Source organism: Salmo trutta, chromosome 12 (assembly GCF_901001165.1).
Source record: "Salmo trutta chromosome 12, fSalTru1.1, whole genome shotgun sequence".
NCBI classification, from domain to species: Eukaryota; Metazoa; Chordata; class Actinopteri; order Salmoniformes; family Salmonidae; genus Salmo; species Salmo trutta.
The window spans coordinates 89325638-89385158 of NC_042968.1; the positions used below are offsets into that span (position 1 = coordinate 89325638).

Genomic DNA, 59521 nt, shown 5'->3' on the forward strand with positions numbered 1-59521 from the left:
GCAGAGGGAGCATCCCCCCATCCACATCGAAGGGACAGTAGTGGAGAGGGTGGAAAGTTTTAAGTTCCCCGGCGTACACATCACAGACAAACTGAAATGGTCGACCCACACAGACAGCGTGGTGAAGAAGGCCCAACAGTGCCTCTGCAACCTCAGGAGGCTGAAGAGATTTGGCTTGTCACCAAAAACACTCACAAACTTTTACAGATGCACAATCGAGAGCATCCTGTCTGGCTGTATCACCACCTGGTACGGCAACTGCTCCGCCCATAACCGTAAGGCTCTCCAGAGGGTAGTGAGGTCTGCACAACGCATCACCGGGGGCAAACTACCTGCCCTCCATGACACCTACACCACCCGATGTCACAGGAAGACCAAAAAGATCATCAAGGACATCTACCACCCGAGCCACTGCCTGTTCACCCCGCTATCATCCAGAAGGCGAGGTCAGTACAGGTGCATCAAAGCTGGGACCAAGAGACTGAAAAACAGCTTCTATCTCAAGGCCATCAGACTGTTAAACAGCCATCACTAACATTGAGTGGCTGCTGCCAAAATACTGACTCAACTCCAGCCACTTTTAATAATGGAAAAATTGATGTAATAAATGTATCACTAGCCACTTTAAACAATGTCATTTTATATAATTGTTTACATGCCTTACATTACTCATCTCATATGTATATACTGTACTCTATACCATCTACTGCATCTTGCCTATGCCACACGGCCATCCATATACTTATATGTACATATTCTCATTCATTCCTTTACACTTGTGTGTATATTAGGTAGTGGTTGTGAAATTGTTAGATTGCTCGTTGGATATTACTGCACTGTCAGAACTAGAAGCACAAGCATTTCGCTACACTCGCATTAACATCTGCTAACCATGTGTTTGTGACAAATAACATTTGATAACAGCCAGTGGTTGATTATTTTTGCCTACTCGGAAATGACGATATGAAACGTTGATTTGAACCATCTGAGCAACTAGTGGGTCAGGCGGCGCCCCTCTGTCTGATTCATATCGCGTGATTTCTGATGATAGTTCTCTATTATATCGACTGATTTGTTCTGTATGGGGTGAATAAGGTTTGTCTAGTGAACTTTGTGGAGTGGTTATAGTGTCAGATAAAATAAGATCACTGGAGGCTGAAAGTGAAACTGTTGAAGCTGAACAATTTCAACTCCGTAGCATTTAAGAACGTTCAAGATATCTAATACGAAAGTAGGTAAGTTATTTATTCTAATGATTTATGATTATCTATTAGATGACTACATTATTAATAGCCTAGTACTGTCTTCAGTAGAATACTACTACTGTTTCTTTTTTGCTACTGTTTTCCGGAGAATAATGGCCAAAATGGAAAAACAATGTGTTAGCCTCCTAAGTGGTCTGACGTTATGAAATGAGAGCTACTTTTCCATCTACATTGGCCACTAGTGGTTGGAGGACTAAATCACCTCGAGTTCAACGTTTAAATTGACTGGAAAATAATGATACATTTTGCGACTGAATACACCCTAGCTGACCACCGATGTTCATTACAATTTAACTTATGTAAGTTAGGTTATGAGAGTTTTCCAAAAAAAAGTAATATATATATATATATATATATATATATATATATATATATATATATATATATATATATATATATATATATATATATATACACATTTTGTGGGACATGCTGTATATTTTAAAATTGGACTGCACAACAGACCACACATCATTTAATATCCATCTTTTAACCTTTTAAATATAGCTAACGGATTTGCTACTGTTGTTAATGTTGGTTACTATGCAGTTCTATCAACAAAGAAATACATTGTAAGTGTTAGCTAATACATATCACGAAAACAGGTGAATGTTGTCAAGCTTTAACGTGTCAATTGGAGTCGTTTTATGGGGGCGTTCAACGCAATCAGCAAAAACATCTTTTGAATTTTGAACCATGAACTTTTTGACACCTATAACTGTTGGCTCTGTTTCATCATACAACAGCTACATAGAGGCTGTATTTAGTCAACTGTTACAACGTCTGCATCAATATTAAACTAATTGGGACACAGATTTTCATTACAGATAACATCAAACAAAAAACGTGTGTACACTTTCAGTTATTGCGAAACGTTTCATCATCAACTTTCAATGCCTTAGCTTTGAATTGTGGAGTTATCTTTCTAAAATGTGTATAGTGTGCCAAGTTATTTAGCCACGTATTTCCCACCACAGCATGGGGAAAGTCAAGAGGAAGCAGTGGAGTGAGGTGGACATGTTCTATGCCATGGAGGACTGTGGGGCAGGGATGGCTATCCACCAGGTTGCCAAGGTTAGTCATCATTTGTTTTTAGGAGATTACCACGTATATGTGAATTTTATCTGCTAATAACAGTATTATTTTCTCATCTACCAAGGTGCATGGTGTACCTCTGCAGACCCTGGTGGACAGGCTGAGCAGCCGGGTGACCCATGGTTGTAGCAGTGGACCACCCACATTGCTTGCACCAGAAGATGAAAATGATCTGGTGCAGTACTGTATCTACTGCGCCAGCCATGGGTTCCCCTTCACCAGACAGAGGCTGATGAAGTACGCAGGTATTTGGTGTTCAATGTGTTTATGTAGAATGCTGGACTGACTGTTCTCAATGTGTGTGATGTGGATGTGTATGGTGATGCCAAAAGAAACATCCTCCAAGCCGTGGTTGGCGGTTTCGTCTGTCACCACCGAAGCGACCTTCTCTGGACCAACTGCACACCACCCCACAGCTATCGCTACACCCGCAATAACATCTGTTAAATATGTGTATGTGACCAATAACATCTGTTAAATATGTATATGGACCAATAACATCTGTTAAATATGTATATGGACCAATAACATCTGCTAAATATGTGTATGGACCAATAACACATAATTTTATTTGGTTTCCCTGCCCCCTGCAATTGAATATAGCCACCTCCACAGGTGTGGAGTATGAAATAAAGTACTGTTTCATACTTTAACGTGTTAAAGTATGAAATAAAGTACTGTTTGTTATGCATTTTATAAAACTGCAATGTAAAAAAAGGAGCCCAGTCCACAGCACCAGCCCTCGAGGCATGTCCACCTCCTCCAAAACGCCTGCAGCTTCCTCCAGTTGAAAAGGGTTCTCATGAAACATGCTCTAACATTACGTTTCCCAAACTGCAGTACAGAAAAGGAAGAGAAAAGCTCCACCTGCCACCTCTGTCAGGCCACCCATGGCAGCACTCTCAGGTACTTCATCTGTTTGTTTCTCTCTCTCAGTTGTATCAATTACTATTGTTGCTTTGGTTCTTCTACATTTGCAAATATGTTAATCAATTTTATGTTTTAATGTTATTTTTTTATAAAAGAAGACACCACCTGCTGTGCACTCTGTGGGGAACGTGATCCGCCTGAAAACTACCCGCAAGAGTGTGAGTCTGAGGTGCCAGGTGTGTGCTGTGACTTCTGCCAGTACTGGCTCCACTGCAGGTGTGTGCTGTGACTTCTGCCAGCAATGGTTCCACTGCAGGTGTGTGCTGTGACTTCTGCCAGCACTGGTTCCACTGCAGGTGTGTGCTGTGACTTCTTCCAGTACTGGTTCCACTGCAGGTCTGTGCTGTGACTTCTTCCAGTACTGGTTCCACTGCAGGTGTGTGCTGTGACTTCTGCCAGTACTGGTTCCACTGCAGGTGTGTGCTGTGACTTCTGCCAGTACTGGTTCTACTGCAGGTGTGTGCTGTGACTTCTGCCAGTACTGGTTCCACTGCAGGTGTGTGCTGTGACTTCTGCCAACACTGGTTCCACTGCAGGTGTGTGCTGTGACTTCTGCCAGCACTGGTTCCACTGCAGGTGTGTGCTGTGACTTCTGCCAGCACTGGTTCCACTGCAGGTGTGTGCTGTGACTTCTTCCAGTACTGGTTCCACTGCAGGTGTGTGCTGTGACTTCTGCCAGTACTGGTTCCACTGCAGGTGTGTGCTGTGACTTCTGCCAGTACTGGTTCTACTGCAGGTGTGTGCTGTGACTTCTGCCAGTACTGGTTCCACTGCAGGTGTGTGCTGTGACTTCTGCCAACACTGGTTCCACTGCAGGTGTGTGCTGTGACTTCTGCCAGCACTGGTTCCACTGCAGGTGTGTGCTGTGACTTCTGCCAGCACTGGTTCCACTGCAGGTGTGTGCTGTGACTTCTGCCAGAACTGGTTCCACTGCAGGTGTGTGCTGTGACTTCTGCCAACACTGGTTCCACTGCAGGTGTGTGCTGTGACTTCTGCCAGCACTGGTTCCACTGCAGGTGTGTGCTGTGACTTCTGCCAGTACTGGTTCCACTGCAGGTGTGTGCTGTGACTTCTTCCAGTACTGGTTCCACTGCAGGTGTGTGCTGTGACTTCTTCCAGTACTTGTTCCACTGCAGGTGTGTGCTGTGACTTCTGCCAGTACTGGTTCCACTGCAGGTGTGTGCTGTGACTTCTGCCGGTACTGGTTCCACTGCAGGTGTGTGCTGTGACTTCTGCCAGTACTGGTTCCACTGCAGGTGTGTGCTGTGACTTCTGCCGGTACTGGTTCCACTGCAGGTGTGTGCTGTGACTTCTGCCAGTACTGGTTCTACTGCAGGTGTGTGCTGTGACTTCTTCCAGTACTGGTTCTACTGCAGGTGTGTTCTGTGACTTCTGCCAGCACTGGTTCCACTGCAGGTGTGTGCTGTGACTTCTGCCAGCACTGGTTCCACTGCAGGTGTGTGCTGTGACTTCTGCCAGTACTGGTTCCACTGCAGGTGTGTGCTGTGACTTCTGCCAACACTGGTTCCACTGCAGGTGTGTGCTGTGACTTCTGCCAACACTGGTTCCACTGCAGGTGTGTGCTGTGACTTCTGCCAGTACTGGTTCCACTGCAGGTGTGTGCTGTGACTTCTTCCAGTACTGGTTCCACTGCAGGTGTGTGCTGTGACTTCTTCCAGTACTGGTTCCACTGCAGGTGTGTGCTGTGACTTCTGCCAGTACTGGTTCCACTGCAGGTGTGTGCTGTGACTTCTGCCAGTACTGGTTCTACTGCAGGTGTGTGCTGTGACTTCTGCCAGTACTGGTTCCACTGCAGGTGTGTGCTGTGACTTCTGCCAACACTGGTTCCACTGCAGGTGTGTGCTATGACTTCTGCCAGCACTGGTTCCACTGCAGGTGTGTGCTGTGACTTCTGCCAGCACTGGTTCCACTGCAGGTGTGTGCTGTGACTTCTGCCAGAACTGGTTCCACTGCAGGTGTGTGCTGTGACTTCTGCCAACACTGGTTCCACTGCAGGTGTGTGCTGTGACTTCTGCCAGCACTGGTTCCACTGCAGGTGTGTGCTGTGACTTCTGCCAGTACTGGTTCCACTGCAGGTGTGTGCTGTGACTTCTTCCAGTACTGGTTCCACTGCAGGTGTGTGCTGTGACTTCTTCCAGTACTGGTTCCACTGCAGGTGTGTGCTGTGACTTCTGCCAGTACTGGTTCCACTGCAGGTGTGTGCTGTGACTTCTGCCAGTACTGGTTCCACTGCAGGTGTGTGCTGTGACTTCTGCCAGTACTGGTTCCACTGCAGGTGTGTGCTGTGACTTCTGCCAGTACTGGTTCCACTGCAGGTGTGTGCTGTGACTTCTGCCAGTACTGGTTCTACTGCAGGTGTGTGCTGTGACTTCTTCCAGTACTGGTTCTACTGCAGGTGTGTGCTGTGACTTCTGCCAGTACTGGTTCTACTGCAGGTGTGTGCTGTGGCTTCTTCCAGTACTGGTTCTACTGCAGGTATGTGCTGTGACTTCTGCCAGTACTGGTTCCACTGCAGGTGTGTGCTGTGACTTCTGCCAGCACTGGTTCTACTGCAGGTGTGTGCTGTGACTTCTGCCAGCACTGGTTCTACTGCAGGTGCGTGCTGTGACTTCTGCCAGTACTGGTTCCACTGCAGGTGTGTGCTGTGACTTCTTCCAGTACTGATTCAACTGCAGGTGTGTGCTGTGACTTCTGCCAGTACTGGTTCCACTGCAGGTGTGTGCTGTGACTTCTGCCAGTACTGGTTCTACTGCAGGTGTGTGCTGTGACTTCTGCCAGTACTGGTTCAACTGCAGGTGTGTGCTGTGACTTCTGCCAGCACTGGTTCCACTGCAGGTGTGTGCTGTGACTTCTGCCAACACTGGTTCCACTGCAGGTGTGTGCTGTGACTTCTGCCAGTACTGGTTCTACTGCAGGTGTGTGCTGTGACTTCTTCCAGTACTGGTTCTACTGCAGGTGTGTGCTGTGACTTCTGCCAGCACTGGTTCCACTGCAGGTGTGTGCTGTGACTTCTGCCAACACTGGTTCCACTGCAGGTGTGTGCTGTGACTTCTGCCAGTACTGGTTCTACTGCAGGTGTGTGCTGTGACTTCTGCCAACACTGGTTCCACTGCAGGTGTGTGCTGTGACTTCTTCCAGTACTGGTTCTACTGCAGGTGTGTGCTGTGACTTCTGCCAGTACTGGTTCCACTGCAGGTGTGTGCTGTGACTTCTTCCAGTACTGGTTCCACTGCAGGTGTGTGCTGTGACTTCTTCCAGTACTGGTTCCACTGCAGGTGTGTGCTGTGACTTCTGCCAGTACTGGTTCCACTGCAGGTGTGTGCTGTGACTTCTGCCAGTACTGGTTCCACTGCAGGTGTGTGCTGTGACTTCTGCCAGTACTGGTTCCACTGCAGGTGTGTGCTGTGACTTCTGCCAGTACTGGTTCCACTGCAGGTGTGTGCTGTGACTTCTGCCAGTACTGGTTCCACTGCAGGTGTGTGCTGTGACTTCTGCCAGTACTGGTTCTACTGCAGGTGTGTGCTGTGACTTCTTCCAGTACTGGTTCTACTGCAGGTGTGTGCTGTGACTTCTGCCAGTACTGGTTCTACTGCAGGTGTGTGCTGTGGCTTCTTCCAGTACTGGTTCTACTGCAGGTATGTGCTGTGACTTCTGCCAGTACTGGTTCCACTGCAGGTGTGTGCTGTGACTTCTGCCAGCACTGGTTCTACTGCAGGTGTGTGCTGTGACTTCTGCCAGCACTGGTTCTACTGCAGGTGCGTGCTGTGACTTCTGCCAGTACTGGTTCCACTGCAGGTGTGTGCTGTGACTTCTGCCAGTACTGGTTCCACTGCAGGTGTGTGCTGTGACTTCTGCCAGTACTGGTTCTACTGCAGGTGTGTGCTGTGACTTCTTCCAGTACTGATTCAACTGCAGGTGTGTGCTGTGACTTCTGCCAGTACTGGTTCCACTGCAGGTGTGTGCTGTGACTTCTGCCAGTACTGGTTCTACTGCAGGTGTGTGCTGTGACTTCTGCCAGTACTGGTTCAACTGCAGGTGTGTGCTGTGACTTCTGCCAGCACTGGTTCCACTGCAGGTGTGTGCTGTGACTTCTGCCAACACTGGTTCCACTGAAGGTGTGTGCTGTGACTTCTGCCAGTACTGGTTCTACTGCAGGTGTGTGCTGTGACTTCTTCCAGTACTGGTTCTACTGCAGGTGTGTGCTGTGACTTCTGCCAGCACTGGTTCCACTGCAGGTGTGTGCTGTGACTTCTGCCAACACTGGTTCCACTGCAGGTGTGTGCTGTGACTTCTGCCAGTACTGGTTCCACTGCAGGTGTGTGCTGTGACTTCTTCCAGTACTGGTTCTACTGCAGGTGTGTGCTGTGACTTCTTCCAGTACTGGTTCTACTGCAGGTGTGTGCTGTGACTTCTGCCAGTACTGGTTCTACTGCAGGTGTGTGCTGTGACTTCTGCCAACACTGGTTCCACTGCAGGTGTGTGCTGTGACTTCTGCCAGTACTGGTTCTACTGCAGGTGTGTGCTGTCACTTGTTCCAGTACTGGTTCCACTGCAGGTGTGTGCTGTGACTTCTTCCAGTACTGGTTCCACTGCAGGTGTGTGCTGTGACTTCTGCCAGTACTGGTTCCACTGCAGGTGTGTGCTGTGACTTCTGCCAGTACTAGTTCTACTGCAGGTGTGTGCTGTGACTTTTGCCAACACTGGTTCCACTGCAGGTGTGTGCTGTGACTTCTGCCAGTACTGGTTCCACTGCAGGTGTGTGCTGTGACTTCTGCCAGTACTGGTTCTACTGCAGGTGTGTGCTGTGACTTCTGCCAGTACTGGTTCCACTGCAGGTGTGTGCTGTGACTTTTGCCAACACTGGTTCCACTGCAGGTGTGTGCTGTGACTTCTGCCAGCACTGGTTCCACTGCAGGTGTGTGCTTTGACTTCTGCCAGCACTGGTTCCACTGCAGGTGTGTGCTGTGACTTCTGCCAGCACTGGTTCCACTGCAGGTGTGTGCTGTGACTTCTGCCAGTACTGGTTCCACTGCAGGTGTGTGCTGTGACTTCTGCCAGTACTGGTTCTACTGCAGGTGTGTGCTGTGACTTCTGCCAGCACTGGTTCTACTGCAGGTGCGTGCTGTGACTTCTGCCAGTACTGATTCTACTGCAGGTGTGTGCTGTGACTTCTTCCAGTACTGGTTCTACTGCAGGTATGTGCTGTGACTTCTGCCAGTACTGGTTCCACTGCAGGTGTGTGCTGTGACTTCTGCCAGTACTGGTTCTACTGCAGGTGTGTGCTGTGACTTCTGCCAGTACTGGTTCCACTGCAGGTGTGTGCTGTGACTTCTGCCAGTACTGGTTCCACTGCAGGTGTGTGCTGTGACTTCTGCCAGTACTGGTTCTACTGCAGGTGTGTGCTGTGACTTTTGCCAACACTGGTTCCACTGCAGGTGTGTGCTGTGACTTCTGCCAGTACTGGTTCGACTGCAGGTGTGTGCTGTGACTTCTGCCAGTACTGGTTCTACTGCAGGTGTGTGCTGTGACTTCTGCCAGTACTGGTTCCACTGCAGGTGTGTGCTGTGACTTTTGCCACCACTGGTTCCACTGCAGGTGTGTGCTGTGACTTCTGCCAGCACTGGTTCCACTGCAGGTGTGTGCTGTGACTTCTGCCAGCACTGGTTCCACTGCAGGTGTGTGCTGTGACTTCTGCCAGTACTGGTTCCACTGCAGGTGTGTGCTGTGACTTCTGCCAGTACTGGTTCCACTGCAGGTGTGTGCTGTGACTTCTGCCAGCACTGGTTCCACTGCAGGTGTGTGCTGTGACTTCTGCCAGCACTGGTTCCACTGCAGGTGTGTGCTGTGACTTCTTCCAGTACTGGTTCCACTGCAGGTGTGTGCTGTGACTTCTTCCATTACTGGTTCCACTGCAGGTGTGTGCTGTGACTTCTTCCAGTACTGGTTCCACTGCAGGTGTGTGCTGTGACTTCTGCCAGTACTGGTTCCACTGCAGGTGTGTGCTGTGACTTCTGCCAGTACTGGTTCTACTGCAGGTGTGTGCTGTGACTTCTGCCAGTACTGGTTCCACTGCAGGTGTGTGCTGTGACTTCTGCCAGTACTGGTTACACTGCAGGTGTGTGCTGTGACTTCTGCCAGTACTGGTTCTACTGCAGGTGTGTGCTGTGACTTCTGCCAGCACTGGTTCCACTGCAGGTGTGTGCTGTGACTTCTGCCAACACTGGTTCCACTGCAGGTGTGTGCTGTGACTTCTGCCAGTACTGGTTCCACTGCAGGTGTGTGCTGTGACTTCTTCCAGTACTGGTTCTACTGCAGGTGTGTGCTGTGACTTCTTCCAGTACTGGTTCTACTGCAGGTGTGTGCTGTGACTTCTGCCAGTACTGGTTCTACTGCAGGTGTGTGCTGTGACTTCTGCCAACACTGGTTCCACTGCAGGTGTGTGCTGTGACTTCTGCCAGTACTGGTTCTACTGCAGGTGTGTGCTGTCACTTGTTCCAGTACTGGTTCCACTGCAGGTGTGTGCTGTGACTTCTTCCAGTACTGGTTCCACTGCAGGTGTGTGCTGTGACTTCTGCCAGTACTGGTTCCACTGCAGGTGTGTGCTGTGACTTCTGCCAGTACTGGTTCTACTGCAGGTGTGTGCTGTGACTTTTGCCAACACTGGTTCCACTGCAGGTGTGTGCTGTGACTTCTGCCAGTACTGGTTCCACTGCAGGTGTGTGCTGTGACTTCTGCCAGTACTGGTTCTACTGCAGGTGTGTGCTGTGACTTCTGCCAGTACTGGTTCCACTGCAGGTGTGTGCTGTGACTTTTGCCAACACTGGTTCCACTGCAGGTGTGTGCTGTGACTTCTGCCAGCACTGGTTCCACTGCAGGTGTGTGCTTTGACTTCTGCCAGCACTGGTTCCACTGCAGGTGTGTGCTGTGACTTCTGACAGCACTGGTTCCACTGCAGGTGTGTGCTGTGACTTCTTCCAGTACTGGTTCCACTGCAGGTGTGTGCTGTGACTTCTGCCAGCACTGGTTCCACTGCAGGTGTGTGCTGTGACTTCTTCCAGTACTGGTTCCACTGCAGGTGTGTGCTGTGACTTCTGCCAGCACTGGTTCCACTGCAGGTGTGTGCTGTGACTTCTGCCAGCACTGGTTCCACTGCAGGTGTGTGCTGTGACTTCTTCCAGTACTGGTTCCACTGCAGGTGTGTGCTGTGACTTCTTCCATTACTGGTTCCACTGCAGGTGTGTGCTGTGACTTCTTCCAGTACTGGTTCCACTGCAGGTGTGTGCTGTGACTTCTGCCAGTACTGGTTCCACTGCAGGTGTGTGCTGTGACTTCTGCCAGTACTGGTTCTACTGCAGGTGTGTGCTGTGACTTCTGCCAGTACTGGTTCCACTGCAGGTGTGTGCTGTGACTTCTGCCAGTACTGGTTACACTGCAGGTGTGTGCTGTGACTTCTGCCAGTACTGGTTCTACTGCAGGTGTGTGCTGTGACTTCTGCCAGCACTGGTTCCACTGCAGGTGTGTGCTGTGACTTCTGCCAACACTGGTTCCACTGCAGGTGTGTGCTGTGACTTCTGCCAGTACTGGTTCCACTGCAGGTGTGTGCTGTGACTTCTTCCAGTACTGGTTCTACTGCAGGTGTGTGCTGTGACTTCTTCCAGTACTGGTTCTACTGCAGGTGTGTGCTGTGACTTCTGCCAGTACTGGTTCTACTGCAGGTGTGTGCTGTGACTTCTGCCAACACTGGTTCCACTGCAGGTGTGTGCTGTGACTTCTGCCAGTACTGGTTCTACTGCAGGTGTGTGCTGTCACTTGTTCCAGTACTGGTTCCACTGCAGGTGTGTGCTGTGACTTCTTCCAGTACTGGTTCCACTGCAGGTGTGTGCTGTGACTTCTGCCAGTACTGGTTCCACTGCAGGTGTGTGCTGTGACTTCTGCCAGTACTGGTTCTACTGCAGGTGTGTGCTGTGACTTTTGCCAACACTGGTTCCACTGCAGGTGTGTGCTGTGACTTCTGCCAGTACTGGTTCCACTGCAGGTGTGTGCTGTGACTTCTGCCAGTACTGGTTCTACTGCAGGTGTGTGCTGTGACTTCTGCCAACACTGGTTCCACTGCAGGTGTGTGCTGTGACTTTTGCCAACACTGGTTCCACTGCAGGTGTGTGCTGTGACTTCTGCCAGCACTGGTTCCACTGCAGGTGTGTGCTTTGACTTCTGCCAGCACTGGTTCCACTGCAGGTGTGTGCTGTGACTTCTGACAGCACTGGTTCCACTGCAGGTGTGTGCTGTGACTTCTTCCAGTACTGGTTCCACTGCAGGTGTGTGCTGTGACTTCTGCCAGCACTGGTTCCACTGCAGGTGTGTGCTGTGAGTTCTTCCAGTACTGGTTCCACTGCAGGTGTGTGCTGTGACTTCTTCCAGTACTGGTTCCACTGCAGGTGTGTGCTGTGACTTCTTCCAGTACTGGTTCCACTGCAGGTGTGTGCTGTGACTTCTGCCAGTACTGGTTCTACTGCAGGTGTGTGCTGTGACTTCTTCCAGTACTGGTTCTACTGCAGGTATGTGCTGTGACTTCTGCCAGTACTGGTTCCACTGCAGGTGTGTGCTGTGACTTCTGCCAGTACTGGTTCTACTGCAGGTGTGTGCTGTGACTTCTGCCAGTACTGGTTCCACTGCAGGTGTGTGCTGTGACTTCTGCCAGTACTGGTTCCACTGCAGGTGTGTGCTGTGACTTCTGCCAGTACTGGTTCTACTGCAGGTGTGTGCTGTGACTTTTGCCAGCACTGGTTCCACTGCAGGTGTGTGCTGTGACTTCTGCCAGTACTGGTTCCACTGCAGGTGTGTGCTGTGACTTCTGCCAGTACTGGTTCTACTGCAGGTGTGTGCTGTGACTTCTGCCAGTACTGGTTCCACTGCAGGTGTGTGCTGTGACTTTTGCCAACACTGGTTCCACTGCAGGTGTGTGCTGTGACTTCTGCCAGCACTGGTTCCACTGCAGGTGTGTGCTGTGACTTCTGCCAGCACTGGTTCCACTGCAGGTGTGTGCTGTGACTTCTGCCAGTACTGGTTCCACTGCAGGTGTGTGCTGTGACTTCTGCCAGAACTGGTTCCACTGCAGGTGTGTGCTGTGACTTCTGCCAGCACTGGTTCCACTGCAGGTGTGTGCTGTGACTTCTGCCAGCACTGGTTCCACTGCAGGTGTGTGCTGTGACTTCTTCCAGTACTGGTTCCACTGCAGGTGTGTGCTGTGACTTCTTCCATTACTGGTTCCACTGCAGGTGTGTGCTGTGACTTCTTCCAGTACTGGTTCCACTGCAGGTGTGTGCTGTGACTTCTGCCAGTACTGGTTCCACTGCAGGTGTGTGCTGTGACTTCTGCCAGTACTGGTTCCACTGCAGGTGTGTGCTGTGACTTCTGCCAGTACTGGTTCCACTGCAGGTGTGTGCTGTGACTTCTGCCAGTACTGGTTCCACTGCAGGTGTGTGCTGTGACTTCTGCCAGTACTGGTTCTACTGCAGGTGTGTGCTGTGACTTCTGCCAGTACTGGTTCTACTGCAGGTGTGTGCTGTGACTTCTTCCAGTACTGGTTCTACTGCAGGTATGTGCTGTGACTTCTGCCAGTACTGGTTCCACTGCAGGTGTGTGCTGTGACTTCTGCCAGTACTGGTTCTACTGCAGGTGTGTGCTGTGACTTCTGCCAGCACTGGTTCTACTGCAGGTGCGTGCTGTGACTTCTGCCAGTACTGGTTCCACTGCAGGTGTGTGCTGTGACTTCTGCCAGTACTAGTTCCACTGCAGGTGTGTGCTGTGACTTCTGCCAGTACTGGTTCTACTGCAGGTGTGTGCTGTGACTTCTTCCAGTACTGGTTCTACTGCAGGTGTGTGCTGTGACTTCTGCCAGTACTGGTCCCACTGCAGGTGTGTGCTGTGACTTCTGCCAGTACTGGTTCCACTGCAGGTGTGTGCTGTGACTTCTGCCAGTACTGGTTCTACTGCAGGTGTGTGCTGTCACTTGTTCCAGTACTGGTTCCACTGCAGGTGTGTGCTGTGACTTCTTCCAGTACTGGTTCCACTGCAGGTGTGTGCTGTGACTTCTGCCAGTACTGGTTCCACTGCAGGTGTGTGCTGTGACTTCTGCCAGTACTAGTTCTACTGCAGGTGTGTGCTGTGACTTTTGCCAACACTGGTTCCACTGCAGGTGTGTGCTGTGACTTCTGCCAGTACTGGTTCCACTGCAGGTGTGTGCTGTGACTTCTGCCAGTACTGGTTCTACTGCAGGTGTGTGCTGTGACTTCTGCCAGTACTGGTTCCACTGCAGGTGTGTGCTGTGACTTTTGCCAACACTGGTTCCACTGCAGGTGTGTGCTGTGACTTCTGCCAGCACTGGTTCCACTGCAGGTGTGTGCTTTGACTTCTGCCAGCACTGGTTCCACTGCAGGTGTGTGCTGTGACTTCTGCCAGCACTGGTTCCACTGCAGGTGTGTGCTGTGACTTCTTCCAGTACTGGTTCCACTGCAGGTGTGTGCTGTGACTTCTGCCAGCACTGGTTCCACTGCAGGTGTGTGCTGTGAGTTCTTCCAGTACTGGTTCCACTGCAGGTGTGTGCTGTGACTTCTTCCAGTACTGGTTCCACTGCAGGTGTGTGCTGTGACTTCTTCCAGTACTGGTTCCACTGCAGGTGTGTGCTGTGACTTCTGCCAGTACTGGTTCCACTGCAGGTGTGTGCTGTGACTTCTGCCAGTACTGGTTCCACTGCAGGTGTGTGCTGTGACTTCTGCCAGTACTGGTTCCACTGCAGGTGTGTGCTGTGACTTCTGCCAGTACTGGTTCTACTGCAGGTGTGTGCTGTGACTTCTGCCAGCACTGGTTCTACTGCAGGTGCGTGCTGTGACTTCTGCCAGTACTGGTTCTACTGCAGGTGTGTGCTGTGACTTCTTCCAGTACTGGTTCTACTGCAGGTATGTGCTGTGACTTCTGCCAGTACTGGTTCCACTGCAGGTGTGTGCTGTGACTTCTGCCAGTACTGGTTCTACTGCAGGTGTGTGCTGTGACTTCTGCCAGTACTGGTTCCACTGCAGGTGTGTGCTGTGACTTCTGCCAGTACTGGTTCCACTGCAGGTGTGTGCTGTGACTTCTGCCAGTACTGGTTCTACTGCAGGTGTGTGCTGTGACTTTTGCCAACACTGGTTCCACTGCAGGTGTGTGCTGTGACTTCTGCCAGTACTGGTTCGACTGCAGGTGTGTGCTGTGACTTCTGCCAGTACTGGTTCTACTGCAGGTGTGTGCTGTGACTTCTGCCAGTACTGGTTCCACTGCAGGTGTGTGCTGTGACTTTTGCCACCACTGGTTCCACTGCAGGTGTGTGCTGTGACTTCTGCCAGCACTGGTTCCACTGCAGGTGTGTGCTGTGACTTCTGCCAGCACTGGTTCCACTGCAGGTGTGTGCTGTGACTTCTGCCAGTACTGGTTCCACTGCAGGTGTGTGCTGTGACTTCTGCCAGAACTGGTTCCACTGCAGGTGTGTGCTGTGACTTCTGCCAGCACTGGTTCCACTGCAGGTGTGTGCTGTGACTTCTGCCAGTACTGGTTCCACTGCAGGTGTGTGCTGTGACTTCTGCCAGTACTAGTTCTACTGCAGGTGTGTGCTGTGACTTTTGCCAACACTGGTTCCACTGCAGGTGTGTGCTGTGACTTCTGCCAGTACTGGTTCCACTGCAGGTGTGTGCTGTGACTTCTGCCAGTACTGGTTCTACTGCAGGTGTGTGCTGTGACTTCTGCCAGTACTGGTTCCACTGCAGGTGTGTGCTGTGACTTTTGCCAACACTGGTTCCACTGCAGGTGTGTGCTGTGACTTCTGCCAGCACTGGTTCCACTGCAGGTGTGTGCTTTGACTTCTGCCAGCACTGGTTCCACTGCAGGTGTGTGCTGTGACTTCTGCCAGCACTGGTTCCACTGCAGGTGTGTGCTGTGACTTCTTCCAGTACTGGTTCCACTGCAGGTGTGTGCTGTGACTTCTGCCAGCACTGGTTCCACTGCAGGTGTGTGCTGTGACTTCTTCCAGTACTGGTTCCACTGCAGGTGTGTGCTGTGACTTCTTCCAGTACTGGTTCCACTGCAGGTGTGTGCTGTGACTTCTTCCAGTACTGGTTCCACTGCAGGTGTGTGCTGTGACTTCTGCCAGTACTGGTTCCACTGCAGGTGTGTGCTGTGACTTCTGCCAGTACTGGTTCCACTGCAGGTGTGTGCTGTGACTTCTGCCAGTACTGGTTCCACTGCAGCTGTGTGCTGTGACTTCTGCCAGTACTGGTTCTACTGCAGGTGTGTGCTGTGACTTCTGCCAGCACTGGTTCTACTGCAGGTGCGTGCTGTGACTTCTGCCAGTACTGATTCTACTGCAGGTGTGTGCTGTGACTTCTTCCAGTACTGGTTCTACTGCAGGTATGTGCTGTGACTTCTGCCAGTACTGGTTCCACTGCAGGTGTGTGCTGTGACTTCTGCCAGTACTGGTTCTACTGCAGGTGTGTGCTGTGACTTCTGCCAGTACTGGTTCCACTGCAGGTGTGTGCTGTGACTTCTGCCAGTACTGGTTCCACTGCAGGTGTGTGCTGTGACTTCTGCCAGTACTGGTTCTACTGCAGGTGTGTGCTGTGACTTTTGCCAACACTGGTTCCACTGCAGGTGTGTGCTGTGACTTCTGCCAGTACTGGTTCGACTGCAGGTGTGTGCTGTGACTTCTGCCAGTACTGGTTCTACTGCAGGTGTGTGCTGTGACTTCTGCCAGTACTGGTTCCACTGCAGGTGTGTGCTGTGACTTTTGCCACCACTGGTTCCACTGCAGGTGTGTGCTGTGACTTCTGCCAGCACTGGTTCCACTGCAGGTGTGTGCTGTGACTTCTGCCAGCACTGGTTCCACTGCAGGTGTGTGCTGTGACTTCTGCCAGTACTGGTTCCACTGCAGGTGTGTGCTGTGACTTCTGCCAGAACTGGTTCCACTGCAGGTGTGTGCTGTGACTTCTGCCAGCACTGGTTCCACTGCAGGTGTGTGCTGTGACTTCTGCCAGCACTGGTTCCACTGCAGGTGTGTGCTGTGACTTCTTCCAGTACTGGTTCCACTGCAGGTGTGTGCTGTGACTTCTTCCATTACTGGTTCCACTGCAGGTGTGTGCTGTGACTTCTTCCAGTACTGGTTCCACTGCAGGTGTGTGCTGTGACTTCTGCCAGTACTGGTTCCACTGCAGGTGTGTGCTGTGACTTCTGCCAGTACTGGTTCTACTGCAGGTGTGTGCTGTGACTTCTGCCAGTACTGGTTCCACTGCAGGTGTGTGCTGTGACTTCTGCCAGTACTGGTTACACTGCAGGTGTGTGCTGTGACTTCTGCCAGTACTGGTTCTACTGCAGGTGTGTGCTGTGACTTCTGCCAGCACTGGTTCCACTGCAGGTGTGTGCTGTGACTTCTGCCAACACTGGTTCCACTGCAGGTGTGTGCTGTGACTTCTGCCAGTACTGGTTCCACTGCAGGTGTGTGCTGTGACTTCTTCCAGTACTGGTTCTACTGCAGGTGTGTGCTGTGACTTCTTCCAGTACTGGTTCTACTGCAGGTGTGTGCTGTGACTTCTGCCAGTACTGGTTCTACTGCAGGTGTGTGCTGTGACTTCTGCCAACACTGGTTCCACTGCAGGTGTGTGCTGTGACTTCTGCCAGTACTGGTTCTACTGCAGGTGTGTGCTGTCACTTGTTCCAGTACTGGTTCCACTGCAGGTGTGTGCTGTGACTTCTTCCAGTACTGGTTCCACTGCAGGTGTGTGCTGTGACTTCTGCCAGTACTGGTTCCACTGCAGGTGTGTGCTGTGACTTCTGCCAGTACTGGTTCCACTGCAGGTGTGTGCTGTGACTTTTGCCAACACTGGTTCCACTGCAGGTGTGTGCTGTGACTTCTGCCAGTACTGGTTCCACTGCAGGTGTGTGCTGTGACTTCTGCCAGTACTGGTTCTACTGCAGGTGTGTGCTGTGACTTCTGCCAGTACTGGTTCCACTGCAGGTGTGTGCTGTGACTTTTGCCAACACTGGTTCCACTGCAGGTGTGTGCTGTGACTTCTGCCAGCACTGGTTCCACTGCAGGTGTGTGCTTTGACTTCTGCCAGCACTGGTTCCACTGCAGGTGTGTGCTGTGACTTCTGACAGCACTGGTTCCACTGCAGGTGTGTGCTGTGACTTCTTCCAGTACTGGTTCCACTGCAGGTGTGTGCTGTGACTTCTGCCAGCACTGGTTCCACTGCAGGTGTGTGCTGTGAGTTCTTCCAGTACTGGTTCCACTGCAGGTGTGTGCTGTGACTTCTTCCAGTACTGGTTCCACTGCAGGTGTGTGCTGTGACTTCTTCCAGTACTGGTTCCACTGCAGGTGTGTGCTGTGACTTCTGCCAGTACTGGTTCCACTGCAGGTGTGTGCTGTGACTTCTGCCAGTACTGGTTCCACTGCAGGTGTGTGCTGTGACTTCTGCCAGTACTGGTTCCACTGCAGGTGTGTGCTGTGACTTCTGCCAGTACTGGTTCTACTGCAGGTGTGTGCTGTGACTTCTGCCAGCACTGGTTCTACTGCAGGTGCGTGCTGTGACTTCTGCCAGTACTGATTCTACTGCAGGTGTGTGCTGTGACTTCTTCCAGTACTGGTTCTACTGCAGGTATGTGCTGTGACTTCTGCCAGTACTGGTTCCACTGCAGGTGTGTGCTGTGACTTCTGCCAGTACTGGTTCTACTGCAGGTGTGTGCTGTGACTTCTGCCAGTACTGGTTCCACTGCAGGTGTGTGCTGTGACTTCTGCCAGTACTGGTTCCACTGCAGGTGTGTGCTGTGACTTCTGCCAGTACTGGTTCTACTGCAGGTGTGTGCTGTGACTTTTGCCAACACTGGTTCCACTGCAGGTGTGTGCTGTGACTTCTGCCAGTACTGGTTCCACTGCAGGTGTGTGCTGTGACTTCTGCCAGTACTGGTTCTACTGCAGGTGTGTGCTGTGACTTCTGCCAGTACTGGTTCCACTGCAGGTGTGTGCTGTGACTTTTGCCAACACTGGTTCCACTGCAGGTGTGTGCTGTGACTTCTGCCAGCACTGGTTCCACTGCAGGTGTGTGCTGTGACTTCTGCCAGCACTGGTTCCACTGCAGGTGTGTGCTGTGACTTCTGCCAGTACTGGTTCCACTGCAGGTGTGTGCTGTGACTTCTGCCAGCACTGGTTCCACTGCAGGTGTGTGCTGTGACTTCTGCCAGCACTGGTTCCACTGCAGGTGTGTGCTGTGACTTCTGCCAGCACTGGTTCCACTGCAGGTGTGTGCTGTGACTTCTTCCAGTACTGGTTCCACTGCAGGTGTGTGCTGTGACTTCTTCCATTACTGGTTCCACTGCAGGTGTGTGCTGTGACTTCTTCCAGTACTGGTTCCACTGCAGGTGTGTGCTGTGTCTTCTGCCAGTACTGGTTCCACTGCAGGTGTGTGCTGTGACTTCTGCCAGTACTGGTTCCACTGCAGGTGTGTGCTGTGACTTCTGCCAGTACTGGTTCCACTCCAGGTGTGTGCTGTGACTTCTGCCAGTACTGGTTCCACTGCAGGTGTGTGCTGTGACTTCTGCCAGTACTGGTTCTACTGCAGGTGTGTGCTGTGACTTCTGCCAGTACTGGTTCTACTGCAGGTGTGTGCTGTGACTTCTTCCAGTACTGGTTCTACTGCAGGTATGTGCTGTGACTTCTGCCAGTACTGGTTCCACTGCAGGTGTGTGCTGTGACTTCTGCCAGTACTGGTTCTACTGCAGGTGTGTGCTGTGACTTCTGCCAGCACTGGTTCTACTGCAGGTGCGTGCTGTGACTTCTGCCAGTACTGGTTCCACTGCAGGTGTGTGCTGTGACTTCTGCCAGTACTAGTTCCACTGCAGGTGTGTGCTGTGACTTCTGCCAGTACTGGTTCTACTGCAGGTGTGTGCTGTGACTTCTTCCAGTACTGGTTCTACTGCAGGTGTGTGCTGTGACTTCTGCCAGTACTGGTCCCACTGCAGGTGTGTGCTGTGACTTCTGCCAGTACTGGTTCTACTGCAGGTGTGTGCTGTGACTTCTGCCAGTACTAGTTCCACTGCAGGTGTGTGCTGTGACTTCTGCCAGTACTGTTTCCACTTCAGGTGTGTGCTGTGACTTCTGCCAGTACTGGTTCTACTGCAGGTGTGTGCTGTGACTTCTTCCAGTACTGGTTCCACTGCAGGTGTGTGCTGTGACTTCTGCCAGCACTGGTTCCACTGCAGGTGTGTGCTGTGACTTCTGCCAACACTGGTTCCACTGCAGGTGTGTGCTGTGACTTCTGCCAGTACTGGTTCTACTGCAGGTGTGTGCTGTGACTTCTTCCAGTACTGGTTCTACTGCAGGTGTGTGCTGTGACTTCTGCCAGTACTGGTTCCACTGCAGGTGTGTGCTGTGACTTCTTCCAGTACTGGTTCTACTGCAGGTGTGTGCTGTGACTTCTTCCAGTACTGGTTCTACTGCAGGTGTGTGCTGTGACTTCTGCCAGTACTGGTTCTACTGCAGGTGTGTGCTGTGACTTCTGCCAACACTGGTTCCACTGCAGGTGTGTGCTGTGACTTCTGCCAGTACTGGTTCTACTGCAGGTGTGTGCTGTCACTTGTTCCAGTACTGGTTCTACTGCAGGTGTGTGCTGTGACTTCTTCCAGTACTGGTTCTACTGCAGGTGTGTGCTGTGACTTCTTCCAGTACTGGTTTCACTGCAGGTGTGTGCTGTGACTTCTTCCAGTACTGGTTCCACTGCAGGTGTGTGCTGTGACTTCTGCCAGTACTGGTTCCACTGCAGGTGTGTGCTGTGACTTCTGCCAGTACTGGTTCTACTGCAGGTGTGTGCTGTGACTTTTGCCAACACTGGTTCCACTGCAGGTGTGTGCTGTGACTTCTGCCAGTACTGGTTCCACTGCAGGTGTGTGCTGTGACTTCTGCCAGTACTGGTTCTACTGCAGGTGTGTGCTGTGACTTCTGCCAGTACTGGTTCCACTGCAGGTGTGTGCTGTGACTTTTGCCAACACTGGTTCTACTGCAGGTGTGTGCTGTGACTTCTGCCAGCACTGATTCCACTGCAGGTGTGTGCTGTGACTTCTGCCAGCACTGGTTCCACTGCAGGTGTGTGCTGTGACTTCTGCCAGTACTGGTTTCACTGCAGGTGTGTGCTGTGACTTCTTCCAGTACTGGTTCCACTGCAGGTGTGTGCTGTGACTTCTGCCAGTACTGGTTCCACTGCAGGTGTGTGCTGTGACTTCTGCCAGTACTGGTTCTACTGCAGGTGTGTGCTGTGACTTCTGCCAGTACTGGTTCCACTGCAGTTGTGTGCTGTGACTTTTGCCAACACTGGTTCCACTGCAGGTGTGTGCTGTGACTTCTGCCAGCACTGGTTCCACTGCAGGTGTGTGCTGTGACTTCTGCCAGTACTGGTTCCACTGCAGGTGTGTGCTGTGACTTCTGCCAACACTGGTTCCACTGCAGGTGTGTGCTGTGACTTCTGCCAGCACTGGTTCCACTGCAGGTGTGTGCTGTGACTTATGCCAGTACTGGTTCCACTGCAGGTGTGTGCTGTGACTTCTTCCAGTACTGGTTCCACTGCAGGTGTGTGCTGTGACTTCTTCCAGTACTGGTTCCACTGCAGGTGTGTGCTGTGACTTCTGCCAGTACTGGTTCCACTGCAGGTGTGTGCTGTGACTTCTGCCAGTACTGGTTCTACTGCAGGTGTGTGCTGTGACTTCTGCCAGTACTGGTTCCACTGCAGGTGTGTGCTGTGACTTCTGCCAGTACTGGTTCCACTGCAGGTGTGTGCTGTGACTTCTGCCAGTACTGGTTCCACTGCAGGTGTGTGCTGTGACTTCTGCCAGTACTGGTTCTACTGCAGGTGTGTGCTGTGACTTCTGCCAGCACTGGTTCCACTGCAGGTGTGTGCTGTGAGTTCTTCCAGTACTGGTTCCACTGCAGGTGTGTGCTGTGACTTCTTCCAGTACTGGTTCCACTGCAGGTGTGTGCTGTGACTTCTTCCAGTACTGGTTCCACTGCAGGTGTGTGCTGTGACTTCTGCCAGTACTGGTTCCACTGCAGGTGTGTGCTGTGACTTCTGCCAGTACTGGTTCCACTGCAGGTGTGTGCTGTGACTTCTGCCAGTACTGATTCCACTGCAGGTGTGTGCTGTGACTTCTGCCAGTACTGGTTCTACTGCAGGTGTGTGCTGTGACTTCTGCCAGCACTGGTTCTACTGCAGGTGCGTGCTGTGACTTCTGCCAGTACTGATTCTACTGCAGGTGTGTGCTGTGACTTCTTCCAGTACTGGTTCTACTGCAGGTATGTGCTGTGACTTCTGCCAGTACTGGTTCCACTGCAGGTGTGTGCTGTGACTTCTGCCAGTACTGGTTCTACTGCAGGTGTGTGCTGTGACTTCTGCCAGTACTGGTTCCACTGCAGGTGTGTGCTGTGACTTCTGCCAGTACTGGTTCCACTGCAGGTGTGTGCTGTGACTTCTGCCAGTACTGGTTCTACTGCAGGTGTGTGCTGTGACTTTTGCCAACACTGGTTCCACTGCAGGTGTGTGCTGTGACTTCTGCCAGTACTGGTTCCACTGCAGGTGTGTGCTGTGACTTCTGCCAGTACTGGTTCTACTGCAGGTGTGTGCTGTGACTTCTGCCAGTACTGGTTCCACTGCAGGTGTGTGCTGTGACTTTTGCCAACACTGGTTCCACTGCAGGTGTGTGCTGTGACTTCTGCCAGCACTGGTTCCCCTGCAGGTGTGTGCTGTGACTTCTGCCAGCACTGGTTCCACTGCAGGTGTGTGCTGTGACTTCTGCCAGTACTGGTTCCACTGCAGGTGTGTGCTGTGACTTCTGCCAGAACTGGTTCCACTGCAGGTGTGTGCTGTGACTTCTGCCAGCACTGGTTCCACTGCAGGTGTGTGCTGTGACTTCTGCCAGCACTGGTTCCACTGCAGGTGTGTGCTGTGACTTCTTCCAGTACTGGTTCCACTGCAGGTGTGTGCTGTGACTTCTTCCATTACTGGTTCCACTGCAGGTGTGTGCTGTGACTTCTTCCAGTACTGGTTCCACTGCAGGTGTGTGCTGTGACTTCTGCCAGTACTGGTTCCACTGCAGGTGTGTGCTGTGACTTCTGCCAGTACTGGTTCCACTGCAGGTGTGTGCTGTGACTTCTGCCAGTACTGGTTCCACTCCAGGTGTGTGCTGTGACTTCTGCCAGTACTGGTTCCACTGCAGGTGTGTGCTGTGACTTCTGCCAGTACTGGTTCTACTGCAGGTGTGTGCTGTGACTTCTGCCAGTACTGGTTCTACTGCAGGTGTGTGCTGTGACTTCTTCCAGTACTGGTTCTACTGCAGGTGTGTGCTGTGACTTCTGCCAGTACTGGTTCCACTGCAGGTGTGTGCTGTGACTTCTGCCAGTACTGGTTCTACTGCAGGTGTGTGCTGTGACTTCTGCCAGCACTGGTTCTACTGCAGGTGCGTGCTGTGACTTCTGCCAGTACTGGTTCCACTGCAGGTGTGTGCTGTGACTTCTGCCAGTACTAGTTCCACTGCAGGTGTGTGCTGTGACTTCTGCCAGTACTGGTTCTACTGCAGGTGTGTGCTGTGACTTCTTCCAGTACTGGTTCTACTGCAGGTGTGTGCTGTGACTTCTGCCAGTACTGGTCCCACTGCAGGTGTGTGCTGTGACTTCTGCCAGTACTGGTTCTACTGCAGGTGTGTGCTGTGACTTCTGCCAGTACTAGTTCCACTGCAGGTGTGTGCTGTGACTTCTGCCAGTACTGTTTCCACTTCAGGTGTGTGCTGTGACTTCTGCCAGTACTGGTTCTACTGCAGGTGTGTGCTGTGACTTCTTCCAGTACTGGTTCCACTGCAGGTGTGTGCTGTGACTTCTGCCAGCACTGGTTCCACTGCAGGTGTGTGCTGTGACTTCTGCCAACACTGGTTCCACTGCAGGTGTGTGCTGTGACTTCTGCCAGTACTGGTTCTACTGCAGGTGTGTGCTGTGACTTCTTCCAGTACTGGTTCTACTGCAGGTGTGTGCTGTGACTTCTGCCAGTACTGGTTCCACTGCAGGTGTGTGCTGTGACTTCTTCCAGTACTGGTTCTACTGCAGGTGTGTGCTGTGACTTCTTCCAGTACTGGTTCTACTGCAGGTGTGTGCTGTGACTTCTGCCAGTACTGGTTCTACTGCAGGTGTGTGCTGTGACTTCTGCCAACACTGGTTCCACTGCAGGTGTGTGCTGTGACTTCTGCCAGTACTGGTTCTACTGCAGGTGTGTGCTGTCACTTGTTCCAGTACTGGTTCTACTGCAGGTGTGTGCTGTGACTTCTTCCAGTACTGGTTCTACTGCAGGTGTGTGCTGTGACTTCTTCCAGTACTGGTTCCACTGCAGGTGTGTGCTGTGACTTCTTCCAGTACTGGTTCCACTGCAGGTGTGTGCTGTGACTTCTGCCAGTACTGGTTCCACTGCAGGTGTGTGCTGTGACTTCTGCCAGTACTGGTTCTACTGCAGGTGTGTGCTGTGACTTTTGCCAACACTGGTTCCACTGCAGGTGTGTGCTGTGACTTCTGCCAGTACTGGTTCCACTGCAGGTGTGTGCTGTGACTTCTGCCAGTACTGGTTCTACTGCAGGTGTGTGCTGTGACTTCTGCCAGTACTGGTTCCACTGCAGGTGTGTGCTGTGACTTTTGCCAACACTGGTTCTACTGCAGGTGTGTGCTGTGACTTCTGCCAGCACTGATTCCACTGCAGGTGTGTGCTGTGACTTCTGCCAGCACTGGTTCCACTGCAGGTGTGTGCTGTGACTTCTGCCAGTACTGGTTTCACTGCAGGTGTGTGCTGTGACTTCTTCCAGTACTGGTTCCACTGCAGGTGTGTGCTGTGACTTCTGCCAGTACTGGTTCCACTGCAGGTGTGTGCTGTGACTTCTGCCAGTACTGGTTCTACTGCAGGTGTGTGCTGTGACTTCTGCCAGTACTGGTTCCACTGCAGTTGTGTGCTGTGACTTTTGCCAACACTGGTTCCACTGCAGGTGTGTGCTGTGACTTCTGCCAGCACTGGTTCCACTGCAGGTGTGTGCTGTGACTTCTGCCAGTACTGGTTCCACTGCAGGTGTGTGCTGTGACTTCTGCCAACACTGGTTCCACTGCAGGTGTGTGCTGTGACTTCTGCCAGCACTGGTTCCACTGCAGGTGTGTGCTGTGACTTATGCCAGTACTGGTTCCACTGCAGGTGTGTGCTGTGACTTCTTCCAGTACTGGTTCCACTGCAGGTGTGTGCTGTGACTTCTTCCAGTACTGGTTCCACTGCAGGTGTGTGCTGTGACTTCTGCCAGTACTGGTTCCACTGCAGGTGTGTGCTGTGACTTCTGCCAGTACTGGTTCTACTGCAGGTGTGTGCTGTGACTTCTGCCAGTACTGGTTCCACTGCAGGTGTGTGCTGTGACTTCTGCCAGTACTGGTTCCACTGCAGGTGTGTGCTGTGACTTCTGCCAGTACTGGTTCCACTGCAGGTGTGTGCTGTGACTTCTGCCAGTACTGGTTCTACTGCAGGTGTGTGCTGTGACTTCTGCCAGTACTGGTTCCACTGCAGGTGTGTGCTGTGACTTCTGCCAGTACTGGTTCTACTGCAGGTGTGTGCTGTGACTTCTGCCAGCACTGGTTCTACTGCAGATGTGTGCTGTGACTTCTGCCAGTACTGGTTCCACTGCAGGTGTGTGCTGTGACTTCTGCCAGTACTGGTTCCACTGCAGGTGTGTGCTGTGACTTCTGCCAGTACTGGTTCTACTGCAGGTGTGTGCTGTGACTTCTGCCAGTACTGGTTCTATTGCAGGTGTGTGCTTTGACTTCTTCCAGTACTGGTTCCACTGCAGGTGTGTGCTGTGACTTCTGCCAGTACTGGTTCCACTGCAGGTGTGTGCTGTGACTTCTGCCAGTACTGGTTCTACTGCAGGTGTGTGCTGTGACTTCTGCCAGTACTGGTTCTACTGCAGGTGTGTGCTGTGACTTCTTCCAGTACTGGTTCCACTGCAGGTGTGTGCTGTGACTTCTGCCAGCACTGGTTCCACTGCAGGTGTGTGCTGTGACTTCTGCCAGTACTGGTTCTACTGCAGGTGTGTGCTGTGACTTCTGCCAGCACTGGTTCCACTGCAGGTGTGTGCTGTGACTTCTGCCAACACTGGTTCCACTGCAGGTGTGTGCTGTGACTTCTGCCAGTACTGGTTCCACTGCAGGTGTGTGCTGTGACTTCTTCCAGTACTGGTTCTACTGCAGGTGTGTGCTGTGACTTCTTCCAGTACTGGTTCTACTGCAGGTGTGTGCTGTGACTGCTGCCAGTACTGGTTCTACTGCAGGTGTGTGCTGTGACTTCTGCCAACACTGGTTCCACTGCAGGTGTGTGCTGTGACTTCTGCCAGTACTGGTTATACTGCAGGTGTGTGCTGTCACTTGTTCCAGTACTGGTTCTACTGCAGGTGTGTGCTGTGACTTCTTCCAGTACTGGTTCTACTGCAGGTGTGTGCTGTGACTTCTTCCCGTACTGGTTCCACTGCAGGTGTGTGTTGTGACTTCTTCCAGTACTGGTTCCACTGCAGGTGTGTGCTGTGACTTCTGCCAGTACTGGTTCCACTGCAGGTGTGTGCTGTGACTTCTGCCAGTACTGGTTCCACTGCAGGTGTGTGCTGTGACTTTTGCCAACACTGGTTGCACTGCAGGTGTGTGCTGTGACTTCTGCCAGTACTGGTTCCACTGCAGGTGTGTGCTGTGACTTCTGCCAGAACTGGTTCTACTGCAGGTGTGTGCTGTGACTTCTGCCAGTACTGGTTCCACTGCAGGTGTGTGCTGTGACTTTTGCCAACACTGGTTCCACTGCAGGTGTGTGCTGTGACTTCTGCCAGCACTGGTTCCACTGCAGGTGTGTGCTGTGACTTCTGCCAGCACTGGTTCCACTGCAGGTGTGTGCTGTGACTTCTGCCAGTACTGGTTCCACTGCAGGTGTGTGCTGTGACTTCTGCCAGCATTGGTTCCACTGCAGGTGTGTGCTGTGACTTCTGCCAGCACTGGTTCCACTGCAGGTGTGTGCTGTGACTTCTTCCAGTACTGGTTCCACTGCAGGTGTGTGCTGTGACTTCTGCCAGCACTGGTTCCACTGCAGGTGTGTGCTGTGACTTCTTCCAGTACTGGTTCCACTGCAGGTGTGTGCTGTGACTTCTTCCAGTACTGGTTCCACTGCAGGTGTGTGCTGTGACTTCTGCCAGTACTGGTTCCACTGCAGGTGTGTGCTGTGACTTCTGCCAGTACTGGTTCTACTGCAGGTGTGTGCTGTGACTTCTGCCAGTACTGGTTCCACTGCAGTTGTGTGCTGTGACTTCTGCCAACACTGGTTCCACTGCAGGTGTGTGCTGTGACTTCTGCCAGCACTGGTTCCACTGCAGGTGTGTGCTGTGACTTCTGCCAGTACTGGTTCCACTGCAGGTGTGTGCTGTGACTTCTGCCAACACTGGTTCCACTGCAGGTGTGTGCTGTGACTTCTGCCAGCACTGGTTCCACTGCAGGTGTGTGCTGTGACTTCTGCCATGTACTGGTTCCACTGCAGGTGTGTGCTGTGACTTCTTCCAGTACTGGTTCCACTGCAGGTGTGTGCTGTGACTTCTTCCAGTACTGGTTCCACTGCAGGTGTGTGCTGTGACTTCTGCCAGTACTGGTTCCACTGCAGGTGTGTGCTGTGACTTCTGCCAGTACTGGTTCTACTGCAGGTGTGTGCTGTGACTTCTGCCAGTACTGGTTCCACTGCAGGTGTGTGCTGTGACTTCTGCCAGTACTGGTTCCACTGCAGGTGTGTGCTGTGACTTCTGCCAGTACTGGTTCTACTGCAGGTGTGTGCTGTGACTTCTGCCAGTACTGGTTCCACTGCAGGTGTGTGCTGTGACTTCTGCCAACACTGGTTCCACTGCAGGTGTGTGCTGTGACTTCTGCCAGCACTGGTTCCACTGCAGGTGTGTGCTGTGACTTATGCCAGTACTGGTTCCACTGCAGGTGTGTGCTGTGACTTCTTCCAGTACTGGTTCCACTGCAGGTGTGTGCTGTGACTTCTTCCAGTACTGGTTCCACTGCAGGTGTGTGCTGTGACTTCTGCCAGTACTGGTTCCACTGCAGGTGTGTGCTGTGACTTCTGCCAGTACTGGTTCCACTGCAGGTGTGTGCTGTGACTTCTGCCAGTACTGGTTCCACTGCAGGTGTGTGCTGTGACTTCTGCCAGTACTGGTTCCACTGCAGGTGTGTGCTGTGACTTCTGCCAGTACTGGTTCTACTGCAGGTGTGTGCTGTGACTTCTGCCAGTACTGGTTCTATTGCAGGTGTGTGCTTTGACTTCTGCCAGTACTGGTTCCACTGCAGGTGTGTGCTGTGACTTCTGCCAGTACTGGTTCCACTGCAGGTGTGTGCTGTGACTTCTGCCAGTACTGGTTCTACTGCAGGTGTGTGCTGTGACTTCTGCCAGTACTGGTTCTACTGCAGGTGTGTGCTGTGACTTCTTCCAGTACTGGTTCCACTGCAGGTGTGTGCTGTGACTTCTGCCAGCACTGGTTCCACTGCAGGTGTGTGCTGTGACTTCTGCCAGTACTGGTTCTACTGCAGGTGTGTGCTGTGACTTCTGCCAGCACTGGTTCCACTGCAGGTGTGTGCTGTGACTTCTGCCAACACTGGTTCCACTGCAGGTGTGTGCTGTGACTTCTGCCAGTACTGGTTCCACTGCAGGTGTGTGCTGTGACTTCTTCCAGTACTGGTTCTACTGCAGGTGTGTGCTGTGACTTCTTCCAATACTGGTTCTACTGCAGGTGTGTGCTGTGACTTCTGCCAGTACTGGTTCTACTGCAGGTGTGTGCTGTGACTTCTGCCAACACTGGTTCCACTGCAGGTGTGTGCTGTGACTTCTGCCAGTACTGGTTATACTGCAGGTGTGTGCTGTCACTTGTTCCAGTACTGGTTCTACTGCAGGTGTGTGCTGTGACTTCTTCCAGTACTGGTTCTACTGCAGGTGTGTGCTGTGACTTCTTCCAGTACTGGTTCCACTGCAGGTGTGTGTTGTGACTTCTTCCAGTACTGGTTCCACTGCAGGTGTGTGCTGTGACTTCTGCCAGTACTGGTTCCTCTGCAGGTGTGTGCTGTGACTTCTGCCAGTACTGGTTCCACTGCAGGTGTGTGCTGTGACTTTTGCCAACACTGGTTCCACTGCAGGTGTGTGCTGTGACTTCTGCCAACACTGGTTCCACTGCAGGTGTGTGCTGTGACTTCTGCCAGTACTGGTTCCACTGCAGGTGTGTGCTGTGACTTCTTCCAGTACTGGTTCTACTGCAGGTGTGTGCTGTGACTTCTTCCAGTACTGGTTCTACTGCAGGTGTGTGCTGTGACTTCTGCCAGTACTGGTTCTACTGCAGGTGTGTGCTGTGACTTCTGCCAACACTGGTTCCACTGCAGGTGTGTGCTGTGACTTCTGCCAGTACTGGTTATACTGCAGGTGTGTGCTGTCACTTGTTCCAGTACTGGTTCTACTGCAGGTGTGTGCTGTGACTTCTTCCAGTACTGGTTCTACTGCAGGTGTGTGCTGTGACTTCTTCCAGTACTGGTTCCACTGCAGGTGTGTGTTGTGACTTCTTCCAGTACTGGTTCCACTGCAGGTGTGTGCTGTGACTTCTGCCAGTACTGGTTCCTCTGCAGGTGTGTGCTGTGACTTCTGCCAGTACTGGTTCCACTGCAGGTGTGTGCTGTGACTTTTGCCAACACTGGTTCCACTGCAGGTGTGTGCTGTGACTTCTGCCAGTACTGGTTCCACTGCAGGTGTGTGCTGTGACTTCTGCCAGAACTGGTTCTACTGCAGGTGTGTGCTGTGACTTCTGCCAGTACTGGTTCCACTGCAGGTGTGTGCTGTGACTTTTGCCAACACTGGTTCCACTGCAGGTGTGTGCTGTGACTTCTGCCAGCACTGGTTCCACTGCAGGTGTGTGCTGTGACTTCTGCCAGCACTGGTTCCACTGCAGGTGTGTGCTGTGACTTCTGCCAGTACTGGTTCCACTGCAGGTGTGTGCTGTGACTTCTGCCAGCACTGGTTCCACTGCAGGTGTGTGCTGTGACTTCTGCCAGCACTGGTTCCACTGCAGGTGTGTGCTGTGACTTCTTCCAGTACTGGTTCCACTGCAGGTGTGTGCTGTGACTTCTGCCAGCACTGGTTCCACTGCAGGTGTGTGCTGTGACTTCTTCCAGTACTGGTTCCACTGCAGGTGTGTGCTGTGACTTCTTCCAGTACTGGTTCCACTGCAGGTGTGTGCTGTGACTTCTGCCAGTACTGGTTCCACTGCAGGTGTGTGCTGTGACTTCTGCCAGTACTGGTTCTACTGCAGGTGTGTGCTGTGACTTCTGCCAGTACTGGTTCCACTGCAGTTGTGTGCTGTGACTTCTGCCAACACTGGTTCCACTGCAGGTGTGTGCTGTGACTTCTGCCAGCACTGGTTCCACTGCAGGTGTGTGCTGTGACTTCTGCCAGTACTGGTTCCACTGCAGGTGTGTGCTGTGACTTCTGCCAACACTGGTTCCACTGCAGGTGTGTGCTGTGACTTCTGCCAGCACTGGTTCCACTGCAGGTGTGTGCTGTGACTTCTGCCATGTACTGGTTCCACTGCAGGTGTGTGCTGTGACTTCTTCCAGTACTGGTTCCACTGCAGGTGTGTGCTGTGACTTCTTCCAGTACTGGTTCCACTGCAGGTGTGTGCTGTGACTTCTGCCAGTACTGGTTCCACTGCAGGTGTGTGCTGTGACTTCTGCCAGTACTGGTTCTACTGCAGGTGTGTGCTGTGACTTCTGCCAGTACTGGTTCCACTGCAGGTGTGTGCTGTGACTTCTGCCAGTACTGGTTCCACTGCAGGTGTGTGCTGTGACTTCTGCCAGTACTGGTTCTACTGCAGGTGTGTGCTGTGACTTCTGCCAGTACTGGTTCCACTGCAGGTGTGTGCTGTGACTTCTTCCAGTACTGGTTCCACTGCAGGTGTGTGCTGTGACTTCTGCCAGTACTGGTTCCACTGCAGGTGTGTGCTGTGACTTCTGCCAGCACTGGTTCCACTGCAGGTGTGTGCTGTGACTTCTGCCATGTACTGGTTCCACTGCAGGTGTGTGCTGTGACTTCTTCCAGTACTGGTTCCACTGCAGGTGTGTGCTGTGACTTCTTCCAGTACTGGTTCCACTGCAGGTGTGTGCTGTGACTTCTGCCAGTACTGGTTCCACTGCAGGTGTTTGCTGTGACTTCTGCCAGTACTGGTTCTACTGCAGGTGTGTGCTGTGACTTCTGCCAGTACTGGTTCCACTGCAGGTGTGTGCTGTGACTTCTGCCAGTACTGGTTCCACTGCAGGTGTGTGCTGTGACTTCTGCCAGTACTGGTTCTACTGCAGGTGTGTGCTGTGACTTCTGCCAGTACTGGTTCCACTGCAGGTGTGTGCTGTGACTTCTTCCAGTACTGGTTCCACTGCAGGTGTGTGCTGTGACTTCTGCCAGTACTGGTTCCACTGCAGGTGTGTGCTGTGACTTCTGCCAGTACTGGTTCCACTGCAGGTGTGTGCTGTGACTTCTGCCAGTACTAGTTCCACTGCAGGTGTGTGCTGTGACTTCTGCCAGTACTGGTTCTACTGCAGGTGTGTGCTGTGACTTCTGCCAGTACTGGTTCTACTGCAGGTGTGTGCTGTGACGGTGGAGCTGGATTTTAATTGTGATTTCTGTGACAATATAGGGATGGTGGTTGAGATATAATTGTTTGTTTTCATATGCAATTATTTATTTGTAAAAATAATGACATGTCTAAAATATAATATATTCATTCAACCCATCTTGTGTATTTCTTCCTTTACTTTCCAAGTGCATCTCCGCAACACAAACTCCAAACAGTATTTTCATTGTTTAATACATTTTAGTGTTTATCTACTTTCACTAAACAAAATATACATCTGTCAAACAAATGGGACATTATTTGGTTGCAACACTGAAAAATATGTTGGCGAAGAACCAGATATAATGGATATTAATGTTCCACTGGGTGGAGGTGAGGCCAGATGCATGATCAGAGCCATTTTGATAGATGTGCTCAGAGTCCCATGTCTTCTGCCACACAAGGGCCAGCATTTATATGCCCTCCAAAGAAAGGTTGGTGGACAAAGATCGAACCCGGTTCTGTGGTGATACCTCTAGCACTGCGATGCAGTGCCTTCGACCACTGTGCCCAAGGGTCATTGATGTTGGACTGGTTTGGAAGGTATTTTGGGGATGGGGGAGGGTCTATGAGAAGTTAGTGGGGCAATTTATTTTCTTCTCAGAAGTACTGAGGTAGGAGGATTTAGGCATTTTGTAAAACGTGATTGACCACACACTCCAGCACAGTAGGTGGCGGCATGAACCTTTAAGGTTGGTTTGCGGACCGCCATTATAATCCTAGAAGAAGAAGAAACACTTCCTAGAAGAGGTTGGTGTCTCTTTTTTGAACAAAGTTAAACGGATATTTTGTAATTGTAGAAAATAATAAGGTGGTCAATAATTGGGGTCCGTATGCCGATAATACGGGACGTATTTATTTGTGCTAAACCGCTTCTTAAAAAGCTGATAATCGCATTTCCACTGAAATGTCAAACATGCTAATTGCTAACCAGTTAGCTAACATTTTTACGACAACAATAACCACAAAACATTGATGGCCTGATCACAGGATAACACTTTTGAAGGTAATATATTTCATAAACGGGGTTCCACGCTAACTGCGTTATGGAGGACATTGTCTATATGATTGTGTTATGTCCGATTTAATACGAATATGTAACTTTAGCCTAAATATTTCCCTACCAATAATACATTTCAATGGAATCATTTTACACGTAGGCTAATAGTTGTATGATTAAACTCGATGACACAGGCTTATTGGTGAACCGAAGCAGGAAAGATGTCCGTTTAAATCAACTTTTAACCTAAATGCAATGACATGGCTCAGGGTTTTGTTGATTTCACAATTGATTTCACGTCAGTTGAAGTTACTCAAATAAACATCCAAACTAGACGTTGAACTGATGTCAGCGGGTAGTTGTGGCCTACCATAAACTAACTATCAATGCTGTTAACAAATCAAATCCATTTTTATTGGTCACATGCGCCGAATACAACAGGTGTAGTAGACCTTACAGTGAAATGCTGAATACAACAGGTGTAGTAGACCTTACAGTGAAATGCTGAATACAACAGGTGTAGTAGACCTTACAGTGAAATGCTGAATACAACAGGTGTAGTAGACCTTACAGTGAAATGCTGAATACAACAGGTGTAGTAGACCTTACAGTGAAATGCTGAATACAACAGGTGTAGTAGACCTTACAGTGAAATGCTGAATACAACAGGTGTAGTAGACCTTACAGTGAAATGCTGAATACAACAGGTGTAGTAGACCTTACAGTGAAATGCTGAATACAACAGGTGTAGTAGACCTTACAGTGAAATGCTGAATACAACAGGTGTAGTAGACCTTACAGTGAAATGCTGAATACAACAGGTATAGTAGACCTTACAGTGAAATGCTGAATACAACAGGTGTAGTAGACCTCACAGTGAAATGCTGAATACAACAGGTGTAGTAGACCTCACAGTGAAATACTGAATACAACAGGTGTAGTAGACCTCACAGTGAAATGCTGAATACAACAGGTGTAGTAGACCTCACAGTGAAATGCTGAATACAACAGGTGTAGTAGACCTCACAGTGAAATGCTGAATACAACAGGTGTAGTAGACCTCACAGTGAAATGCTGAATACAACAGGTGTAGTAGACCTCACAGTGAAATGCTGAATACAACAGGTGTAGTAGACCTTACAGTGAAATGCTGAATACAGCAGGTGTAGGTAGACCTTACAGTGAAATGCTGAATACAACAGGTGTAGTAGACCTCACAGTGAAATGCTGAATACAACAGGTGTAGTAGACCTTACAGTGAAATGCTGAATACAGCAGGTGTAGGTAGACCTTACAGTGAAATGCTGAATACAACAGGTGTAGTAGACCTCACAGTGAAATGCTGAATACAACAGGTGTAGTAGACCTCACAGTGAAATACTGAATACAACACCGGTAGACATTGCTAACTTTCAAGCACTTAATGCAGTTAAGAAAAATATGTGTTAAGTAAAAAAATAGATGAATAAAAGTAGCAAGTAATTAAAGAGCAGCAGTAAAATAACAATAGCGAGACTATATACATTTTAGTCAAATTTTTATTTCACCTTTATTTAACCAGGTAGGCCAGTTGAAAACAAGTTCTCATTTACAACTGCGACCTGGCCAAGATAAAGCAAAGCAGGGCGACAAACAACAACACAGAGTTACACATGGAATAAACAAACGTACAGTCAATAGAAAAAAGAAAGTATATACAGTGTGTGCAAATGGCGTGAGGAGGTAAGGCAATAAATAGGCCATAGTAGCAAAGTAATTACAGTTTAGCAAATGAACACTGGAGTGCTAGATGAGCAGATGATAATGTGCAAGTAGAGATACTGGTGTCTAAAAGAGCAGAAAAGTAAATAAAAACAATATAGGGATGAGGTAGGTAGATTGGGTGGGCTATTTACAGATGGACTATGTACAGCTGCAGCGATCGGTTAGCTGCTCTGATAGCTGATGTTTAAAGTTAGTGAGGGAAATATAAGTCTCCAGCTTCAGCGATTTTTGCAATTCGTTCCAGTCATTGGCAGCAGAGAACTGGAAGGAAAGGCGGCCAAAGGAGGTGTTGGCTTTGGGGATGACCAGTGAGATATACATGGAGTAACGGTACAATGTGCGGGGGCACCGGTTAGTTGGGGTAATATGTACATGTAGGTAGAGTTAAAGTGACTTTGCATAGATAATAAACAGAGAGTAGCAGCACCATAAAGGGAGGAGATGCAATGCAAATTGTCTGGGTGGCCATTTGACTAGTTGTTCTGGAGTCTTATGGCTTGGGGTTGAAGCTGTTTAGAAGCCTTTTGGACCTAGACTTGGCGCTCCGGTACCGCTTGCCGTGTGGTAGCAGAGAGGAACAGTCTATGACTAGGGTGGTTGGAGTCTGACAATTTTTAGGGCCTTCCTCTGACACCGCCTGGTATAGAGGTCCTGGATGGCAGGAAGCTTGGCCGCAGTGATGTACTAGGCTGTACGCACTACCCTCTGTAGTGTCTTGCGGTCGGATGCTGAGCAGTTGCCATACCAGGCGGTGATGCAACCGGTCAGGATGCTCTCGATGGTGCAGCTGTAGAACTTTGAGGATCTGGGGACCAATGACAAATCTTTTGAGTCTCCTGAGGGGGAATAGGTTTTGTCGTGCCCTTTTCACGACTGTCTTGGTGTGTTTGGACCATGATAGTTTGTTGGGATGTGGACAGCAAGGTACTTGAAGCTCTCAACCTGCTCCACTGCAGCCCCGTCGATGAGAATGGGGGCGTGCTCAGTCCTCCTTTTCCTGCAGTCCACAATCATCTCCTTTGTCTTGATCACGTTGAGGGAGAGGTTGTTATCTTGGCACCACATGGTCAGGTCTCTGACCTCCTCCCTATAGGCTGTCTCGTTGTTGTCGGTGATCAGGCCTACCACTGTGGTGTCATCGGCAAACTTAATTTATGGTGTTAGAGTTGTGCCTGGCCATGCAGTTATGAGTGAACAGGGAGTACAGGAGAGTACTGAGCATGCACCCCTGAGGGGCCCCCGTGTTGAGGATCAGCGTGGTGGATGTGTTGTTACCTACTCTTACCACCTGGGGGTGGCACCTCAGGAAGTCCAGGATCCAGTTGCAGAGGGAGGTGTTTAGTCCCAGAATCCTTAGATTATTGATGAGCTTTGAAGGCAATATGGTGTTGAACGCTGAGCTGTAGTCAATGAATAGCATTCTCACATAGGTGTTCCTTTTCTCCAGGTGGGAAAGGGCAGTGTGGAGAGCAATAGAGATTGCACAATCTGTGAATCTGTTGGGGCGATATGCAAATTGGAGTGGGTCTAGAGTTTCTGGGATAATGGTGTTGATGTGAGCCATGACCAGCCTTTCAAAGAACTTCATGGCTACAGAAGTGAGTGCTATGGGTCGGTAGTCATTTAGCCAGGTTACCTTGGTGTTCTTGGGCACAGGGACTATGGTTGTCTGCTTAAAACATGTTGGTATTACAGACTCAGACAGGGAGACGTTGAAAATGTCAGTGAAGACACTTGCCAGTTGGTCAGTGCTCGGAGTACACGTCCTGGATAATCCGTCTGAATGTTAACCTGTTTAACCTGTTGGGGATAGGGGGCAGTATTTACACGGCCGGATAAAAAAACGTACCCGATTTAATCTGGTTATTACTACTGCCCAGAAACTAGAATATGCATATAATTGTTTGATTTGGATAGAAAACACCCTAAAGTTTCTAAAACTGTTTGAATGGTGACTGTGAGTATAACAGAACTCATATGGCAGGCAAAAACCTGAGAAGATTCTGTACAGGAAGTGCCCTCTCTGACCATTTCTTGGCCTTCTACACTCTCTTTATTGAAAACAAAGGATCTCTGCTGTAACGAGACACTTCCTAAGGCTCCCATAGGCTCTCAGAAGGCGCCAGAACGTTGAATGATGACTCTGCTGTCCCAGGCTGAAAACAGTAGCGCATTTGGTAAGTGGTCGATCTGAGAACAATGAGACGGGGGCGCGCGTGCACGTGAAGAGTCCATTTTAGATTTTGAGTCTTTGAACGAAAACAGGGTTTCCCGGTCAGAATATTATCGCTTTTTTACGAGAAAAAATGAAAAAAATTGATTTTAAACAGCGTTTGACATGCTTCGAAGTACGGTAATGGAATATTTTGATTTTTTTTGTCACGATACGCGCGTCACCGTTCGGATAGTGTCTTGAACGCAAGAACAAAACAGAGGATATTTGAACATAACTATGGATTATTTTGAACCAAAACAACATTTGTGGATGAAGTAGAAGTCCTGGGAGTGCATTCTGACGAAGAACAGCAAAGGTAATCTAATTTTTCTTACAGTAAATCTGAGTTTGGTGAGTGCCAAACTTGGTGGGTGTCAAAATAGCTAGCCCGTGATGGCTAGCTATCTACTCAGAATATTGCAAAATGTGCTTTTGCCGAAAAGCTATTTTAAAATCGGACACCGCGATTGCATAAAGGAGTTTTGTATCTATAATTCTTAAAATAATTATGATGTTTGTGAACGTTTATCGTGAGTAATTTAGTAAATTCACCGGAAGTTTGCGGTGGGTATGCTAGTTCTGAACGTCACATGCTAATGTAAAAAGCTGTTTTTTGATATAAATATGAACTTGATTGAACAAAACATGCATGTATTGTATAACATAATGTCCTAGGAGTGTCATCTGATGAAGATCATCAAAGGTTAGGGCTGCATTTAGCTGTGGTTTTGTTTTTTGTGACATTATATGCTAGCTTGAAAAATGGGTGTCTGATTATTTCTGGCTGGGTACTCTGCTGACAATCTAATGTTTTGCTTTCGTTGTAAAGCCTTTTTGAAATCGGACAGTGTGGTTAGATTAACGAGAGTCTTGTCTTTAAAATGGTGTAAAATAGTCATATGTTTGAGAAATTGAAGTAATAGCATTTCTAAGGTATTTGAATATCGCGCCACGGGATTCCACTGGCTGTTGAGTAGGTGGGACGATTTCGTCCCACATACCCTAGAGAGGTTAAAGGTCTTACTCACATTGGCTGCGGAGAGCGTGATCACACTCTCATGCATGTTTCAGTGTTACTTGCCTCAAAGTGAGCATAAAAGTAATTTAGCTCGTCTGGTAGGCTTGTGTAACTGGGCAGCTCTCGGCTGTGCTTCCCTTTGTAGTCTGTAATAGTTTGCAAGCCCTGCCACATCCGACGAGCGTCGGAGCCGTTGTAGTACGATTCAATCTTAGTCCTGTATTGACACTTTGCCTGTTTGATGGTTCGTCGTAAGGCATAGCAGGATTTATCATAAACTTCCGGGTTAGAGTCACGCTCCTTGAGAGCGGCAGCTCTACCCTTTAGCTCAGTTCGGATGTTGCCTGTAATCTATGGCTTCTGGTTGGGGTATGTACGTACAGTCACTTTGGGGACGACGTCATTGATGCACTTATTGATGAAGCAATGACTGAGGTGGTATACTCCTCAATGCCATCGGAAGAATCCCGGAACATATTCCAGTTTGTGCTAGCAAAACAGTCCTGTAGCTTAGCAGGGCGAGGGAGAGCTTTGTATGCATCTCTGTGTGTGGAGTAAAGGTGGTCCAGAGTTTTTTTTTCCCTCTGGTTGCACATTTAACACATCACTCGGCGCCGGATCCTTACAAGAACATCTGATTAATAAAATATTGAATCAGTCTTTGTTTACTGGCGTCAACACATAGGCTAAGTTTATAAATAATTTGAGTTTTATGATAAAACTTGATGATACAGTCCTATTGGTGAACCAAAGCAGGATTGATGTCTGTTTAAATCAGCTTCTAACCCAAAACATGCAACGACATGGCTCAGAGTTCTGTTGATTTCACATTGAATTCACGATATTTGACATCAAATATATATCAAAACTAGACGTTGAACTGATGTCTGTGCCGATTGGGGTGGTTCAATCAAATGTATTTATAAAACTCTACATCAGCTGATATCTCAAAGTGCTGTACAGAAACCCAGCCTAAAACCCCAAACGGCAAGCAATGCAGGTGTAGAAGCACGGTGGCTAGGAAAAACTCCCTAGAAAGGCCAGAACCTAGGAGGAAACCTAGAGAGGAACCAGGCTATGAGGGGTGGCCAGTCCTCTTCTGGCTGTGCCGGGTGGAGATTATAACAGAACATGACCAAGATGTTCAAATGTTCATAGATGATCAGCAGGGTCAAATAATAATAATCACAGTAGTTGTCGAGGGTGCAACAGGTCAGCACCTCAGGAGTAAATGTCAGTTGGCTTTTCATAGCCGATCATTGAGAGTATCTCTACCGCTCCTGCTGTCTCTAGAGAGTTGAAAACAGCAGGTCTGGGACAGGTAGCACGTCCAGTGAACAGGTCAGGGTTCCATAGCCGCAGGCAGAACAGTTGAAACTGGAGCAGCAGCACGACCAGGTGGACTGGGGACAGCAAGGAGTCATCATGCCAGGTAGTCCTGAGACATGGTCCCAGGGCTGAGAGGGAGAGAACGAGAGTAGAGAGAGAGCGAGAGAGACAGTTACAATAGAGAGAGGTACAGTAGAGAGAGAGAGGTACAGTAGAGACAGTAGAGAGAGACAGTTACAATAGAGAGATGTACAGTAGAGAGAGAGAGAGAAAGTAGAGAGAGAGTTACAATAGAGAGACAGTGGAGAGAGAGAGACAGTAGAGAGAGAGGGGTACGAGAGAGAGAGAGCGAGAGCATACTTCAATTCACAGAGCGCATACAATAGAGAGAGAGACAGAGAGAGAGAAAGTAGAGAGACAGTGGAGAGAGGTACAGTAGAGAGAGAGAGACAGTAGAGAGAGGTACGAGAGAGAGAGAGAGAGAGAGAGAGAGAGAGAGAGAGACAGAGAGAGAGACAGTAGAGAGAGAGACAGTAGAGAGAGAGAAAGTAGAGAGAGAGAAAGTAGAGAGAGAGTTACAATAGAGAGACAGTGGAGAGAGAGGTAGAGAGAGAGAGAGACAGTAGAGAGAGAGGGGTACGAGAGAGAGAGAGCGAGAGCATACTTAAATTCACAGAGCGCATACAATAGAGAGAGAGACAGTAGAGAGAAAGTAGAGAGAGAGTTACAATAGAGAGACAGTGGAGAGGTACAGTAGAGAGAGAGACAGTAGAGAGACAGTGGAGAGAGAGGTACAGTAGAGAGAGAGAGAGAGAGAGAGAGAGAGAGAGAGAGAGAGAGACAGTAGAGAGAGAGGGGTACGAGAGAGAGAGCATACTTAAATTCACAGAGAGAGAGAGAGAGAGAATACTTAAATTCACAGAGCGCATACTTAAATTCACAGGACACCGGATAAGACAGGAGAAATACTCCAGATATAACAGACTGACCCTAGCCCCCCTGACACATAAACTACTGCAGCATAAATACTAGACAGGAGGGGTTGGGAGACACTGTGGCCCCGTCATACGTTGGTGTATCCTACCATCTGCAAACAGATCGATACCCCCGGTTGTATCCTACCATCTGCAAACAGATCGATACCCCCGGTTGTATCCTACCATCTGCAAACAGATCGATACCCCCGGTTGTATCCTACCATCTGCAAACAGATCGATATCCCCGGTTGTATCCTACCATCTGCAAACAGATCGATACCCCCGGTTGTATCCTACCATCTGCAAACAGATCGATATCCCCGGTTGTATCCTACCATCTGCAAACAGATCGATATCCCCGGTTGTATCCTACCATCTGCAAACAGATCGATATCCCCGGTTGTATCCTACCATCTGCAAACAGATCGATATCCCCGGTTGTATCCTACCATCTGCAAACAGATCGATATCCCCGGTTGTATCCTACCATCTGCAAACAGATCGATATCCCCGGTTGTATCCTACCATCTGCAAACAGATCGATATCCCCGGTTGTATCCTACCATCTGCAAACAGATCGATATCCCCGGTTGTATCCTACCATCTGCAAACAGATCGATATCCCCGGTTGTATCCTACCATCTGCAAACAGATCGATATCCCCGGTTGTATCCTACCATCTGCAAACAGATCGATATCCCCGGTTGTATCCTACCATCTGCAAACAGATCGATATCCCCGGTTGTATCCTACCATCTGCAAACAGATCGATATCCCCGGTTGTATCCTACCATCTGCAAACAGATCGATATCCCCGGTTGTATCCTACCATCTGCAAACAGATCGATATCCCCGGTTGTATCCTACCATCTGCAAACAGATCGATATCCCCGGTTGTATCCTACCATCTGCAAACAGATCGATATCCCCGGTTGTATCCTACCATCTGCAAACAGATCGATATCCCCGGTTGTATCCTACCATCTGCAAACAGATCGATATCCTCGGTTGTATCCTACCATCTGCAAACAGATCGATATCCCCGGTTGTATCCTACCATCTGCAAACAGATCTATATCCCCGGTTGTAGTCTACCATCTGCAAACAGATCTATATCCCCGGTTGTATCCTACCATCTGCAAACAGATCTATATCCCCGGTTGTAGTCTACCATCTGCAAACAGATCGATACCCCCGGTTGTAGCCTACCATCTGCAAACAGATCGATATCCCCGGTTGTATCCTACCATCTGCAAACAGATCGATATCCCCGGTTGTATCCTACCATCTTCAAACAGATCGATATCCCCGGTTGTATCCTACCATCTGCAAACAGATCGATACCCCCGGTTGTATCCTACCATCTGCAAACAGATCGATACCCCCGGTTGTAGCCTACCATCTGCAAACAGATCGATACCCCCGGTTGTAGCCTACCATCTGCAAACAGATCGATACCCCCGGTTGTAGCCTACCATCTGCAAACAGATCGATACCCCCGGTTGTATCCTACCATCTGCAAACAGATCGATATCCCCGGTTGTATCCTACCATCTGCAAACAGATCGATATCCCCGGTTGTATCCTACCATCTGCAAACAGATCGATATCCCCGGTTGTATCCTACCATCTGCAAACAGATCGATACCCCCGGTTGTAGCCTACCATCTGCAAACAGATCGATACCCCCGGTTGTAGCCTACCATCTGCAAACAGATCGATACCCCCGGTTGTAGCCTACCATCTGCAAACAGATCGATACCCCCGGTTGTAGCCTACCATCTGCAAACAGATCGATACCCCCGGTTGTAGCCTACCATCTGCAAACAGATCTATATCCCCGGTTGTAGTCTACCATCTGCAAACAGATCTATACCCCCGGTTGTATCCTACCATCTGCAAACAGATCGATACCCCCGGTTGTAGCCTACCATCTGCAAACAGATCGATATCCCCGGTTGTAGCCTACCATCTGCAAACAGATCGATATCCCCGGTTGTATCCTACCATCTGCAAACAGATCGATATCCCCGGTTGTGTCCTACCATCTGCAAACAGATCTATACCCCCGGTTGTAGCCTACCATCTGCAAACAGATCGATATCCCCGGTTGTATCCTACCATCTGCAAACAGATCTATATCCCCGGTTGTATCCTACCATCTGCAAACAGATCGATACCCCCGGTTGTATCCTACCATCTGCAAACAGATCGATATCCCCGGTTGTAGCCTACCATCTGCAAACAGATCGATACCCCCGGTTGTATCCTACCATCTGTAAACAGATCGATACCCCCGGTTGTAGCCTACCATCTGCAAACAGATCGAAACCCCCGGTTGTAGCCTACCATCTGCAAACAGATCGATACCCCCGGTTGTAGGATACCATCTGCAAACAGTTATAGATAAACAATCAATGCTGTTAACTAGGCATCTTCCAGGCTGTTTGATTCTGCTAGACTACCTTTTTATGAATTTTTCTCAAATCAAATGTTTTGTGTGTAAATGATTAATTCCAGCATGTAATAACCAGGTGATGGCTGTTCATATCATTGGTTTTTAACTTGTTTTTCTGCATCTCAGAGAAGAATGTAATTATTTATTTCTATTGCATTTGTATTTAGATTCCTGCCTCAGACGTCACGCTGCTCGGCTATAACAAGATCATTCCTTCAAGATGGCATACCTATCCAAACCTGTTCAACTGACATCCAAACCATTGCAGGTGGTGTTACTTGGTAAAACAGGATCAGGGAAGAGTGCAACAGGAAACACCATCCTGGGACGAAAAGATTTTATCTCAAAGAAGAGTTCCAAATCAGTGACTGCTGATATTGAGAAACAAAATGTCACCATTGAAGGAACAGAGCTTGTTGTGTATGACACTCCAGGATTCTGTGACCCCGATCGACCTGAAGAGCAAATTCAGGAGAAAGTCCAGGATGTCCTCAAGTTAACCTCATCTGGTCCCCGTGTGTTTCTCCTGGTGGTGAAGACAGACAGATTAACAGAAGAAGAGATGAAGGTCATCAGTAAAGTAGAAGATCTTCTAGGAGAAAGACTTTTGAAGCAAACCTGGATCCTGTTCACCAGAGGAGATGAGTTAGAAGACCAGACTATAGAAGAATTCATTGCAGAGTCAGATGACCTCACAGAAGTGATGAGAAAATACAGTGGAAGATACCATGTGTTCAACAACAAGAGGGGTGATCCTGAGCAGGTCAAATCACTGCTGGAAAAGACATCCATCTGTCTCAGTGAGTATAACTAACTGTTTATATAAAGGATTAGCCAGAAATGTAATGTAGGCTAATTGTAAATGTTTCCATGATTGAAATACTGTGTTTTGAAGTGTATAAAACTGATGATATTAAACTAGATATTCTAGATGAGAGCTCAGTAGGTCATGTCATTGATAACATTATGAACCCAATCTTTTCATATGTCTCCTGTAGCTGAGGTGATTATAGGTAGTCCTGCCTGAGAATTGTAAGACCAGTTATTTTGTTTGGCTTGACAATGACTGAGACAATACTTGAGGAAGATTTATTAAATGTTTATTAATCAAATGTTTTTTTGTGTTATAAATAATAATATTGAAATACATCACACATTTAGTGATGACAGGATGCATTTGAACCATAACACACAGTAAAACTTAGTGTGACTTAATACAGTTATTTTCAATAGGCGTGGAAAAAGAGGTGATTGTTAAGTTTAACAGTTATACCGAGTTGAACTCAGAATTCACCAAAGTTAGCTAGCTAACTCCTCTATCCCACTACGTAGTTTACCCCTCTGGTCTCTTATTCTGGGATAACAATAATGTAAATTAATTATCCCCCCCAATTGTAACTTTAATAAGTTGTCTTGGTGTACAACAGATCCCAGTTACAAATCCCACCTGAACTCCACATTCACCATAAAGATTTAAACACCAGACATAAATAATTATTCAGCACCAATAACTGCCTGTATAGGGGATGAGATGGTAGTCATTTTACTGTTTCAGTTTATTTTACATTTTACATTTACGTCCTTTAGCAGACGCTCATATCCAGAGCGACTTACATGTGATGTATTTCTCTATACACAGATTCAACACTTTCAAGGAATCTCCCAGAGAGAAGGATTGTTCTGCTTGGAAAAAGTGGTGTTGGGAAGAGTGCAGCAGGAAACACCATCCTTGGGGGGAGAAGTTTCCATTCTGAACAGAACCTGTGCTCAGTAACACGTAAAACAGAAATGAAGCAGGCAGCAGTAGATGGGTGGGATGTCAGTGTGGTTGACACTCCAGGACTGTTTGACACACAGCTTACTGCTGAAGAACTAACATGTGAGATTGGTAGGAGCATCTATGAGTCTAGTCCAGGGCCTCATGCCTTCCTCATAGTTATACGAGTGAACGACAGATTCACAGAGCAGGAGAAAAGAGCTATTGAAATTCTAGAGTGTGTGTTTGGGTCAGGACTGGCAAAGCACGCCATCATCCTCTTCACCCATGGAGATGCGTTAGAGGGTAACAGTCTAGAGAAGCTGATTGGTGGGAACAGAGACCTCAGTAGAGTGGTAGAGCAGTGTGGGGGGAGGTACCATGTCCTCAACAATAAATCTAGAGGAAACAGAGATCAGGTCACAGAGCTGATGGAGAAGATAGACAGAATGGTGGAGGAGAATGGAGGAAGCTGCTACACCAATGAGATGTTTGAGGATGCAGCCAGGATTAAGGAGGAGGAGGAGATGATCCAGAGGGAGGAGGAGGAGAGGATCCAGAGGGAGAGGGAGTGGATCGAGAAGGAGACAAGGGAGAGGGTCAATATGGAGTGGGAGAGGTTCCAGAGGGAGAGGATAGCGAGGGAGATGATCCAGAGGGAGAGGAGGGAGAGAGAGAGGTTAAAACAAGATGACAAGAGCTGTGAAATCATGTAAATCAGCCTTTTTGTAGTGATTGAGTCTGCGTTCATCACAAACGTTTCCATTGAATACATAACCTGTGATGAAGGTGGTTATGGCTCCTCTGACTATATGTAATGGACAACGATCCTTTAAGTCAAAGTGCAGTTGAATGTATCAGAATGAATTGTGTCCTTTCTTAACGGTCTTGTCATGTCACCACTTAAACGATGCTGATCAGTACAGGGTACAAGGGCAGTACAGTTATAATGTATGTGTCCTGTAGTGTGTTGCATGTTAACAGTTAAATAATGTGCATCACTAAAATGCATAGAGGTATGTGAAATAGATAGTGAATGGACATTGTGAATGTTTCATGTAACATTATCATTTAGGATTTTCATACAGTTTAACCATCTCTAGATCGTAACCGTACAAATCCAACAGTCCCAGGTTACACCTTATGTCAAATCAGCACCAGCCTACAGCCATTCCTTCAACTCAACACTCATGGTTTTGTTTAATGTATAATTCCTAGGACCCTAGTTACCTTGGTCCTGAACGGTTGTCACCACTATGGTCTGGTAGACAATACTGTAGTATTAAACCCAGATCTCCAGACACAGAGACAGACTCTATCCACAGTCAGTGTGGCTACGGAGGAGCTGACTGGTGGTTAGTACAGACAGTATACAATGTGGATACTCAGTGACTGAATGGTGGTTAGTACAGACAGCCTGTTTCACTGTACGACTGGACACATATCAGGTTTATCATTTCATTGCTGGTGGTTGTATATATGTACATTGTATATTTGTTTATTTTTTGCTATTGTGTTTTTATTGTGAGAGCTCAAGTAAGATTTCCAATCTATTCCTTACATATGTCAAATAAACTTGAAGACTTTGTAAAAACTTGATGCATGGCCTAGAATTGGACAGGGAGGGAGAATTGGACACAGTGTAACGGTTTTGACTTGAGGTTATAATTTATAGGGGTGCCAGGTAGGTTGTGCCTACCAGAGAAAATATTAGTTTCTCCTTTTAGTTTGGGAGGGAATGAGTCCCATCTGGTCCGTCAAGTCCACCAATACAAAAGGACTCATGTAAAAGTCAGGATGGAAACACACTTTTCATAAACCCTTAAAACATTGGAAAGAACTTCAAAACAACGGTATTCTTTTGCGTGGGGTGTATTACTAACAAATGATCACACACACATAACAATATACGATAATGAGCTCTAAACAGCTCTAGTTCCTCCAGAAATGTCCTGTACCTCGGGCCTAAAGAGTCCAGCCCGGTAAACAAGTTCAGGGAACTCAACTGACCTTAGTCATGCAATGTTTGTCCGTTCATACAGTGTAGCGTAAACCCAGTGTCAATCATACAATCAAAATAACAAATATTTTACCACACAACTATAAAGCATATCACATCTTAGTAAATCCTCAACTACAACTAACTACATAAATCCTCACGGTATACATCACACCAAAACAAATGAAATACCGTATACATAAGGTTGTAGTCAGTCGGTCAGTCAGAGAAGCCAATCCGCAGACAGATCTCCAGCGGAGAAAGGCCACGAAAAACAACGGAGAGGTGTAGTCCACGGATGCAAAGAGTGGATCCGATCCTGGGTAAACCTGCTATTAGGCTACACAAAGCACACTTTTAAAGCAACACAACAAACGGAAGAGAGAAGCTTCAGAACTGAGGGTTGAACACATCCTCATTCATGTTTCCATCACAACTCCACTTTTGCGCAGCTGATGCTGGCTATTTAATTGGGAATTAAAGGGGAAGCACCCTATTGGAAGGAGAAGCACTGAGACGGTTCAGAAACATTCAGGGCCGTCACAACAGAGAGGGAGAATTAGACACAGGGAGGGAGAATTAGACAGGGAGGGAGAATTAGACACAGGGAGGGAGAATTAGACAGGGAGGGAGAATTAGACACAGGGAGGGAGAATTAGACAGGGAGGGAGAATTAGACAGAGAGGGAGAATTAGACACAGAGAGGGAGAATTAGACAGAGAGGGAGAATTAGACAGAGAGGGAGAATTAGACACGGGGAGGGAGAATTAGACAGGGAGGGAGAATTGGACAGGGAGGGAGAATTAGACACAGGGAGGGAGAATTAGACAGAGAGGGAGAATTAGACACAGAGAGGGAGAATTAGACAGGGGGAGGGAGAATTAGACACAGGGAGGGAGAATTAGACACAGGGAGGGAGAATTAGACAGAGAGGGAGAATTAGACAGAGAGGGAGAATTAGACACAGGGAGGGAGAATTAGACACAGGGAGGGAGAATTAGACACAGGGAGGGAGAATTAGACAGGGAGGGAGAATTAGACAGAGAGGGAGAATTAGACACGGGGAGGGAGAATTAGACAGGGAGGGAGAATTAGACACAGAGAGGGAGAATTAGACAGTGAGGGAGAATTGGACAGGGAGGGAGAATTAGACACAGGGAGGGAGAATTAGACAGAGAGGGAGAATTAGACACAGAGAGGGAGAATTAGACAGGGGGAGGGAGAATTAGACACAGGGAGGGAGAATTAGACACAGGGAGGGAGAATTAGACAGAGAGGGAGAATTAGACAGAGAGGGAGAATTAGACACAGGGAGGGAGAATTAGACACAGGGAGGGAGAATTAGACAGGGAGGGAGAATTAGACACAGGGAGGGAGAATTAGACACAGGGAGGGAGAATTAGACACAGAGAGGGAGAATTAGACACAGAGAGGGAGAATTAGACAGAGGGAGAATTAGACAGGGGGAGGGAGAATTAGACAGGGGGAGGGAGAATTAGACACAGGGAGGGAGAATTAGACACAGGGAGGGAGAATTAGACACAGGGAGGGAGAATTAGACAGAGAGGGAGAATTAGACAGAGAGGGAGAATTAGACACAGAGAGGGAGAATTAGACAGAGAGGGAGAATTAGACACAGAGAGGGAGAATTAGACACAGAGAGGGAGAATTAGACACAGAGAGGGAGAATTAGACACAGGGAGGGAGAATTAGACACAGAGAGGGAGAATTAGACACAGAGAGGGAGAATTAGACACAGAGAGGGAGAATTAGACACAGGGAGGGAGAATTAGACAGAGAGGGAGAATTAGACAGAGAGAGGGAGAATTAGACACAGGGAGGGAGAATTAGACACAGGGAGGGAGAATTAGACACAGGGAGGGAGAATTAGACAGAGAGGGAGAATTAGACACAGGGAGGGAGAATTAGACACAGGGAGGGAGAATTAGACACAGGGAGGGAGAATTAGACACAGGGAGGGAGAATTAGACACAGGGAGAATTAGGGAGAATTAGACACAGGGAGGGAGAATTAGACAGAGAGGGAGAATTAGACAGAGAGGGAGAATTAGACACAGGGAGGGAGAATTAGACACAGGGAGGGAGAATTAGACACAGGGAGGGAGAATTAGACAGGGAGGGAGAATTAGACACGGGGAGGGAGAATTAGACAGGGAGGGAGAATTAGACACAGAGAGGGAGAATTAGACAGGGAGGGAGAATTGGACAGGGAGGGAGAATTAGACACAGGGAGGGAGAATTAGACAGAGAGGGAGAATTAGACACAGAGAGGGAGAATTAGACAGGGGGAGGGAGAATTAGACACAGGGAGGGAGAATTAGACACAGGGAGGGAGAATTAGACACTGGGAGGGAGAATTAGACAGAGAGGGAGAATTAGACACAGGGAGGGAGAATTAGACACAGGGAGGGAGAATTAGACACAGGGAGGGAGAATTAGACAGGGAGGGAGAATTAGACACAGGGAGGGAGAATTAGACACAGGGAGGGAGAATTAGACACAGGGAGGGAGAATTAGACACAGGGAGGGAGAATTAGACAGAGAGGGAGAATTGGACACAGAGAGGGAGAATTAGACAGGGGGAGGGAGAATTAGACACAGGGAGGGAGAATTAGACACAGGGAGGGAGAATTAGACACAGGGAGGGAGAATTAGACAGAGAGGGAGAATTAGACACAGAGAGGGAGAATTAGACAGAGAGGGAGAATTAGACACAGAGAGGGAGAATTAGACACAGGGAGGGAGAATTAGACACAGAGAGGGAGAATTAGACACAGAGAGGGAGAATTAGACACAGGGAGAATTAGACACAGGGAGAATTAGACACAGGGAGAATTAGACACAGAGAGGGAGAATTAGACACAGGGAGGGAGAATTAGACACAGGGAGGGAGAATTAGACACAGGGAGGGAGAATTAGACAGGGAGGGAGAATTAGACAGAGAGGGAGAATTAGACAGAGAGGGAGAATTAGACACAGGGAGGGAGAATTAGACACAGGGAGGGAGAATTAGACAGAGAGGGAGAATTAGACAGAGAGGGAGAATTAGACACAGGGAGGGAGAATTAGACACAGGGAGGGAGAATTAGACAGGGAGGGAGAATTAGACACAGAGAAGGAGAATTAGACACGGGGAGGGAGAATTAGACAGGGATGGAGAATTAGACACATAGAGGGAGAATTAGACAGGGAGGGAGAATTAGACACAGGGAGGGAGAATTAGACACAGGGAGGGAGAATTAGACAGAGAGGGAGAATTAGACAGGGGGAGGGAGAATTAGACACAGGGAGGGAGAATTAGACACAGAGAGGGAGAATTAGACACAGAGAGGGAGAATTAGACAGAGAGGGAGAATTAGACACAGGGAGGGAGAATTAGACACAGGGAGGGAGAATTAGACACAGGGAGGGAGAATTAGACACAGGGAGGGAGAATTAGACACAGGGAGGGAGAATTAGACACAGGGAGGGAGAATTAGACACAGGGAGGGAGAATTAGACACAGGGAGGGAGAATTAGACAGAGAGGGAGAATTAGACACAGAGAGGGAGAATTAGACAGGGGGAGGGAGAATTAGACACAGGGAGGGAGAATTAGACACAGGGAGGGAGAATTAGACACAGAGAGGGAGAATTAGACACAGAGAGGGAGAATTAGACACAGAGAGGGAGAATTAGACACAGAGAGGGAGAATTAGACACAGAGAGGGAGAATTAGACAGAGAGGGAGAATTAGACACAGAGAGGGAGAATTAGACACAGGGAGGGAGAATTAGACACAGGGAGGGAGAATTAGACACAGAGAGGGAGAATTAGACACAGGGAGGGAGAATTAGACACAGAGAGGGAGAATTAGACACAGAGAGGGAGAATTAGACACAGGGAGAATTAGACACAGAGAGGGAGAATTAGACACAGGGAGGGAGAATTAGACAGAGAGGGAGAATTAGACAGAGAGAGGGAGAATTAGACAGGGAGGGAGAATTAGACAGAGAGGGAGAATTAGACACAGAGAGGGAGAATTAGACACAGGGAGGGAGAATTAGACACAGGGAGGGAGAATTAGACAGAGAGGGAGAATTAGACACAGAGAGGGAGAATTAGACAGAGAGGGAGAATTAGACACAGAGAGGGAGAATTAGACACAGGGAGGGAGAATTAGACACAGGGAGGGAGAATTAGACACAGGGAGGGAGAATTAGACACAGAGAGGGAGAATTAGACAGGGAGGGAGAATTAGACAGAGAGGGAGAATTAGACACAGAGAGGGAGAATTAGACACAGGGAGGGAGAATTAGACACAGGGAGGGAGAATTAGACACAGGGAGGGAGAATTAGACACAGGGAGGGAGAATTAGACAGAGAGGGAGAATTAGACACAGAGAGGGAGAATTAGACAGGGGGAGGGAGAATTAGACACAGGGAGGGAGAATTAGACACAGGGAGGGAGAATTAGACAGAGAGGGAGAATTAGACAGAGAGGGAGAATTAGACACAGGGAGGGAGAATTAGACACAGGGAGGGAGAATTAGACAGGGAGGGAGAATTAGACACAGAGAGGGAGAATTAGACACGGGGTGTCACGGCTGTCGTTGGTGAATGAGGACCAAAATGCAGCAGGTACGTGTATGCTCATATTTAGATTTATTAACTTACAAAAAACAACTGAATACAAAATAACAAAACTACTAGAACTAACAAACGAACAACTAAACAGTCTGGCAAAGCCTAGGGCTGAACACAGAACAATCACCCACAAAACACAAACACAAACACACCCTCATTTATGAGACTCTCAATCAAAGGCAGATAGAAAACACCTGCCTTCAACTGAGAGTCCCAACACCAATTCACCAGACATAGAAACAGACATACTAGACTCCACATAGAACTACCTAGAATAAACCAAAACCCGGACATACTAAATCAAACACCCTTTACACAAACACACCACCCCGAACCACATAAAACAAATACCCTCTGTCACGCCCTGACCAAACTACAAAACAATTAACCTTATATACTGGCCAGGACGTGACACGGGGAGGGAGAATTAGACAGAGAGGGAGAATTAGACAGGGAGGGAGAATTGGACAGGGAGGGAGAATTAGACACAGGGAGGGAGAATTAGACAGAGAGGGAGAATTAGACACAGAGAGGGAGAATTAGACAGGGGGAGGGAGAATTAGACACAGGGAGGGAGAATTAGACACAGGGAGGGAGAATTAGACACAGGGAGGGAGAATTAGACAGAGAGGGAGAATTAGACAGAGAGGGAGAATTAGACACAGGGAGGGAGAATTAGACACAGGGAGGGAGAATTAGACAGGGAGGGAGAATTAGACACAGGGAGGGAGAATTAGACACAGGGAGGGAGAATTAGACACAGGGAGGGAGAATTAGACACAGGGAGGGAGAATTAGACACAGGGAGGGAGAATTAGACAGAGAGGGAGAATTAGACACAGAGAGGGAGAATTAGACAGGGGGAGGGAGAATTAGACACAGGGAGGGAGAATTAGACACATGGAGGGAGAATTAGACACAGAGAGGGAGAATTAGACAGAGAGGGAGAATTAGACACAGAGAGGGAGAATTAGACACAGGGAGGGAGAATTAGACACAGAGAGGGAGAATTAGACACAGAGAGGGAGAATTAGACACAGGGAGAATTAGACACAGGGAGAATTAGACACAGGGAGAATTAGACACAGAGAGGGAGAATTAGACACAGGGAGGGAGAATTAGACAGAGAGGGAGAATTAGACAGAGAGAGGGAGAATTAGACAGGGAGGGAGAATTAGACAGAGAGGGAGAATTAGACACAGGGAGGGAGAATTAGACACAGGGAGGGAGAATTAGACAGAGAGGGAGAATTAGACACAGGGAGGGAGAATTAGACACAGGGAGGGAGAATTAGACAGGGAGGGAGAATTAGACAGAGAGGGAGAATTAGACACAGGGAGGGAGAATTAGACACAGGGAGGGAGAATTAGACAGAGAGGGAGAATTAGACAGAGAGGGAGAATTAGACACAGGGAGGGAGAATTAGACACAGGGAGGGAGAATTAGACAGGGAGGGAGAATTAGACACAGAGAAGGAGAATTAGACACGGGGAGGGAGAATTAGACAGGGATGGAGAATTAGACACATAGAGGGAGAATTAGACAGGGAGGGAGAATTAGACACAGGGAGGGAGAATTAGACACAGGGAGGGAGAATTAGACAGAGAGGGAGAATTAGACAGGGGGAGGGAGAATTAGACACAGGGAGGGAGAATTAGACACAGAGAGGGAGAATTAGACAGAGAGGGAGAATTAGACACAGGGAGGGAGAATTAGACACAGGGAGGGAGAATTAGACAGGGAGGGAGAATTAGACAGGGAGGGAGAATTAGACACAGGGAGGGAGAATTAGACACAGGGAGGGAGAATTAGACACAGGAGGGAGAATTAGACACAGGGAGGGAGAATTAGACACAGGGAGGGAGAATTAGACAGAGAGGGAGAATTAGACACAGAGAGGGAGAATTAGACAGGGGGAGGGAGAATTAGACACAGGGAGGGAGAATTAGACACAGGGAGGGAGAATTAGACAGAGAGGGAGAATTAGACACAGAGAGGGAGAATTAGACACAGAGAGGGAGAATTAGACACAGAGAGGGAGAATTAGACAGAGAGGGAGAATTAGACACAGAGAGGGAGAATTAGACACAGGGAGGGAGAATTAGACACAGGGAGGGAGAATTAGACACAGAGAGGGAGAATTAGACACAGGGAGGGAGAATTAGACACAGAGAGGGAGAATTAGACACAGAGAGGGAGAATTAGACACAGGGAGAATTAGACACAGAGAGGGAGAATTAGACACAGAGAGGGAGAATTAGACAGAGAGGGAGAATTAGACAGAGAGAGGGAGAATTAGACAGGGAGGGAGAATTAGACAGAGAGGGAGAATTAGACACAGAGAGGGAGAATTAGACACAGGGAGGGAGAATTAGACACAGGGAGGGAGAATTAGACAGAGAGGGAGAATTAGACACAGAGAGGGAGAATTAGACAGAGAGGGAGAATTAGACACAGAGAGGGAGAATTAGACACAGGGAGGGAGAATTAGACACAGAGAGGGAGAATTAGACACAGGGAGGGAGAATTAGACACAGAGAGGGAGAATTAGACAGGGAGGGAGAATTAGACAGAGAGGGAGAATTAGACACAGAGAGGGAGAATTAGACACAGGGAGGGAGAATTAGACACAGGGAGGGAGAATTAGACACAGGGAGGGAGAATTAGACACAGGGAGGGAGAATTAGACAGAGAGGGAGAATTAGACACAGAGAGGGAGAATTAGACAGGGGGAGGGAGAATTAGACACAGGGAGGGAGAATTAGACACAGAGAGGGAGAATTAGACACAGGGAGGGAGAATTAGACACAGAGAGGGAGAATTAGACACAGGGAGGGAGAATTAGACACAGAGAGGGAGAATTAGACACAGAGAGGGAGAATTAGACACAGGGAGAATTAGACACAGAGAGGGAGAATTAGACACAGGGAGGGAGAATTAGACAGAGAGGGAGAATTAGACAGAGAGAGGGAGAATTAGACACAGGGAGGGAGAATTAGACAGAGAGGGAGAATTAGACACAGGGAGGGAGAATTAGACAGGGAGGGAGAATTAGACAGAGAGGGAGAATTAGACACAGGGAGGGAGAATTAGACACAGGGAGGGAGAATTGGACACGGGAGGGAGAATTAGACACGGGGAGGGAGAATTAGACACAGAGAGGGAGAATTAGACACAGGGAGGGAGAATTAGACACAGGGAGGGAGAATTAGACAGAGAGGGAGAATTAGACACAGAGAGGGAGAATAGACAGAGAGGGAGAATTAGACACAGAGAGGGAGAATTAGACACAGGGAGGGAGAATTAGACACAGAGAGGGAGAATTAGACACAGGGAGGGAGAATTAGACACAGAGAGGGAGAATTAGACAGGGAGGGAGAATTAGACAGAGAGGGAGAATTAGACACAGAGAGGGAGAATTAGACACAGGGAGGGAGAATTAGACACAGGGAGGGAGAATTAGACACAGGGAGGGAGAATTAGACACAGGGAGGGAGAATTAGACAGAGAGGGAGAATTAGACACAGAGAGGGAGAATTAGACAGGGGGAGGGAGAATTAGACACAGGGAGGGAGAATTAGACACAGAGAGGGAGAATTAGACACAGGGAGGGAGAATTAGACACAGAGAGGGAGAATTAGACACAGGGAGGGAGAATTAGACACAGAGAGGGAGAATTAGACACAGAGAGGGAGAATTAGACACAGGGAGAATTAGACACAGAGAGGGAGAATTAGACACAGGGAGGGAGAATTAGACAGAGAGGGAGAATTAGACAGAGAGAGGGAGAATTAGACAGGGAGGGAGAATTAGACAGAGAGGGAGAATTAGACACAGGGAGGGAGAATTAGACAGGGAGGGAGAATTAGACAGAGAGGGAGAATTAGACACAGGGAGGGAGAATTAGACACAGGGAGGGAGAATTGGACACGGGAGGGAGAATTAGACACGGGGAGGGAGAATTAGACACAGGGAGGGAGAATTAGACACAGAGAGGGAGAATTAGACAGGGAGGGAGAATTAGACACAGGGAGAATTGGACAGAGAGGGAGAATTAGACACAGGGAGGGAGAATTAGACACAGGGAGGGAGAATTAGACACAGGGAGGGGGAATTAGACAGAGAGGGAGAATTAGACACAGAGAGGGAGAATTAGACAGGGAGGGAGAATTAGACAGGGAGGGAGAATTGGACAGGGAGGGAGAATTAGACACAGGGAGGGAGAATTAGACACAGGGAGGGAGAATTAGAAACGGGGAGGGAGAACTAGACAGGGAGGGAGAATTAGACACGGGGAGGGAGAATTAGACAGGGGGAGAGAGAATTAGACAGGGGGAGGGAGAATTAGACAGGGAGGGAGAATTAGACAGAGAGGGAGAATTAGACACGGAGGGAGAATTAGACAGAGAGGGAGAATTAGACACAGAGAGGGAGAATTAGAAACGGGGAGGGACAATTAGACAGGGAGGGAGAATTAGACACAGAGAGGGAGAATTAGACACAGGGAGGGAGATTTAGACAGGGAGGGAGAATTGGACAGGGAGGGAGAATTAGACACAGGGAGGGAGAATTAGAAACAGGGAGGGAGAATTAGACAGGGAGGGAGAATTAGACACAGAGAGGGAGAATTAGACACAGGGAGGGAGAATTAGACAGGGAGGGAGAATTGGACAGGGAGGGAGAATTAGAAACGGGGAGGGAGAATTAGACAGGGAGGGAGAATTAGACAGGGAGGGAGAATTAGACAGAGAGGGAGAATTAGACACAGAGAGGGAGAATTAGACAGGGAGGGAGAATTAGACAGGGAGGGAGAATTGGACAGGGAGGGAGAATTAGACACAGGGAGGGAGAATTAGAAACGGGGAGGGACAATTAGACAGGGAGGGAGAAGTAGACAGAGAGGGAGAATTAGACACAGAGAGGGAGAATTAGACAGGGAGGGAGAATTAGACAGGGAGGGAGAATTAAACAGGGAGGGAGAATTAGACAGGGGGAGGGAGAATTAGACAGGGAGGGAGAATTAGACACAGGGAGGGAGAATTAGACAGGGAGGGAGAATTGGACAGGGAGGGAGAATTAGACACAGGGAGGGAGAATTAGACAGGGGGAGGGAGAATTAGACAGGGGGAGGGAGAATTAGACAGGGAGGGAGAATTAGACACAGGGAGGGAGAATTAGACAGGGAGGGAGAATTAGACACAGGGAGGGAGAATTAGACACGGGGAGGGAGAATTAGACACAGGGAGGGAGAATTAGACAGAGAGGGAGAATTAGACAGGGAGGGAGAATTAGACACAGGGAGGGAGAATTAGATATGGGGAGTGAGAATTAGACACAGGGAGGGAGAATTAGACACAGGGAGGGAGAATTGGACACGGGGAGGGAGAATTAGACAGGGAGGGAGAATTGGACAGGGAGGGAGAATTAGACACAGAGAGGGAGAATTAGACACAGGGAGGGAGAATTAGACACAGGGAGGAAGAATTAGACAGGGAGGGAAAATTAGACAGGGAGGGAGAATTAGACAGGGAGGGAGAATTGGACAGGGGGAGGGAGAATTAGACACAGGGAGGGAGAATTAGACACAGGGAGAATTAGACACAGGGAGGGAGAATTAGACACAGGGAGGGAGAATTGGACACGGGGAGGGAGAATTGGACACGGGGAGGGAGAATTGGACACGGGAGGGAGAATTAGACACGGGGAGGGAGAATTAGACACAGGGAGGGAGAATTAGACACAGAGAGGGAGAATTAGACAGGGAGGGAGAATTAGACACAGGGAGAATTGGACAGAGAGGGAGAATTAGACACAGGGAGGGAGAATTAGACACAGGGAGGGAGAATTAGACACAGGGAGGGGGAATTAGACAGAGAGGGAGAATTAGACACAGAGAGGGAGAATTAGACAGAGAGGGAGAATTAGACAGAGAGGGAGAATTAGACACAGAGAGGGAGAATTAGACACAGGGAGGGAGAATTAGACACAGGGAGGGAGAATTAGACACAGGGAGGGAGAATTAGACAGGGAGGGAGAATTAGACAGGGAGGGAGAATTGGACAGGGAGGGAGAATTAGACACAGGGAGGGAGAATTAGAATCGGGGAGGGAGAACTAGACAGGGAGGGAGAATTAGACACGGGGAGGGAGAATTAGACAGGGGGAGGGAGAATTAGATAGGGGGAGGGAGAATTAGACAGGGAGGGAGAATTAGACAGAGAGGGAGAATTAGACACGGAGGGAGAATTAGACAGAGAGGGAGAATTAGAGACAGAGAGGGAGAATTAGAAAGGGAGGGAGAATTAGACAGGGAGGGAGAATTGGACAGGGAGGGAGAATTAGACACAGGGAGGGAGAATTAGAAACGGGGAGGGACAATTAGACAGGGAGGGAGAATTAGACACAGAGAGGGAGAATTAGACACAGGGAGGGAGAATTAGACAGGGAGGGAGAATTGGACAGGGAGGGAGAATTAGACACAGGGAGGGAGAATTAGAAACGGGGAGGGACAATTAGACAGGAAGGGAGAATTAGACACAGAGAGGGAGAATTAGACAGGGAGGGAGAATTAGACAGGGAGGGAGAATTGGACAGGGAGGGAGAATTAGACACAGGGAGGGAGAATTAGAAACGGGGAGGGACAATTAGACAGGGAGGGAGAATTAGACAGAGAGGGAGAATTAGACACAGAGAGGGAGAATTAGACAGGGAGGGAGAATTAGACAGGGAGGGAGAATTAAACAGGGAGGGAGAATTAGACAGGGGGAGGGAGAATTAGACAGGGAGGGAGAATTAGACACAGGGAGGGAGAATTAGACAGGGAGGGGAGAATTGGACAGGGAGGGAGAATTAGACAGGGGGAGGGAGAATTAGACAGGGGGAGGGAGAATTAGACAGGGGGAGGGAGAATTAGACAGGGGGAGGGAGAATTAGACAGGGGGAGGGAGAATTAGACAGGGAGGGAGAATTAGACAGGGAGGGAGAATTAGACACAGGGAGGGAGAATTAGACAGGGAGGGAGAATTAGACACAGGGAGGGAGAATTAGACACGGGGAGGGAGAATTAGACACAGGGAGGGAGAATTAGACAGAGAGGGAGAATTAGACAGGGAGGGAGAATTAGACACAGGGAGGGAGAATTAGACACAGGGAGGGAGAATTAGACACAGGGAGGGAGAATTAGACACAGGGAGGGAGAATTAGACACAGAGAGGGAGAATTAGACAGGGGGAGGGAGAATTAGACACAGGGAGGGAGAATTAGACACAGGGAGGGAGAATTAGACAGGGAGGGAGAATTAGACAGGGAGGGAGAATTAGACCCAGGGAGGGAGAATTAGACACAGGGAGGGAGAATTAGACAGGGAGGGAGAATTAGACACGGGGAGGGAGAATTAGACACGGGGAGGGAGAATTAGACACAGGGAGGGAGAATTAGACACAGAGAGGGAGAATTAGACAGGGAGGGAGAATTAGACAGAGAGGGAGAATTAGACACAGAGAGGGAGAATTAGACACAGGGAGGGAGAATTGGACACGGGGAGGGAGAATTGGACACGGGGGGGGAGAATTAGACACAGGGAGGGAGAATTAGACACAGGGAGAATTGGACAGAGAGGGAGAATTAGACAGGGAGGGAGAATTAGACAGGGAGGGAGAATTAGACAGAGAGGGAGAATTAGACAGGGAGGGAGAATTAGACAGAGAGGGAGAATTAGACACAGGGAGGGAGAATTAGACACAGAGAGGGAGAATTAGAAACGGGGAGGGAGAACTAGACAGGGAGGGAGAATTAGACACGGGGAGGGAGAATTAGACAGGGGGAGGGAGAATTAGACAGGGGGAGGGACAATTAGACAGGGAGGGAGAATTAGACACAGAGAGGGAGAATTAGACAGGGAGGGAGAATTAGACAGGGAGGGAGAATTGGACAGGGAGGGAGAATTAGACACAGTGAGGGAGAATTAGAAACGGGGAGGGACAATTAGACAGGGAGGGAGAATTAGACACAGAGAGGGAGAATTAGACACAGGGAGGGAGAATTAGACAGGGAGGGAGAATTGGACAGGGAGGGAGAATTAGACAGGAAGGGAGAATTAGACACAGAGAGGGAGAATTAGACACAGAGAGGGAGAATTAGACAGGGAGGGAGAATTAGACACAGGGAGGGAGAATTAGACACAGAGAGGGAGAATTAGACAGAGAGGGAGAATTAGACACAGGGAGGGAGAATTAGACACAGGGAGGGAGAATTAGACACAGGGAGGGAGAATTAGACAGGGAGGGAGAATTAGACACAGAGAGGGAGAATTAGACAGGGAGGGAGAATTAGACACAGGGAGGGAGAATTAGACACAGAGAGGGAGAATTAGACAGAGAGGGAGAATTAGACACAGGGAGGGAGAATTAGACACAGGGAGGGAGAATAAGACACAGGGAGGGAGAATTAGACACAGGGAGGGAGAATTAGACACAGGGGAGGGAGAATTAGACAGGGAGGGAGAATTAGACAGAGAGGGAGAATTAGACAGGGAGGGAGAATTAGACAGGGAGGGAGAATTAGACAGAGAGGAAGAATTAGACACAGGGAGGGAGAATTAGACACAGTGAGGGAGAATTAGACAGGGAGGGAGAATTGGACAGGGAGGGAGAATTAGACACAGGGAGGGAGAATTAGACACAGGGAGGGAGAATTAGAAACGGGGAGGGAGAACTAGACAGGGAGGGAGAATTAGACACGGGGAGGGAGAATTAGACAGGGGGAGGGAGAATTAGACAGGGGGAGGGAGAATTAGACAGGGAGGGAGAATTAGACAGAGAGGGAGAATTAGACACGGAGGGAGAATTAGACAGAGAGGGAGAATTAGACACAGAGAGGGAGAATTAGACAGGGAGGGAGAATTAGACAGGGAGGGAGAATTGGACAGGGAGGGAGAATTAGACACAGTGAGGGAGAATTAGAAACGGGGAGGGACAATTAGACACAGGGAGGGAGAATTAGACACAGAGAGGGAGAATTAGACACAGGGAGGGAGAATTAGACAGGGAGGGAGAATTGGACAGGGAGGGAGAATTAGACACAGGGGAGGGAGATTAGAAACGGGGAGGGACAATTAGACAGGGAGGGAGAATTAGACACAGAGAGGGAGAATTAGACACAGGGAGGGAGAATTAGACAGGGAGGGAGAATTGGACAGGGAGGGAGAATTAGACACAGTGAGGGAGAATTAGACAGAGAGGGAAATAGACACAGAGAGGAGAAT

General features: G+C 49.1%; 1 protein-coding gene across 3 annotated transcripts; it reads left to right on the forward strand.

Annotated features, from left to right (window-relative positions):
• Positions 1-1101: 1101 nt before the first annotated feature.
• On the forward strand, positions 1102-45211 carry LOC115204631 (GTPase IMAP family member 4). 3 transcript variants are annotated; one of them, XM_029770305.1, is made up of 3 exons: positions 1102-1235; positions 42029-42661; positions 43501-45211. In XM_029770305.1, the coding sequence occupies exons 2-3, from the start codon at positions 42082-42084 to the stop codon at positions 44331-44333; spliced, it is 1413 nt and encodes a 470-aa protein (XP_029626165.1). In that variant the 5' UTR covers positions 1102-1235; positions 42029-42081; the 3' UTR covers positions 44334-45211. The 3 variants fall into 3 exon arrangements, with proteins under 3 accessions (XP_029626165.1, XP_029626162.1, XP_029626164.1); XM_029770302.1 differs by lacking the exon at positions 1102-1235 and adding an exon at positions 31829-31850; XM_029770304.1 differs by lacking the exon at positions 1102-1235 and adding an exon at positions 31882-32106.
• The last annotated feature ends 14310 nt before the right edge of the window (positions 45212-59521 follow it).

What these genes read in the sequence shown, in the direction of transcription:
- LOC115204631 (XM_029770305.1), top strand. Translation starts at nt 42,082, where the DNA reads ATGGCATACCTATCCAAACCTGTTCAACTGACATCCAAACCATTGCAG. An exon ending in AAAGACATCCATCTGTCTCA is followed by an intron (nt 42,662 to 43,500) that starts GTGAGTATAACT and finishes CTCTATACACAG; the next exon opens with ATTCAACACTTTCAAGGAAT.